The 71,607-nt window shown below is 44.2% G+C and overlaps 4 protein-coding genes across 7 annotated transcripts; 1 reads left to right on the top strand and 3 right to left on the bottom strand.

Annotated features, from left to right (window-relative positions):
* Window positions 1–23,263: 23,263 nt before the first annotated feature.
* LOC125507976 (uncharacterized) lies at window positions 23,264–26,428 on the bottom strand. Its single transcript, XM_048672524.2, has 10 exons — window positions 26,125–26,428; window positions 25,920–26,050; window positions 25,703–25,788; window positions 25,505–25,599; window positions 25,225–25,321; window positions 24,993–25,107; window positions 24,669–24,823; window positions 24,454–24,579; window positions 23,834–24,066; window positions 23,264–23,628 (listed from the first exon to the last, which is right to left on the bottom strand). The coding sequence occupies exons 1-10, from the start codon at window positions 26,304–26,306 to the stop codon at window positions 23,607–23,609; spliced, it is 1,242 nt and encodes a 413-aa protein (XP_048528481.1). The 5' UTR covers window positions 26,307–26,428; the 3' UTR covers window positions 23,264–23,606.
* A 1,060-nt stretch (window positions 26,429–27,488) lies between these two features.
* On the top strand, window positions 27,489–30,457 carry LOC125507984 (type III polyketide synthase 21). Its single transcript, XM_048672532.2, has 2 exons — window positions 27,489–28,410; window positions 29,238–30,457. Exons 1-2 carry the CDS (start codon window positions 28,212–28,214, stop codon window positions 30,209–30,211), a joined length of 1,173 nt encoding a protein of 390 aa, XP_048528489.1. The 5' UTR covers window positions 27,489–28,211; the 3' UTR covers window positions 30,212–30,457.
* A 227-nt stretch (window positions 30,458–30,684) lies between these two features.
* LOC125532833 (uncharacterized) lies at window positions 30,685–32,294 on the bottom strand. Its single transcript, XM_087519079.1, has one exon. The coding sequence runs from the start codon at window positions 32,236–32,238 to the stop codon at window positions 30,952–30,954; it is 1,287 nt and encodes a 428-aa protein (XP_087375205.1). The 5' UTR covers window positions 32,239–32,294; the 3' UTR covers window positions 30,685–30,951.
* A 694-nt stretch (window positions 32,295–32,988) lies between these two features.
* On the bottom strand, window positions 32,989–49,073 carry PRP40C (pre-mRNA-processing protein 40C). Of its 4 annotated transcripts, XM_048672548.2 has the most exons (18): window positions 48,594–49,073; window positions 48,339–48,505; window positions 47,989–48,245; window positions 42,021–42,167; window positions 41,712–41,906; window positions 41,042–41,591; window positions 40,813–40,952; window positions 40,665–40,702; window positions 39,676–39,754; window positions 39,090–39,557; window positions 38,702–38,785; window positions 37,166–37,306; window positions 36,930–37,036; window positions 36,726–36,837; window positions 34,613–34,756; window positions 34,385–34,531; window positions 33,959–34,081; window positions 32,989–33,580 (listed from the first exon to the last, which is right to left on the bottom strand). In XM_048672548.2, the coding sequence occupies exons 3-18, from the start codon at window positions 48,031–48,033 to the stop codon at window positions 33,281–33,283; spliced, it is 2,820 nt and encodes a 939-aa protein (XP_048528505.2). In that variant the 5' UTR covers window positions 48,034–48,245; window positions 48,339–48,505; window positions 48,594–49,073; the 3' UTR covers window positions 32,989–33,280. The 4 variants fall into 4 exon arrangements, with proteins under 4 accessions (XP_048528505.2, XP_048528517.2, XP_048528499.2 ...); XM_048672560.2 differs by lacking the exons at window positions 48,339–48,505; window positions 48,594–49,073 and having other exon boundaries at window positions 42,044–42,167; XM_048672542.2 differs by lacking the exons at window positions 47,989–48,245; window positions 48,339–48,505; window positions 48,594–49,073 and adding an exon at window positions 43,054–43,574.
* Between the last annotated feature and the right edge of the window lie 22,534 nt (window positions 49,074–71,607).

Below are 71,607 nucleotides of genomic sequence, written 5' to 3' on the forward strand. Positions count from 1 at the left end.
GGAGAGCGCTTGCGTGGTCCATAGATGGACCTGGTTGCGCCGTCCTTTTGATGCGAGCCCTCGCGTGGATCGCGTATTGGCTTATATGTGGCATTGTTTGCCGCTCTATGTTGGCCGTGAGGTCGTCTATCCGGCCAGGTGGCCGTTTTGATTTTTGGTTGTGGGGGATCTAAGGCCTCCTCATCGAATTCGGGTAGTAACTTCCGCTTCAGGTAACTCTTGGTGGGGCGATTGCCGCCGTACTTTGCTGCTGCATTGAGTATTTTGCTCCATCTGATTCCGAGTGTGTCTTGTGCAGCCTTGAGTCTTTGCTTCTGCTTTTTTAGACTCCTCGCGGTGGCAATAAGCCTTTGACGGGCATTCTGTTGCTCCGGGTGTCTGTCTGGTGTGAGGTCGTCCGGACTATTATCTTTGACAGAGTCAGGTTGTTCGGTTTGATTCTCCGTATTGCCGTGATCCGGCGATGGTTCGCCCTGCTCTAACGCTGGGTCTATATGATCGTTGTTTCTGCCGAGGCGGGATTTGGGGCGGCGCTTACGCTGCCGCTTTGACTGCTTCTCGAGGGGACAAGCCTTCGTTGCGTCCTTCCATTCCTCATCGTCGTCTTCCTTTGGTGTGTCCACCATGTATACGTCATGTGATGAGGTGGACGTCCAGTGCCCTGTAGGCAGTGGTTCCTCTTCGTCTCCCGCATCGTCGTCCATACCGTCGATGTCTTCGGAGTCGAAGTTGAGCATGTCGGCTAAGTTATCGACAGTGGCTACTAAGTGGGTGGTGGGTGGGTCGCGAATTTCTTCGTCGTCCGCATCCCAGTCCTGCCGGACATAGTTCGGTCAGGATCCTCCTGACAAGGAGAGAGACCTTAACGAGTTTAGTATGTCGTGAAAGGGCGAGTGCTGAAAAATATCCGCGGAGGTAAACTCCATGATCGGCACCCAATCAGATTCGATAGGAACGGGCGGAGGCGGTTTGGAGTTCGTGGCCGGCCAAGGATCTGGCAGTTTATCAACACGGCTCTCGTGCAAGGTGAGGTCGATATTCGGCTCGATCGCTGCTGAGGGTAGGGCCTCCGTGGCGGGGTCCATCCACCCGTCCGCGGAAGTCGCAACTGGCTCCGAATTGAGGGTCGGAGCGGCTGCCGGTGTGTTTTCCTGAACACTACCCGATGGTAGAGCTAAATCGTACTCATCGTGCCCGCGTGACGCACAAGGCAGAGGCTTGAATCCGTCGAAGATCAAGTCTCCGCGGACATCGGCCGTGTAGTTTAAGCTTCCAAACCTGACCCGATGGCCAGGGGCGTAACTTTCGATCTGCTCTAGATGGCCAAGCGAATTGGCCCGCAGTGCAAAGCCGTCGAACACGAAGATCTGTCCGGGGAGAAAAGTCTCACCCTAGACTGCATTGCTATCGATGATAGTAGGAGCCATCAAGCCTAACGGCGACAACACAGAGGAACTCTCAATGAAAGCACCAATGTCGGTGTCAAAACCGGCGGATCTCGGGTAGGGGGTCCCGAACTGTGCGTCTAGGTCGGATGGTAACAGGAGGCAGGGGACACAATGTTTTACCCAGGTTCGGTCCCTCTTGATGGAGGTAAAACCCTACGTCATGCTTGATTAATATTGATGATATGGGTAGTACAAGAGTAGATCTACCACGAGATCAGAGAGGCTAAACCCTAGAAGCTAGCCTATGGTATGATTGTATGTTGTAGTTGTTGTGTCCTACGGACTGAAACCCTCCGGTTTATATAGACACCGGAGAGGGTTAGGGTTACACAAGGTCGGTTACAAAGGAGGAGATTTCCATATCCGTACTGCCTAGCTTGCCTTCCACGCCAAGTAGAGTCCCATCCGAACACGAGACGAAGTCTTCAATCTTGTATCTTCATAGTCTAATAGTCCGGCCCAAAGATATAGTCCGGCTGTCCGGAGACCCCCTAATCCAGGACTCCCACAGGAGGGGCTTGCCTGGTTGCTCTGGCAAGAGAGAGGGGCCGTCAACACCGTAGTCGATCGGGGCACCAGCAGCGGCGTCAGTCTCGTAGTCTACCGGAGAGAAGAGGGGGAAGAAACAATGAATACAATGCAAACAGATGCACAACGATGCATGACATGACAAGAAGCGGTACTAGGGGTGCCCTAACGCGGTATGAGGTGATACCGGTGAAGGGGGAAACATCCGGGAATATATCCCCGGTGTTTTACGTTTTCGGATAGATGAATCGGAGAGGGGAAGTTGCGTGTTCGCTATGCTAGGGATGTGTGGCGGACGAACGGGCTGCGTATTCGGATTCGTCTCGTCGTTCTGAGCAACTTTCATGTAAAACTTTTTCATTTGATTTACGGATTATTTTATATGAATTTCTAAAGCTTTAATAATATTCTAGAATTTTTTGAATTGTTTTAAATTTGAAAGTTAATTTCTAAAGTGCAGTCAACCCAGTCAACTTTTGACTAGTCAAAAGGGATAGCATGGCCCACATGTCATGGTCATAGGTGTAGATTACTTAGGCTAAATTAATTTAAACTAGGGGGCCACATGTCATTTACTCTACAGACTAAACTAGTAGTACTAAATTAGTGCTACTAAACTAGTCCTAATTGGTCCTAACTAGACCTAGTCTAATTAAACAAGGCCGGCCACTTGCAGTGGCCTAACCACGGCTGTGCTCAAGGAGCACGAGCTCCATGGCCAGCTAGGAGCTGTAGGCGGCCGCAACGCAGCACAAGAGCAACAGCCCTTAGAAGCATAGAGCAGCGGCAGCACGGCGGTCGTGGCAGCAAGCAGAGCAATAGCAAGGACTAGAGCATCAGCAGCAGGGAAGCACACAGCAGTAGCTAAGAGCGCAAGCAGCAGCTAAAACAACAGCAGCTAGTGGCCAAGCAGCGGCAAGAGCAATCGCGACAGCACACAGAGAGCAGCGGCTGCGGGCGCGCACGTTGGGGCTCGGCCGGCGCGAGCTGGGGCACGGTGGGAGCAGCCGCCGCCGCGGTGGGCGAAGGCGGACTAGGTCGGGGCGGTAGCGGGGCGCGGTCGGCGAGACTACATGCGACGATGGTCGGCACGCATAAGCTTGGGCTCGAGCACAAAACGATGCAGAGGTGCGGGCGGGGCTCACAGTGAGGTCAACGTGAGCTCGGGGAAGCATATGCGGGCCGAAGTAGTGCAGATCGATGGTGGCGTGCGCCGAAGCCCGAGGTGGACGATGTAGTCGATCCGGTCGACGTAGAACTCCCTGGCTCCGACTGCTTGGTGCAGAAGATGAGGTCGTAGCAGACGCGGCCCGTGGACAACCCGGGGACGCAGGGGGACGCCGGTGGCCATGGTGGAACCGACGGTGCGACGGCGACGGAGGACCTCCGGAAGGTGGGGAGCGATCGATGGATGCGAGGAGAGGGGCGAGCGAGGGAGGAAAATATCTCGGGGGGGTCGCCCGAGAGGTCGCGGTGGCAACCTTATCCTCCCGCAGTGCTGTAGTGCGCGGTGTCGAGCGCTTGCGGCCATGGTGCCTCGGCCTCCTCTTGTAGTGAGAGGAGGACCAAAAGGCTGGGGTGCATGGGTTGGGCTGCACTGTAGTTTAATTAGGCCTAGTAGCACAGTAGGCTTTAGTTTTGTTTTCTTTTACTTTTTATTGCTCCTGTTTTGCAGTTCATTTCTGTACCAAATGAATTTTGTTGAACGTGATACCTGCCACAAAAATGTTTGGCAATGTTATGGACTACCCCAAATTGTTTGGGGGCTATTAGAATTTGTTTGCGTTTTGTTTTAATCGAAAATGACTTAAAGGGGGCTGTGTTGGTACTGTTTCTTATCCAGAGGCATTTTTTATATTTGAAAAATGTTAACTCCTACATTATAATTAGCTAGTGAATATTTTCAACTCAGCGAACATTTTTGTTTTTCCACTTGAAGAAATAATAATTTGACTTTATTTTAAAGTTGAATTTGAATTCGGTTTGGATCAAAGTGAGATTTTAGATAATTAATTGTGATGGCGTGGCACCATTAGTGTGTGGTTACTGTAGCTTAACTATCGGGGTGTTACAAATCTCCTCCACTAAAAGAAATCTCGTCCCGAGATTTAAGAGGCAGAGTAAAGGGGGAGGGTTCTGGTTACGAAATTCTAGCGAGTGTTCTCGGTCTTAGTTGCCCTTCTCGAAGAGGTCGATCTATTACGTTGATGCTTTTATTTCTCTGCTTCAGGTCATCATGATGAAGTCGGCATCCTTTCTTCAGGATTTGCATCGTACTTACGACAAAGTTAAGTGGAAAAACTCAGGAAGGACGGAGTTTAACACATGTTAGGTACCTAGGGCTATCTCAGTGTATGAGGTATAGAGGCATCTCTCGAGTTGACATTCAAGAAAGTCATCAAGAGTAAAGTAAGAAGGTGTAATAGGAAGTTTCAAGCAGATAGGCAATCGTTCATTGCCTGAAACGGAATGGGAGAGCGGTTCAGACCAATGGGAATAAGTGTTGTGTCTGATACCAGATTAGATCATCTCTTGGAAGGTGACCCGTGAATTACATACGGTTTCAAACGCGAGGAGTCAATTTGGCAACAGGGGTGTACATGAGAGTTAGGTTTCGATCCTCTGGAACTGTGGGTTATGGGCCCACCATGCGGTAAAAGTAGAAAGGGCGGTGATATTTTGCACAGCCATGATAACAAGGCATGTCAGAGGATAGTCTATCAATTATGTCGGCAACGTCGGTACCAAGGGCGAGGGACAAAGAGAACCATCTTCCTGCTCGTTGAACGAGGCGAACCAATAGGTAAAGTTCTCGTCCATCGGTGGTTACCGGAATGTTATCAACAATATTAACAGGGTCTTACTGACAGAGTGGTTCAACGAGGTGCTTACCTAAGCAGGAGAATATTACTACTTAGATCATATTGATCACCAGTAAGGTTAAACAAAACAATGGAAAGGAAAAGGTGATCATCAGATTAAACAGACAATGGAAAGGAAAATGTGTTTAAACACATGTTTCAGGGATATATCCTTCCCAATGACAAGCAGAGCATGATATCCATGACAGGATAGAAAGTAGAAAACCATTTAGGTAAGGGGAGAGGAATTTCATGACATAACCCAAACGACGGTGTTTGGATAATGGACAAAGAAGATATAGCATTGTTCTTCAAATGCTCTTACTGAAAATCGGAGTACCACCGACATGCTTCGAGGTCGCATTGACAAGGTCTTCAAGCAAAGGTCAGACCTGGATACACAAAGGATCCATCGGGAAAAACTTATTAAACAAGTCATTCAATTTCCTCATGGAAGAATGATTAACCTTGCTAAAAAGGAAACTATAACAGTAGGTCCTCCGGCCAGGTGTGCTAGGCATGACATCACCTTACCGGGTCACATGAAGACCAATCTTATAACTCTTGGAAATATGTCCCAACCATCATATCTGACCGAGATTCAGATCCGATTGGTGTCAAATTACCTCAGACTCAGGATGCCTGAGAAGAAAAGGTGCAACACAAATTGACGAGATGACATTGTAAGATTCTCGGGAAATGAACTAAGGAAGCAAGTTTCGAATCAAGAGTTCATCATTAAACCAAGGAGAGGACAAGGAGGTGACTGAGGGACTCAGGGACAATTCATCAAGATTTCTGACAAGATGGATTTCCACAATTATGTGAACAAGGAGATAACTTTTGTCAGATCAATGATACAATGATGTATGCTTGAGGAAGACATACACAATTAAACATTGATTGAAAGGTGCACCCGAAATATGGGCTTAGGTAGCATGATCAATGTTAGAGTGGTGATTTGATAACCAATGGTCTAAGAATGAAATATCGACCATTAACTTGAAAGCAATAGGGTTGCTAGAAGTTTTGAAGTAGCACATCATAGTTCAATTTGTTGGAAATATGCCCTAGAGGCAATAATAAAAGCATTATTATTATATTTCCTTATTCATGATAATTGTCTTTATTCATGCTATAATTGTGTTATCCGGAAATCATAATACATGTGTGAATAATAGACACCAACATGTCCCTAGTAAGCCTCTAGGTGACTAGCTCGTTGATCAACAGATAGTCATGGTTTCCTGACTATGGACATTGGATGTCATTGATAATGATATCACATCATTAGGAGAATGATGTGATGGACAAGACCCAATCCTAAACATAGCACAAGATCGTATAGTTCGTTTGCTAGAGTTTTCCAATGTCAAGTATCTTTCCCTTAGACCATGAGATCGTGTAACTCCCGGATACCATAGGAGTACTTTGGGTGTACCAAACGTCACAACGTAACTGGGTGACTATAAAGGTATACTACGGGTATCTCCGAAAGTGTCTGTTGGGTTGACACGGATCAAGACTGGGATTTGTCACTCCGTATGACGGAGAGGTATCACTGGGCCCACTCGGTAATGCATCATCATAATGAGCTCAAAGTGACCAAGTGTCTGGTCACCGGATCATGCATTACGGTACGAGTAAAGTGACTTGCCGGTAACGAGATTGAACGAGGTATTGGGATACCGACGATCGAATCTCGGGCAAGTAACATACCGATTGACAAAGGGAACTGTATACGGGGTTGCTTGAATCCTCGACATCGTGGTTCATCTGATGAGATCATCGAGGAGCATGTGGGAGCCAACATGGGTATCCAGATCCCGCTGTTGGTTATTGACCGGAGAGTCGTCTCGGTCATGTCTACATGTCTCCCGAACCCGTAGGGTCTACACACTTAAGGTTCGGTGACGCTAGGGTTGTAGGGATATGTATATGCAGTAACCCGAATGTTGTTCGGAGTCCCGGATGAGATCCCGGACATCACGAGGAGTTCCGAAATGGTCCGGAGGTAAAGAATTATATATAGGAAGTGCTATTTCGGCATCGGGACAAGTTTCGGGGTCACCGGTATTGTACCGGGACCACCGGAAGGGTCCCGGGGGTCCACCGGGTGGGGCCACCTGCCCCAGGGGGCCACATGGGCTGTAGGGGGTGCGCCTTGGCCTATATGGGCCAAGGGCACCAGCCCCAAGAGGCCCATGCGCCTAGGGTTTCAAGAAGGGAAGAGTCCCAAAGGGGGAAGGCACCTCCTAGGTGCCTTGGGGAGGAGGGATTCCTCCCCTTGGCCGCACCCCGCTAGGAGATTGGATCTCCTAGGGCCGGCGCCCCCCCCCCTTGGCCCTCCTATATATAGTGGGGAGATGGAGGACTTCTCACCCCACGCCTTTGGTGCCTCCCTCTCCCTCTCCAACACATCCTCCTCCTCCATAGTGCTTGGCGAAGCCCTTCCGGAGTACTGCAGCTCCACCACCACCACGCCGTCGTGCTGCTGCTGGAGCCATCTTCCTCAACCTCTCCTTCCTCCTTGCTGGATCAAGAAGAAGGAGACGTCACGCTGACCGTACGTGTGTTGAACGCGGAGGTGCCGTCCGTTCGGCGCTGGGATCTCCGGTGATTTGGATCACGTCGAGTACGCCTTCCTCATCCCCGTTCTTTGAACGCTTCCGCGCGTGATCTACAAAGGTATGTAGATGCAATCCGATCACTCGTTGCTAGATGAACTCATAGATGGATCTTGGTGAAACCGTAGGAAAATTGTTGTTTTCTGCAACGTTCCCCAACAGTGGCATCATGAGCTAGGTCTATGCGTAGTTCTTTTTGCACGAGTAGAACACAATTTATTGTGGGCGTAGATGTTGTCAACTTTCTTGCCGCTACTAGTCTTATCTTTCTTCAATGGTATTGTGGGATGAAGCGGCCCGGACCAACCTTACACGTACGCTTACGTGAGACCGGTTCCACCGACTAACATGCACAAGTTGCATGAGGTGGCTGGCGGGTGTCTGTCTCTCCCACTTTACTTGGAGCGGATTCGATGAAAAGGGTCCTTATGAAGGGTAAATAGAAGTTGACAAATCACGTTGTGGCTTTCACGTAGGTAAGAAAACGTTCTTGCTAGAACCCTACTTCAGCCACGTAAAACTTGCAACAACAATTAGAGGACGTCTAACTTGTTTTTGCAGCAAGTGCTTTGTGATATGATATGGCCAAAGTTGTGATGAATGATGAATGATCTATATGTGATGTATGAGATGTTCATGCTATTGTAATAGGAATCACGACTTGCATGTCGATGAGTATGACAACCGGCAGGAGCCATAGGAGTTGTCTTTATTTTTTGTATGACCTGCGTGTCATTGAGAAACGCCATGTAAATTACTTTACTTTATTGCTAAACGCGTTAGCCATAGTAGTAGAAGTAATAGTTGGCGAGCAACTTCATGGAGACACGATGATGGAGATCATGATGATGGAGATCATGGTGTCATGCCAGTGACAAGATGATCATGGAGCCCCAAGATGGAGATCAAAGGAGCTATGTGATATTGGCCATATCATGTCACTATTATTATTTGATTGCATATGATGTTTATCATGTTTTTGCATCTTGTTTGCTTAGAACAACGGTAGTAAATAAGATGATCCCTCATAATAATTTCAAGAAAGTGTTCCCCCTAACTGTGCACCATTGCGATAGTTCGTTGTTTCGAAGCACCACGTGATGATCGGGTGTGATAGATTCCAACGTTCACATACAACGGGTGTAAGACAGATTTACACATGCAAACACTTAGGTTGACTTGACGAGCCTAGCATGTACAGACATGGCCTCGGAACACAGAAGACCGAAAGGTCGAGCATGAGTCGTATAGAAGATACGATCAACATGAAGATGTTCACCGATGTTGACTAGTCCGTCTCACGTGATGATCGAACACGGCCTAGTTAACTCGGATCATGTTATACTTAGATTACAGGAGGGATGTCTATCTAAGTGGGAGTTCATTGAATAATTTGATTAGATGAACTTAATTATCATGAACTTAGTCTAAAATTTTACAATATGTCTTGTAGATCAAATGGCCAACGTAGTCCTCAACTTCAATGCGTTCCTAGATAAAACCAAGCTGAAAGACGATGGCAGCAACTACACGGACTAGGTCCGGAACCTGAGGATCATCCTCATAGCTACCAAGAAAGATTATGTCCTACAAGCACCGCTAGGTGACGCACCTGTTCTCCCTGCAGAACAAGACGTTATGAACGCTTGGCAGGCACGTACCGATGACTACTCCCTCGTTCAGTGCGGCATGCTTTACAGCTTAGAGCCGGGGCTCCAAAAGCGTTTTGAGAGACACGAAGCATATGAGATGTTCGAAGAGCTGAAAATGGTTTTCCAAGCTCATGCCCGGGTCGAGAGATATCAAGTCTCCGACAAGTTCTTCAGCTGTAAGATGGAGGAAAACAGTTCTGTCAGTGAGCACATACTCACTATGTCTGGGTTGCATAACCGCTTGACTCAGCTGGGAGTTAATCTCCCAGATGACGCGGTCATTGACAGAATCCTTCAGTCGCTTCCACTGAGCTACAAGAGCTTTGTGATGAACTTCAATATGCAGGGGATGGAAAAGACCATTCATGAAGTATTTGCAATGCTGAAATCAGCAGAGGTAGAAGTCAAAAAGGAACATCAAGTGTTGATGGTGAATAAAACCAGTAAGTTCAAGAAGGGCAAGGGAAAGAAAGCTTTCAAGAAGGACGGCAAGGGAGTTGCCGCGCCCGGCAAGCAAGCTGCCAGGAAGAAGCCAAAGAATGGACGCAAGCCCGAGACTGAGTGCTTTTATTGCAAGGAAAGTGGTCACTGGAAGTGGAACTGCCCCAAATACTTAGCGGGCAAGAAGGCCGGCAAAACGAAAGGTATATGTGATATACATGTAATTGATGTGTACCTTACCAGTACTCGTAGTAGCTCCTGGGTATTTGATACCGGTGCAGTTGCTCACATTTGTAACTCAAAGCAGGAGCTGCGGAATAAGCGGAGACTGGCGAAGGACGAGGTGACGATGCGCGTCGGGAATGGTTCCAAGGTCGATGTGATCGCCGTCGGCATGCTACCTCTACATTTACCTACGGGATTAGTTTTAAACCTCAATAATTGTTATTTAGTGCCAAGTTTGAGCATGAACATTGTATCAGGATCTCGTTTAATACGAGATGGCTACTCATTTAAATCCGAGAATAATGGTTGTTCTATTTATATGAGAGATATGTTTTATGGTCATGCTCCGATGGTGAATGGTTTATTCTTAATGAATCTCGAGCGTAATGCTACACATGTTCATAGTGTGAGTACCAAAAGATGTAAGATTGATAATGATAGTCCCACATACTTGTGGCACTGCCGCCTTGGTCACATAGGTGTCAAACGCATGAAGAAGCTCCATGCTGATGGACTTTTAGAGTCTCTTGATTATGAATCATTTGACACGTGCGAACCATGCCTCATGGGTAAAATGACCAAGACTCCGTTCTCAGGAACAATGGAGCGAGCAACCAACTTATTGGAAATCATACATACTGATGTGTGCGGTCCAATGAGTGTTGAGGCTCGCGGTGGCTATCGTTATGTTCAAACCCTCACTGATGACTTGAGTAGATATGGGTATATCTACTTAATGAAACACAAGTCTGAAACCTTTGAAAAGTTCAAGGAATTTCAGAGTGAGGTTGAAAATCAACGTGACAGGAAAATCAAGTTCCTGCGATCAGATCGTGGAGGAGAATACTTGAGTCACGAGTTTGGCACACACTTAAGAAAATGTGGAATAGTTTCACAACTCACGCCGCCTGGAACACCTCAGCGTAATGGTGTGTCCGAACGTCGTAATCGCACTCTATTGGATATGGTGCGATCTATGATGTCTCTTGCCGATTTACCGCTATCTTTTTGGGGCTATGCTTTAGAGACTTCCGCATTCACTTTAAATAGGGCTCCGTCGAAATCCGTTGAGACGACACCGTTTGAATTATGGTTTGGGAAGAAACCTAAGCTGTCGTTTCTAAAAGTTTGGGGATGCGATGCTTATGTCAAGAAACTTCAACCTGAAAAGCTCGAACCCAAGTCGGAAAAATGCGTCTTCATAGGATACCCTAAAGAAACTATTGGGTATACCTTCTACCTTAGATCCGAAGGCAAGATCTTTGTTGCCAAGAATGGATCCTTTCTAGAGAAGGAGTTTCTCTCGAAAGAAGTAAGTGGGAGGAAAGTAGAACTTGATGAAGTATTACCTCTTGAACCGGAAAAGGGCGCAACTCAAGAAAATGTTCCTGAGGTGCCTGCACCGATTAGAGAGGAAGTTAATGATGATGATCAAGATACTTCTAATCAAGCTCCTACTGAAATTCGTAGGTCCACAAGGACACGTTCCGCACCAGAGTGGTACGGCAACCCTGTCTTGGAAATCATGTTGTTAGACAATGGTGAACCTTTGAACTATGAAGAAGCGATGGCGGGCCCGGATTCCGACAAATGGCTAGAAGTCATGAAATCCGAGATAGGATCCATGTATGAAAACGAAGTATGGACTTTGACTGACTTGCCCGTTGAGCGGCGAGCCATAGAAAATAAATGGATCTTTAAGAAGAAGACAGACGCGGATGGTAATGTGACCATCTATAAAGCTCGGCTTGTCGCTAAGGGTTATCGACAAGTTCAAGGGGTTGACTACGATGAGACTTTCTCACCGATAGCGAAGCTAAAGTCCGTCCGAATCATGTTAGCAATTGCCGCATTCTATGATTATGAAATATGGCAAATGGACGTCAAAACGGCATTCCTTAATGGTTTCCTTAAGGAAGAATTGTATATGATGCACCCGGAAGGTTTTGTCGATCCTAATAATGCTGACAAGGTGTGCAAGCTCCAACGCTCGATTTATGGGCTGGTGCAAGCATCTCGGAGTTGGAACATTCGCTTTGATGAGATGATCAAAGCGTTTGGGTTTACGCAGACTTATGGAGAAGCCTGCGTTTACAAGAAAGTGAGTGGGAGCTCTGTAGCATTTCTCATATTATATGTAGATGACATACTTTTGATGGGAAATGATATAGAACTCTTGGACAGCATTAAGGCCTACTTGAATAAGAGTTTTTCAATGAAGGACCTTGGAGAAGCTGCTTATATATTAGGCATCAAGATCTATAGAGATAGATCGAGACGCCTCATAGGTCTTTCATAAAGCACATACCTTGATAAGATATTGAAGAAGTTCAATATGGATCAGTCTAAGAAGGGGTTCTTGCCTGTGTTGCAAGGTGTGAAATTGAGCTTAGCTCAATGTCCGACCACGGCAGAAGATATAGAAGAGATGAGTGTCATCCCCTATGCCTCAGCCATAGGTTCTATTATGTATGCCATGCTGTGTACCAGACCTGATGTAAACCTTGCCGTAAGTTTGGTAGGTAGGTACCAAAGTAATCCCGGCAAGGAACACTGGACAGCGGTCAAGAATATCCTGAAGTACCTGAAAAGGACTAAGGAAATGTTTCTCGTTTATGGAGGTGACGAAGAGCTCGTCGTAAAGGGTTACGTCGACGCTAGCTTCGACACAGATCTGGATGACTCTAAGTCACAAACCGGATATGTGTATATTTTGAATGGTGGGGCAGTAAGCGGCAAGCAGAGCGTCGTGGCGGGATCTACATGTGAAGCGGAGTACATGGCAGCCTCGGAGGCAGCACATGAAGCAATTTGGGTGAAGGAGTTCATCACCGACCTAGGAGTCATACCCAATGCGTCGGGGCCAATCAAACTCTTCTGTGACAACACTGGAGCTATTGCACTTGCCAAGGAGCCCAGGTTTCACAAGAAGACAAAGCACATCAAGCGTCGCTTCAACTCCATTCGTGAAAATGTTCAAGATGGAGACATAGAAATTTGTAAAGTCCATACAGATCTGAATATAGCAGATCCGTTGACTAAACCTCTCCCTAGAGCAAAACATGATCAACACCAGAATTCCATGGGTGTTCGATTCATCACAATGTAACTAGATTATTGACTCTAGTGCAAGTGGGAGACTGTTGGAAATATGCCCTAGAGGCAATAATAAAAGCATTATTATTATATTTCCTTGTTCATGATAATTGTCTTTATTCATGCTATAATTGTGTTATCCGGAAATCGTAATACATGTGTGAATAATAGACACCAACATGTCCCTAGTAAGCCTCTAGGTGACTAGCTCGTTGATCAACAGATAGTCATGGTTTCCTGACTATGGACATTGGATGTCATTGATAACGAGATCACATCATTAGGAGAATGATGTGATGGACAAGACCCAATCCTAAACATAGCACAAGATTGTATAGTTCGTTTGCTAGAGTTTTCCAATGTCAAGTATCTTTTCCTTAGACCATGAGATCGTGTAACTCCCGGATACCGTAGGAGTGCTTTGGGTGTACCAAACGTCACAACGTAACTGGGTGACTATAAAGGTATACTACGGGTATCTCCGAAAGTGTCTGTTGGGTTGACACGGATCAAGACTGGGATTTGTCACTCCGTATGACGGAGAGGTATCACTGGGCCCACTCGGTAATGCATCATCATAATGAGCTCAAAGTGACCAAGTGTCTGGTCACGGGATCATGCATTACAGTACGAGTAAAGTGACTTGCCAGTAACGAGATTGAACGAGGTATTGGGATACCGACGATCGAATCTCGGGCAAGTAACATACCGATTGACAAAGGGAACTGTATACGGGGTTGCTTGAATCCTCGACATCGTGGTTCATCCGATGAGATCATCGAGGAGCATGTGGGAGCCAACATGGGTATCCAGATCCCGCTGTTGGTTATTGACCGGAGAGTCGTCTCGGTCATGTCTACATGTCTCCCGAACCCGTAGGGTCTACACACTTAAGGTTCGGTGACGCTAGGGTTGTAGGGATATGTATATGCAGTAACCCGAATGTTGTTCGGAGTCCCGGATGAGATCCCGGGCGTCACGAGGAGTTCTGGAATGGTCCGGAGGTAAAGAATTATATATAGGAAGTGCTATTTCGGCATCGGGACAAGTTTCGGGGTCACCGGTATTGTACCGGGACCACCGGAAGGGTCCCGGGGGTCCACCGGGTGGGGCCACCTGCCCCGGGGGGGCACATGGGCTGTAGGGGGTGCGCCTTGGCCTATATGGGCCAAGGGCACCAGCCCCAAGAGGCCCATGTGCCTAGGGTTTCAAGAAGGGAAGAGTCCCAAAGGGGGAAGGCACCTCCTAGGTGCCTTGGGGAGGAGGGATTCCTCCCCTTGGCCGCACCCCCCTAGGAGATTGGATCTCCTAGGGCCGGCGCCCCCCCCCCTTGGCCCTCCTATATATAGTGGGGAGATGGAGGACTTCTCACCCCACGCCTTTGGTGCCTCCCTCTCCCTCTCCAACACATCCTCCTCCTCCATAGTGCTTGGCGAAGCCCTGCCGGAGTACTGCAGCTCCACCACCACCACGCCGTCGTGCTGCTGCTGGAGCCATCTTCCTCAACCTCTCCTTCCTCCTTGCTGGATCAAGAAGAAGGAGACGTCACGCTGACCGTACGTGTGTTGAACGCGGAGGTGCCGTCCGTTCGGCGCTGGGATCTCCGGTGATTTGGATCACGTCGAGTACGCCTTCCTCATCCCCGTTCTTTGAACGCTTCCGCGCGTGATCTACAAAGGTATGTAGATGCAATCCGATCACTCGTTGCTAGATGAACTCATAGATGGATCTTGGTGAAACCGTAGGAAAATTTTTGTTTTCTGCAACGTTCCCCAACACAATTGTCGGTTTTCCGGTTAGAAACAACACGGGGACCAAGGAGTGAACGGATATGGCAAGGAATATCACCTGTATCAAGAATTCTTAAGAGGTGGTGAAATTCTCACGACATTCTTGTCATAAAAGATGGTAATACTCCAAGGTAAAGAACAAATGCTGGATAGCAAGGATCTCAAGGTATAACACGAAACACGAACAAGTTTGTGTTTAACGGAAGGTAATAAAGTGGTCAATGATAACACAAATCATTGAGGGTCGGGATGGTACTTCTCATCATGAATTCAATTGATATCCTAGAAGGAGTCAAAATATTGATGATGATCATGACACATTTGTCAAGAGATTTCATGAAGATGTAATCGATCAGCGATGGCATCAAGTCAAAGGAATGATGAAGCGCAAGTTTATTGGAACCACGGGTACGACAAAAACTCAGAATCAAGCTTGTTGTTCAAGGCGAAATGATATGACGAGGAAAGTCGATGTAAGCTTAGCTTATTGCCGAAAGATGTGCTCTGGTAATAAGGTACGAGTGGCAGAGTTAAAATTTAGCACGGCAATGATATAGCCAATCAGGCTAGGAATGACTTGAAGGGTTATTAAACTCATAAGAAACGAAGATTACTTAGAGTTATTGAATCGGAGTGCGGAATCGATTCACTTATCGGTGTTCTTGAGTGACTATTAACACATAACCCTGGGGGCCATTGGATTCGGCGAGAATAATAGTTGATGAAGAACTCATAAGTTATGTAGTTCCGTGATATTCTCGAGATACCAGAGGGTATACTCGAAGGTAGGACAGAATAGAGGTTGGATAGGTATATTGATCTGCAGAAGACAAGTACTCCAATTTGTCCGAGAAATGGTATTAAGGAGAAAATATGGTCGGAACCACGGTTGCAAAGGACCAAGCATAGATACAAGATGAACTTATAATAGGGGGATTATTATTATTACAAGAAACTTCCATGATAAGTTCCACATCGGGTCCATGGGCGTGAACACAAAGTTCAAGGTCGACTCCCACTTCTGCAATGCATAACCTTTCATCCACTTCTCGTTTATGAAGAAGTTGTAGTGTTGAAATTTTATCTGGCGAACCACCAGAAGAATATGACTCGTGAAAACCTTCGGGTTCACACGGATAAGAAAAGGCATAGGTTCAACCCGTCAGGGTATCGTGGAAACATATACCACAAGCTTCAATAGTAAATTATACAAGCTCGAAAGTAGAGCATGGTTGACAAAAGCAGAGGATACAATTTACCAAAGGCATTATGTATCCGAGGAAAGGCTCACAAGCTTATTGAATATGAAGGACGTTGTCGGACAAATTTCCGACAAAGGGTCTGATGGTCCACAAAGGATCTGATGTGAGTATCGGTACTCAAACAGAGGAAGAAAGAATGCAAGGAGATCAGAATATAGAAACAACTGACTAACTCAAAGCTCAAATGCAAAGGAATTATGAATTCCAAGACAAGGGTTCAGAAGCAAACCTCTGATTAGGGAAGGATAAGTAGAATAGCCTTAGGGGTACAATCGATGGCAATTTGATTGGACAAGATCCATCTCATGTTTAAAATGACGTCTGAGCCGGAAGGATAATTTATAAGGGTCAACTAATGATTGCGTGCATTCACAGACAATAATTCATTAGGCTCAAAATGGCAAGGACAAGGGATGTCAACGAAGGCTACTAGGCATATGGAATTAAACATAATGCAAGCAGGCAAGAATTTCAAGAGCAAAAGTCTATTGAGGATTTTCGAAAGACCGAATAGCATTCAAAGAATTTGGTGAAACACATGATCAGCTGGGGATGAACGAATCCTTGATAAGTGTGAGGGATTATCCGTAGGGTTATTTCTGTGGCAAAGAGCTGCAAAGTGGTGAGCACAAAGGATTCTTGAATTATCGAAGAAATTTTTAGGGTATCAAGTAATAACAGGGGCAACTGGGAACAAAGGTAAGAACGACAAGTGTAAGCAATTATCCATAAGGATTTATAGATGGACGGGAATAGCAAAAGTGGTGGGCACCAGGTCTCGAGAGAATAACGGAGAGTATCATCGGAATCTTCTGGTGAAGCAGGCCATCATCTGGAATGAAGGGGCTCTCCGGGAGAAAGTATTTACGAGAACCTAGAGTTAGAGTTAGCAAAATCATTTAACCCGAATAGAAGAGAGATCAGAGTCCCAGAGTATAGACGAGGAATAAAAGATCCTAATACCACCCAATTACGACGTGGGCCCATGGGCCGCACAGCCATGTTAGTAAAATAGTTTTCATTGACTAGACTCAACTTCGGCCAAAGAGTGTGGAAGGGGGATTCCTACAGGCAGTTGGCTCTGATACCAACTTGTGACGCCCCCGATTCAATCGTACACTAATCATACACGCAAACGTGTACGATCAAGATCAGGGACTCACGGGAAGATATCACAACACAACTCTACAAATAAAATAAGTCATACAAGCATCATATTACAAGCCAGGGGCCTCGAGGGCTTGAATACAAGAGCTCAAGCATAGACGAGTCAGCGGAAGCAACAATATCTGAGTACAGACATAAGTTAAACAAGTTTGCCTTAAGAAGGCTAGCACAAACTGGGATACAGATCGATTCAGGCGCAGGCCTCCTGCCTAGGATCCTCCTAAACTACTCCTGGTCGTCGGCAGCGGGCTGCACGTAGTAGTAGGCACCTCCAGTGTAGTAGGAGTCGTTGTCGACGGTGGCGTCTGGCTCCTGGGCTCCATCGTCTAGTCGCAGCAATCGGGTATAGGAAGGGGGAAAAGAGGAAGCAAAGCAACCATGCGTACTCATCCAAAGTACTCGCAAGCAAAGAGCTACACTACATATGTATGCATTGGTATCAAATGGCAAAGGGGTAAGATATGTGGGCTGAACTGCAGAATGCCGGAATAAGAGAGGGATAGCTATTCCTATTGAAGACTACGCTTCTGGCCACCTCCATCTTGTAGCAGAAGAAGAGAGTAGATGGTAAGTTCACCAAGTATCATCGCATAGCATAATCCTAACCGATGATCCTCCCCTCGTCGCCCTGTGAGAGAGCGATCACCGGTTGTATCTGGCACTTGGAAGGGTGTGTTTTATTAAGTATCCGGTTCTAGTTGTCATAAGGTCAAGGTACAACTCCAAGTCGTCCTATTACCGAAGATCATGGCTATTCGAATAGATTAACTTCCCTCCAGGGGTGCACCACATTTCCCAACACGCTCAATCCCCTTTATCTGGAAACACTTTCCTGGGTCATGCCCGGCCTCGGAACACGTCGCAGCCCTACCTAGGCACAACAGAGAGGTCAGCACGCCGGTCTAAATCCTATGGCGCAGGGGTCCGGACCCATCGCCCATTGCACAACTGCACGTTGCGCACGCGGCCGGAAGCAGAATTAGCCCCCTTAATACAAGAGCATGCTTACGGTCCAATCCAGCGAGCGCCGCTCAGTCGCTGACGTCACGAAGGCTTCGGCTGGTACCACGACGTCGAATGCTCATAACTGTCCCCGCGTAGATGGTTAGTGTGTATAGGTCAGTGGCCAGACTCAGATCAAATACCAAGAACTCGTTAAACATGTTATTTTAAAGTAACCGCGGATGCCGACCAGGGCCAGGCCCACCTCTATCCTAGGTGTTCTCAACCTGCCCTGTTGCTCCGCCTCAAAGTAATAGTCGGGGGCTGTCGGGAACTCAGGCCCACCACTACCTGGATGGAGCCACCTGCCCCTTCAGTCCCCATCTCCGAATAATATCATCAGTAATGTAACAGTATAAAGTATATAGCATATGTCCGTGATCACCTCCCGAGTGATCACGGCCCAGTAGTATAGCATGGCAGACGGACAAGAGTGTAGGGCCATTGATGGAACACTAGCATCATATACTAAGCATTTAGGATTGCAGGTAAAGGTAACAAGAGTAGTAGCAAGGACAGGCTATGCATCAGGATAGGATAACGGAAAGCAGTAACATGCTACACTACTCTAATGCAAGCAGTAGAGAGAAGAATAGGCGGTATCTGGTGATCAAAGGGGGGGCTTGCCTGGTTGCTCTGGCAAGAGAGAGGGGCCGTCAACACCGTAGTCGATCGGGGCACCAGCAGCGGCGTCAGTCTCGTAGTCTACCGGAGAGAAGAGGGGGAAGAAACAATGAATACAATGCAAACAGATGCACAACGATGCATGACATGACAAGAAGCGGTACTAGGGGTGCCCTAACGCGGTATGGGGTGATACTGGTGAAGGGGGAAAACATCCGGGAAAATATCTCCGGTGTTTCGCGTTTTCGGATAGATGAATCGGAGGGGGAAAGTTGCGTGTTCACTATGCTAGGGATGTGTGGCGGACGAATGGGCTGCGTATTCGGATTCGTCTCGTCGTTCTGAGCAACTTTCATGTATAAAACTTTTTCATTTGATTTACGGATTATTTTATATGAATTTCTAAAGCTTTAATAATATTCTAGAATTTTTTGAATTGTTTTAAATTTGAAAGTTAATTTCTAAAGTGCAGTCAACCCAGTCAACTTTTGACTAGTCAAAAGGGATAGCATGGCCCACATGTCATGGTCATAGGTGTAGATTACTTAGGCTAAATTAATTTAAACTAGGGGCCACATGTCATTTACTCTACAGACTAAACTAGTAGTACTAAATGAGTGCTACTAAACTAGTCCTAATTGGTCCTAATTAGACCTAGTCTAATTAAACAAGGCCGGCCACTTGCAGTGGCCTAACCACGGCTGTGCTCAAGGAGCACGAGCTCCATGGCCAGCTAGGAGCTGTAGGCGGCCGCAACGCAGCACAAGAGCAACAGCCGTAGCTTAGAAACATAGAGCAGCGGCAGCACGGCGGTCGTGGCAGCAAGTAGAGCAATAGCAAGGACTAGAGCATCAGCAGCAGGGCAGCACACAGCAGTAGCTAGGAGAACAACAGCAGCTAGTGGCCAAGCAGCGGCAAGAGCAATCGCGACAGCACACAGAGAGCAGCGGCTGCGGGCGCGCACGTTGGGGCTCGGCCGGCGCGAGCTGGGGCACGGTGGGAGCAGCCGCCGCCGCGGTGGGCGAAGGCGGACGAGGTCGGGGCGGTAGCGGGGCGCGGTCGGCGAGACTACATGCGACGATGGTCGGCACGCATAAGCTTGGGCTCGAGCACAAAACGATGCAGAGGTGCGGGCGGGGCTCACAGTGAGGTCAACGTGAGCTCGGGGAAGCATATGCGGGCCGAAGTAGTGCAGATCGATGGTGGCGTGCGCCGGAGCCCGAGGTGGACGACGTAGTCAATCCGGTCGACGTAGAACTCCCTGGCTCCGACTGCTTGGTGCAGAAGATGAGGTCGTAGCAGACGCGGCCCGTGGACAACCCGGGGACGCAGGGGGGCGCCGGTGGCCATGGTGGAACCGACGGTGCGACGGCGACGAAGGCGCTCCGGAAGGTGGGGAGCGATCGATGGATGTGAGGAGAGGGGCGAGCGAGGGAGGAAAATATCTCGAGGGGGTCGCCCGAGGAGTCGCGGTGGCAGCCTTATCCTCCCGCGGTGTTGTAGTGCGCGGTGTCGAGCGCTTGCGGCCATGGTGCCTCGGCCTCCTCCTGTAGCGAGAGGAGGACCAAAAGGCTGGGGTGCGTGGGTTGGGCTGCACTGTAGTTTAATTAGGCCTAGTAGCACAGTAGGCTTTAGTTTTGTTTTCTTTTACTTTTTATTGCTCCTGTTTTGCAATTCATTTCTGTACCAAATGAATTTTGTTGAACGTGATACCTGCCATAAAAATGTTTGGCAATGTTATGGACTGCCCCAAAAAGTTTGGGGGCTATTAGAATTTGTTTGTGTTTTGTTTTAAACGAAAATGACTTAAAGGGGGTTGTGTTGGTACTGTTTCTTATCTAGAGGTGTTTCTTTTATATTTGAAAAATGTTAACTCCTACATTATAATTAGCTAGTGAATATTTTCAACTCAGCGAACATTTTTGTTTTTCCACTTGAAGAAATAATAATTTGACTTTATTTTAAAGTTGAATTTGAATTCGATTTGGATCAAATTGAGATTTTAGATAATTAATTGCGATGGCGTGGCACCATTAGTGTGTGGTTACTGTAGCTTAACTACCGGGGTGTTACAGTCTGGCTGTAGACTCTACCGGCGACGAGCGCGGGTGCTCGAGGAGCTCCTGGATAGTGGCTCGGGCATGAGGGAGGGCACTTAGGGATGCCCCAGATCGAGGCCCCCGACTGGATCGGGCGGTGACTGGCTGGGTGTGCAAGATGAGGAGGTAGGTGGTTGGATGGATCGGGAGGATCCCGATGTAGATGGTGAGTGGGTGGCGGCGGCGGGTGAGGGGATGGATGGGACAACTCCTCGGATTAGGGTTCGGTCTGCTTATAAATAGGTAGGGGAACTAGATGCTGGCGATTTGGTCCCTTCGATCAAAATCGGACAGTCCGAAACAAATAGCTTAGGGGAGTCTAACAAAGAACCGAAGATATTTTAGGGATGTTTGAGGATGATCTGGATCCAACGGTGATGACTGAGCGGGTCAGGTTCGGGGCAGTTTCGAACGCGCGCAAGGGGGTGTGAGACCTGAGCAGAGAGGTTAGGTGGTCAAACAAGAGGGAAACGAGAAACCCGGTTGATCTCGGAACGATCAATAAAGACAAACGGGAAGCGGCACTACCAACAAATGCAAGTTTTGAAAAATGGCGGCAACATAGTGTCGATGCAATGCGAATGATGCGATGATGAAAGGCAACAAGCAAATAAAACACACGGCGACAACGAAAAACATGAAAAGCGTCTGGAGCGTCGGTCTCGGGTCGTTACATAAACTGTGGAGGGGGCACCGCACACGGCTAAGAACAATTGATGTGCTTTGGGGTGCCCCATGTCCCCATATATAAAGGAGGAGAGGGAGGAGGCCGGCCATAGGGGGCACGCCATGGGGGGAAACCGACTAGGACTCCTAATCCAAGTCGCCCCTCCTTCCTTCTTTCGTAGGGGGGAGGGGGAAGGAGAGTGGGAGGGGGAAGGAAAGGGGGGCCGCGCCCCCTTCCCCTTGTCCAATTCGGACAACCCGTGGGGGGGCGCCACCCCTTATGGGCTCCCCTCTCTTTCCCCTATGGCCCATGTAGGCTCATTACTTCCCCGGGGGGTTCCGATACTCGGAGTGATAAACCCTAATCTCGATCTATGCCAACCCAACAAACACCTTCGGAGACATCTGTAGAGCATCTTTATAATCACTCAGTTACGTTGTGACGTTTGATAACACACAAGGTGTTCCTCCGGTATTCGGGAGTTGCATAATCTCATAGTCAAAGGAATATGTATAAGTCATGAAGAAAGCAATAGCAATAAAACTTAATGATCATTATGCTAAGCTAACAGATGGGTCTTGTCCATCACATTATTCTCCTAATGATGGGATCCCGTTCATCAAATGACAACACATGTCTATGGTCAGGAAACTTAACCATCTTTGATTAACGAGCTAGTCAAGTAGAGGCATACTAGGGACACTTTGTTTTGTCTATATATTCACACATGTATCAAATTTTCAGTTAATACAATTCTAGCATGAATAATAAACATTTATCATGATATAAGAAAATATAAATAACGACTTTATTATTGCCTCTAGGGCATATTTTCTTCAGTTTTCATATTACTCTTGTCATATTATCTATAATTTAATAATTTTTTGACTTAACATATTAATAGAGTATCAGAAAGGACAATATTTGTTTCCGTGACTAGGATTTTTGAGAACTTACGAAGTTCTTATAAACATAAAACAAAATTATGTTGGTCCCAGAAACATGGATGATAACATCTGCCAAAGGAGAGCCATGGGTGCTATGTGGGACCTACACGGAGACCCCTGGGTGTGGGCCTCACCCTGGTGCCCTACTTTGTCCCTTGACGCGTACATATACCCCCTAATCACCATCATATTTATCAATGCCGTTTTCATCCATCACAATGGTGGGTTTGTAACAATTATATTTAGCATCTTCTCTCCCATACTTCAATACACAGATCACATGATTATCCATCTGATCTGACATAATCTTTATGGTGTGATTTTGCTATGTGACAAATTATTATTACTTTATGATCAGATTATGGATAGTCTTTTACATGACTTATAGATATATATTGCTCTCCGTTTATTCATTTGCAAATATAGACAAAAAAATGTAGAGGGAGATGTTAGATGGGATAGATCTTCAAGAATGAGTCTCACTGATAGTAATGAAAAAAAACTGCAATTGCATCTTCGGCACCGAGCCCCGACGATGAATACAATGTGAGGGGAATGTTATTATCAACAGTATGTCATCTTACTTAATACTTCCTCCGTTCCTAAATATAAGTCTTTTTAGATATTTTAAATGGAATACAACATACGGATGTATATAGACATATTTCAGAGTGTCGATTCACTCATTTTGCTTCATATGTAGTCACTTGTTGGAATCTCTAGAAAAGACTTATATTTGGGAACGGAGGGAGTACAATATTCTAATTTTCTACCCCCCTTGTGAAGTATTAGCTACTCCCTCCTTTCCAGTTTGAAAGGTCCACGTGTATCCTTATATCACCAATTCGATGAATGTAATACAAGTTTTACATCACAAAAGTTATACCATCAGAAAATTACACAAATGTAGCTAGCGATTAGTTAGTGCATGGAGTTAGTTAGGCAAGTGTGGAGGGTGGCTTTGTGGGTGCGTGAGCCTATATAAGCACTGTAATCATTTTTACTTTGAACCAAGGGAATAAAAGTGAGAAAAGACGCTTGCTGTGTGAAACAGCACGTCACCAAACTCATGCCTCATGTGTTCTTATGCAAACTGTGTGAAGCAGCCATGTGGAAGAAGCGAGCTAGGATCAGCTCCAACACTGCCTTGGCTGTAGTTTCCGAGCATCTTTACTTGGTAACATGTTCATTCCTGTGTTGAAATGACAATGTGTGTGAAAACTCAAATTTCTGTGTTTACAACGCTGCTACTCCCTCCGTTCCAAAGTAAGTGTCATGGTTTTAGTTCTAATTTGACCTAAAACCACAACACTTATTTTGGACAGGGGGGTAGGAGATATTGAAGGCATTTCCAGTGAAAAGAAATGCCGCAGAGGGTATTATGATCTGAGTCTCACCTTCCTTTCTTGGACACGCAAAAGCTTTGTGTGTCATGTGGCACTTTTTCGTTGCTTTTAACCAGCTTCATCATCTTCTGGGCAGCAGCCTTGAGGGTCTCATCGCTCTTGCAAAAAGCAAACCTCACATAACGGTGATGGTAACTTTGGTCGTCGGCATCTGTGTGGAAGAAGCCACGACCAGGTACTGCCGCCACACCAGCATTGTTAATCAAGTTCGTCACGAAATCTATCTGCATTGACATCACAGGGAAATGGTCTCAGTTGTTGAGTGTTGGTGCTCTACTGGTTACTTCGAGAGCATTTCCTTGATAGAGAATTAGAGATAATAACAACATGTTGAAGAGTCGGTAACTAATAAAGCTTGATGAATGTGACACTATTAGTACCAAAATATCTGAAAATCTATAGACAGTTAACTGTTCTGGATTAGTTTGTCTTCAGAGGGACCAGTGTAACTAATAAAGCAAACCAAGTGCCAGTGCAATAATATCTTGCTTTACCTCCCAATTTAATAAACAATTGTTTGCTCCACATGGTTGAATTATCAGATAATAGTGGTGTTTTCTCATTCATGATCTCATATTTCAACAAAAGTTCAGTATGTAAAAGGAACTCACGTCGGAAATTTGCCAGGACTTGGGCAACTCAGCAAACACAAAGACTGAACCTTGTGGCTTGAAGCTAATGTGGAAACCATAATTTTTCAGTAACTGAAGAATGAAGTCTCTTCTCTCTGCATAGTCCTTTCCAAGGTAAGTACAGTTAAAACGACGATGGGTAATTGAATTTGATAGAATGACATTAATCATAAACAGTTAGCATGAAACCTTACTTTTTTAAGGGACTCATAGTAGTCTGGTGTGCTGGTTAGCGCAATCAATGCAGCTTCTTGGAATGGTGCAGGAGCTGAATCTGTCAGTTTGACATGGATATTTCTTATTGCTGTGGCTATGTTTGCTGCAGCACAAGCCCAACCAATTCTCCAACCTAGTCAGTTTATACAGCTAATGTTAACATCCCACGTCACTAGCAAAATTTACACTTGCATCATACAGATTCATGGTAAATCTGCACAGTTACTCAATATATCTGTACAATGAGCAACACTATGAGTAAATCTGTACAATGAGCCTAGCTATGTAACTGAGTAACCCACCAGTTACACTGTATGTTTTTGACAGTGAGGATGTGATGATTGTCCTCTGTTGCATTCCTGGAAGAGAAGCCAGAGAGATATGCTTGTTCTCATCATAAGTAATATACTCATAAACCTAGAATATCCATAATTTTAGACTCGTTTCAAAAACAGACAAACGGATTAATGAATTTACTGAAGATGTTTAACTACTATAAAAGCTATTTCTGTCCACGTGATCGTGCAGATTTACCTCGTCAGTTATTGCAAAGCAGTCCATTTGCTGACAAGCTTGAGAAATAATAAGCAATTCCTCCTTGCTAAAGACCTTTCCTGTTGGATTATGTGGGCTGCAGTAATGAGATTTAACCATGTCACAAATTGAAACAGCACAGTTGGACTCAACCAAATGACTAGTACAATGAGTGCAAATCACTCGTGCTACTTACAGAGGTAAGCATCGTAGGGATAAACATAACAGTGGCATCTACTAAGTTAGCAGTATATCCACGAAAATAGTGGGAACTATTCACCTATTTAAGACCACTGCCTTTGTCCGACTAGTAAACGACTTCAGAAATTTATCCGCATCCAGTGTCCAAGAAGGTGGATCCAATGGCACATACACCTTCATGCACATAAATTAAATTACACAAACACGTAATTAGTCAGCAGAAGACCATCATCATTCATGTCTGAAAAAAAAACTTTGGATCAGACGAAAGACATACAGGGACGCCCCGAGCCAGCTCAATGCATGTTTGATACGTTTCGTAAGCCGGGTCAAAGAGGAGAACCTCATCCCCTGGGTCTATAACTGCAGGAACAGAAACCGCATATGCATCAGTACATTCACCAGGTACAGCATTCCCCTTGAGCTGCCACGATTCAGTAGCCCATATCATATGTACAGAATGAGCATTAGTAGTAGTTTGCATGAGGTACTACTTGCAAATACTGCCGCGGCAAAGGCCTCGGATTGCCCGCAGCAGATGGCGAAGTCCGTGAGGGGGTCGACATCGAAGCCGTGGTCCCGTTTCATGGTCGCCGCGAGGACGTCGCAGACTCCCTGCACATGCCTTGAGCCAGCCATCCAAACGCGCGTCACAATAGGGTGACTGAATCAGTGGCGATGGAGTCACGGGAGGCGGACCTGTACTGGTTGAGGTCGGCGGCGATGGCGGCGGCGGCGGCGGCCTTGACGTGGGCGGGCGCGGGGAAGTCGGGGAACCCCTCGGCGAGGTTGACGGCCCCGACGCGCTGCGCGAGGTGGGAGAGCTGCTGGATGGGCGACGGGGCCGCCCGCTTCGACGCCTCTGACAGCTTCCCCTCCATTGGTTGCTCGCTCGCGCCGACCTCGACTGCTCCACCTAATTCGACTGTTGGAGTCGCTTGGCAGCTCGCAACGTTTGGATAAGGCCAAGGTGGAGTAGGATCTTGGCGTGATTTTGAAAAGTCAAGAGGAACGAAGCAAAGCTCTAGTCATCCTTCCATTTACGGAAACACTCCCCTATCTTTAAATTAACAGTCGTGGCAAAAAAAACAATAAAGAGATTTTCGTAAATCAGCCTCAATCTCACCTCATGCTCACAAAAATTATACGAGAACTGACAAAAGTTGCTTCCAGACAATTTCCTCTAAAAATTATGGTTTACGCGAAGATTTTTAGGGGAACTGTTTGAGTTGCTCTTAGAGGAGAAGCAGACCCGTATCTTAAAACTTTAGGATTTCTTTCGGAACTCTTGGTTGATTTTAGAATTTTAAGGAATCAACCCACTCATGAAAGGATCCTTCCTCTGTTCCTGCGCAAGCGGGAGCTATATGTATCGTGCTGACCTTATTAAGGAATCAATCCATTCAGGTTCTACTGTCTGACTTGGTATGAATGTCAATTTTTTCTAAATTTATTCCAAGCATTTTTGCGACGGGAGATGAAGTTTCCATTGACCACGAGATGCTTGTGGTAACTTCGTCAATTTAAATATTTGTCATTCCAGTCTCTCGTAGGTGTTCATAAGGATTTCTCCTTCCACCCTGTCAACTCCATATTTCTAGAATTACTTGTACTTGGGTTGATGAACCACCTAGCTTTTTATTGCCTTACTTATATCTTGTGAACGATGTAATCATGTTTTGCAACCAGTAAAGCATACCGTGGGAGCCTCTCTCTCTCAAAAAAGAAGAAGAAGAAGAAGCTAGACATCCCCGGGAGTAGCATGTTTAGTCCGACAGCCCCTGTTCTTCACCCACAACCGGGCCTCGTCCTGGTCATGTCGAGCAAACCGGCGATGTGAGGCTACGCATTGTCTGTAGAAGACTGCTGTGTGCAACAGATGCTCACGACGAGTATACAGAGTATCGCCAAAGATAAGAAACGGAAGCATGCAGCTGCAGTCAAACAGGTGGCGATGTTGGGAGTGACCGAACAATTCTACCTCGTCTTGGGCAGTTTTTGAAGCCAATGCTAGCCGTGCCGCTTGGTACAGGCCGTCTAGAGAGCGCACGCACGGTGTGGGCAAGGATCGTCGGAGCCAGGGAGCCGTGTCGCGCGCCCGCAGGCGCGGGCTTGAGTTGGGCGCCGAGTGTGTGCATATAACAATCCTGGCACGGTGGCACAAGTTGCGCGCAGACCGCGTATTAGGCGTCCCAGGCACAAGCAGCAACAGAAGAGAACCTCCAGGTTTCAGCTCCAGAACAACCTTGTAGTGATGTTGAAAACTGACAATTTCCAAGAAACAGTATACCCACCGAAGAGAAGTGAAGAGTCACTGCTCATACTAGTAACAAACTGTAACCACATTTCACGAGCAAGTGTGTCTGCCTGCCCACAGACTCCAGCATCAACCACGTTTCAGGTAAACAAACAAGCACGAGACATTTTTACAACAGGGCACGGGTCACATGAAAAAAGATCACACCGAATAGATGGGCAAAAACTATGGGCGAGCCAAAGAAGGGGGTGTGAAGAACGAACCTTCGCCGAGCCGCCCTTCCACAAAAACTGGAAGAAAACCAGATGACCAATCCACAACCTACCATCCTTTTCAGTTTACACTCATGCCGTCGTTCCCTCAGGCCTAACACCAAACAACCCGCTCCCTGCAAGCCTGAACCCAAACAGCCCCATGGCGAGCATCCCCTATTAAAGCGGAGCACCCATCATGCACACAGCGAAATCACAGGAGCGGAGAACTTGTAAACCTGAAGCGGAAGGAAGCAAGGAGCGACTGTGAGGCAGCGATGTCTGGCCTTGGTGGAGTCGGGAGCATTGGCGGAGGCGGCGACGGCAGAAGCCAAGGCTTGGGGGGCAAGGCCAAGCTGCTCGCGCTCGGCAAGGGACTCCCTGAACAAGTTCTACCCCAGGAGAAGCTCGTGGAGACCTACCTCCAGGACACCAGCTGCGACGATCCCGCCACCAGGGCCAAGCTCGAACGCCTCTGTGAGTTCCCTTCCTTCATGTCATTTGTAGTTTTACATATAACAGCTTCCCGGGCTGAGAGTTTTAAGTTGGCAACAATAGTTGTTCTCTGTCGACTTCGAAAACAAAAATAGTTGATTCTCCGTAAAGAGATCATTGACACTAGTGAGTTGTAGTAATACTGCCATTTGGTTGCAGCATCTTAGTTTACAGAATCTACCATGCTTTAGTATAACTGTCAGTTATCATAGGTGCAAAGTGCGACAAATCTCCACTCGGTAAATAAAATGTTAACATGGTCATTATTACTAAATCCCAGTTACAGTTTAGCTTAAGAAAATCAGCAGTACCTAACCTATTTTATAGAGTACATAAATTGTGTAAAATGGAATTAGTGTGATGAGAAACACAACAAAATTCCACCTAGAAACAAAATTCCACAAGAAAAGACTGTAGGAAAACTCGCCTACAGTCATTGACCGCTCCAAAAAAAATCCACCTAGAAACAACATGCATGCACAACTAGAATTATTACTCTCCAATTGTACTTATTTTTTGCTCTAGGAGAAACACTAGGACACCCCCTCAAAAAAGAACACTAGAACACCATTTGTTTTTGTCCTTCTGTTTGTGGTGAGGGCTAAGCAAATAAGAGTTAATAGTACATAATCACAAACTATAAACTATACTTATTTGTTATGTATTCCCTCCGTTTGGAAATAAGTGACGTGGTTTTAGTTCAAATTTGAACTAAACCCACAACACTTATTTCCGAATTGAGGGAGTAGTAATTTGCATCAGTCCCTCCAATGTATGTATAATGGTTCCCCTGTGATTTGATTTGACAGGCAAGACCACAACAGTGAGGACAAGGTACACTGTCATGTCGAAGGAGCTCCTGGATGAACACCCAGAATTGAAGACAGAAGGCACTCCAACATTGACGCCACGGCTTGACATCTGCAATGCCGCGGTGCTTGAACTTGGTGCTGCTGCAGCTCGTGCCGCCCTTGGTGAGTGGGGCCGTCCGGCAGCTGATATTACCCACCTGGTCTACATCTCCTCCAGCGAGCTTCGCCTCCCAGGGGGTGATCTTTTCCTGGCAACCCGTCTTGGCCTCTCTCCAAACACAGTGCGCACATCCCTTCTCTTCCTTGGCTGCTCAGGTGGTGCTGCCGCCCTCCGCACTGCCAAGGACATTGCAGAGAACAACCCAGGGAGCCGTGTCCTTGTAATAGCGGCGGAGACAACTGTGTTGGGCTTCCGGCCGCCAAGCCCTGATCGTCCTTATGACCTTGTTGGTGCTGCTCTGTTTGGTGATGGTGCATCAGCTGCAATTATTGGAGCAAGCCCTATCAAAGCAGAAGAGGATCCTTTCTTGGAGCTTGAGTTCTCAACCCAGGAGTTCCTACCAGGGACAGACAAGGTAATTGATGGCAAAATCTCAGAGGAAGGGATTAACTTCAAACTGGGGCGTGATTTGCCTGAAAAGATTGAAAGCCGCATAGAAGGCTTCTGCAGGATACTCATGGACAAGGTTGGGATAAAGGAGTTCAATGATGTATTTTGGGCTGTGCATCCCGGTGGACCAGCAATATTGAACAGGCTGGAGGTTTGTCTTCAACTTGAGCCAGATAAACTCAAGATCAGTAGAAAGGCCCTGATGAACTATGGGAATGTGAGCAGTAACACAGTCTTCTATGTGCTGGAGTATTTGAGGGATGAATTGAAGAAAGGGGCAATAAGGGAAGAGTGGGGATTGATCTTGGCTTTTGGCCCAGGCATCACATTTGAAGGACTGCTAGTTCGGGGCATTAACTGAAATTGAAGGAGATCCAAGTAGGTTACTACCAGATATATGGAAAGGTCACAAACAAGCTTTACATGGCACGGTAGCATTTCACAATTATAATTATACAGTGTAAGGATAGCAATTCGCGACTATAATTATATACTGTAAGAATATCATAAGCATAGCGTCTTGATGATTTCTGTTCACTACATACTCAGTACTTTGTAATTTTATGCTTTATGCTATCAATTATCAAACAATGTCAGTTACTCGAGTTTGTTCCCAAGACTGTATAAGCTGTGATTTTTTTTTAATCTGTGCTGGTTGTACAATGTACAAGTGCATGACCAAACTAGTACTGGTACAGAACCTTCCTCTCAGAAGGAAAACGAAGCAGAACAACTGAGGCTTGAAACATACCATTATCATAAAACTATTCTGAATTACACTAAACAAACGGTTACAGTGATAGATAGTAGATAGTATCATGATTCCCTTAGCACTTCAACAAATGTAATATCTTTTTAAGTATTACCAAAAGGCAACAAAATAGAAGAAGCTCTTACAGAAAAGGGATTATGAAATGGCGCTGACCATTCTGCCTTATAGAGACATTACACTCTGATCTAACTATTGGACCTTGAAAGATAGGCCCATGATAACATGAAGACAATACTAGAACCCATGTGAATGCCCTTCTTCTTCATCAACGTTATTCAAAGGCCAAAACACTTGAATAAATCAGAACTGACTTGCATGCCTCCAACAAATCATGGATCTGAACTTGGTGCTCCCTCTTCAAGAGATAATTCACCAGCAATCTTCTCCCAAGCAACTTTAGCATCCCCTTTCACAAGAAAGTTCATCTTGGCAACAACACCCTTCGCCTCTGCAGACCTCCCTCCCTTCACCAACCCCTCGACTAAACCCTTGACAGCCTCAAATGATGGGGCTGCCTTCATTGCAAAGCAGCTGTTACAAAGCCACAGTGCATCATCAAGCCTTTCCTTCTCGACCAAACTCTTAAACAGCAGGACATATGTCTGCGAGTGCACCGACACTCCCAAGTCACTCCTCCCCTCCCGCCTCTTCATCACCTTCATCCTCTTGAATACTCGCATGGCGGCCCCGACATTCCCCTCCTTGCAGTACCCCTGCACAAGCGCATTGTAAGTAACGTAATTGGGCAGCATGCCTTTTGACTCCATCACATCGAGCAGCTCCTCGCCCTTGAAGGTTTCCCCCTTCCTTGCAAACCACCGCATCCGGCAATTGTACGTGACGACATTTGGCTCCAGCTTGTTCTCATTGATTTCCTTGAGCAGCTTCTCAAACTCCTCGGCATCGTCCTGCTCGGAGAACCCAGCGAGGAGAGTATTGTAGGATATGATGTCCGCGGGCGGGCGATGCTTAAACTTCTTCTTGGCCATTTCATTGAGCAGCTTGCGGGCGGCGGGGAGCTCAGAGCTCTTGACCAGAGCGTGGAGGAGCACGTTGTGGGAGGCGCGGCCAGGGGCGACGCCGAGCGAGGACTCGGCGGATTTGAAGGTTGACTTGAGGTCGTCGATGCGGCCCGCGCGGAGAAGCGCGGAGAGGAGGGCGGAGAGGGAGACATCGGAGCGGGCGGCGGGGGCGGAGGAGGAGAAGGCACGGACGGCGTCGTCCGGGCCCGGGAAGAGGGAGAGGGCGCGCGCGAGGAGGCCGGGGGTGACCGGGGCGGAGGCGAGGAGCTGGTCGAGGAGGGAGGCGGCGAGGTCGGGGCGGTGCAGGCGGTCGAGGCGGGAGGCGGCGAGGGAGAAGAGGTCACGCGAGGTGTGGAGGCGGTGGTAGTCGGGGCTGGAGAGCGCGGAGGCGACGAGGGAGTGGACGCGGTCCGGGTTGGTCTCCGCGCGGACGGCGAGCTGGAGATCGATGATGGAGGCGCGGGCCGCCGCGCGGGCGGTGGCGGGGGCGGGGGCGGGCGAAGGATCGACGTCCGGGAGCGCGGAGAGGCGGCGGAGGAGGTGGGCGGAGACGGCGGAGGGGTGGGGGTGGCGGCGGCGCAGGAGGGACGCCATGGTGATTGGTGAGCGAGCACGGGGTTTGCGAGGGTTTGGGCCTTGAGTTTGAGGGCACTTCCCCTTTCTGCTGCGGAAGCTTGCACAATTGCTACAGTCTGCCTGTAGCACTAGTCCATTTCGCAAAAAAAAAAAAAAAAAAAAAACTATGAAGGCCTCATACTACCATTTTGGTTAACCTGAAATTGTTTTTAAAAAAACTAAAATTGAACTTAAATAAGAACCGTATTAGATTGATCGTCGTTGTTTTAAATCTGAGCAGTGGGGTTATGAATTTCAGATGTTTTGACAGCCGACGATCCATTTCATTCCGTGCATGAATCACAGTGATTGGTAGAGTGGTTTTTCTGTTCAAAATGATATTTGGAACAAAGGAATAGCTCATGATGGTTTATTTAAATTTTCTTTATTATTTGTTTAGTTGCTAATTATGCGCTTATTTAAACTTTCTATTAGATGAGCTATTGTTCGACCAAAATGTTTGAGGAATACAAACATGAGAATGAGATCATGGCCCATGGGTATTTCCTGAAGTTGGTGCATATTTCTTCTCTCTTCGTGTGGTTTTATGAATTCACGTGTGAAGTAAAATAAACAGTTTCCTCGTCGTTTTTGTTTTAAAACCCCTTACTGCTCTTGATCTATGCTTCGTTTGTTGCTTATGGTGCAGGTGCATGGTTACAGGTGAAGTCTGCTGGCTCAGGCTCCTTGGCAAGAGCAGGCCAACACTTTGCTTCAAGTGAAACGAAATGGCACATTAACATGGCATTATTTTGGGAAGACAACTCAATGTATTTCATCAACTTTAGAAACATTATTCTTTCAAAACCAAAAAAACTGAAGATATTCATATCACAACAGCCAACAATGTGACATGGCAGCATAAAATGGCACCAGGAAGGGGGTTACGGAACAGTTGAGCTCTTGCCATCAAAACTGGTGATGATAACTCAAGGCCATTTTGTTACACAGACAAGGGGTCCTGAACAACCCGACAAGAGGAATAACCAGGGAGGTACACAAGTGGATGTATTTCTAAAAGTTACCTCCGCCTCGGCGGATCAGAGGACCTGCGTTGTTGTTGTCGTTGTTGTTGTCTGGCATTGGTATCCGGTTTCTCCGTGTCCGGCTGTTTGAGCTTTCTCACCATATCATCCGCATATCGTCGCCACATTGACTCTCGATCTTTGCTTGCCACTTTGCTGTACCTTGGATCAGATCTTAGAAGGTCTTTTGCTTCGCTCCAAGAGATAACCACAGTCTTTCCTCCTTCCGTCGTCCGAGTTGCTGCGTCTGGGGCAATCGCCTCAGACAGAAGTGCCCTGAAGTCACGGCGACAACGCTGCGGGGAAGTTATAGGAACATCAGGTCAGGTCAAAAGCATACCATAATTTGAGCATGTAAGCTCAGATGATACATATCGCGGCCAAAATGCTGCCACGTCTGCTTAAACAAAGAGGATATATTGAAGTAGCAGTGACCCAAGCATTGAAGCTCAAACATAAATACATGAGATAATACCATCCATAAAGACTTCCATACAATAGTTCATGTGAATCTGCTGAATATTTTGGCAAATTCCTCTGTCAAAGAAAATGATTGGAACAGGCCAACAGACTCAGAGCCCAAGAAGCAGACACAATAAGCAAGCAGCTAGCATACCAGACAGTTAGAATTTTTATTACAGTAGCTACAAAGGACCACCATAGTAGGAATATACCTCATATAAGTCCTTGACATGTTCACGGAATAACTTCTCGGCCTCACCTTGGCCTAAGTCCGGATTTACAGCACGACCTTGCGGATCCTTCTCAAGTTTTGGTTTGGATTCAGTCCATGATGCCTATGGAACGAAAACAACATAGTTAATGTCAGTTTATATTTTGCAAAGAGGCAACATGCCAATAATCAAAAGTGAGTGTATCCTAATATATCAAAAGGAAGTCACTTAAGGAGCAAAAGAAACAGATCGGCTGAACGTAAAAAAAGTACTATGACAAGTTCTCCCTCTGTAACGAAATATAAGAGCATTTAGATCACCAAAGTAGTGGTGATCTAAATGCTCTTATATTTCTTTACAGGGGAAGTACTTAAGACCAAGAAGCATGTACAGTTAAATAAAGAATAAATAAGTCAACCAAATCACCTTTGGATCTTTTATAGTTTCAACAAGCAAAGCCTGATACGAAGACGTGGCATCTTTTCTTCGGATCTTCAATTTTACTCTCTCCATTTCCTGCTCTTCCCTTTCTTTCCTTTTGCGAGTTTCGCGTTCCCTCTCCCTTAATTTGGCCTAACAATGCATACCACAGTATGTGTGAAACCACACGCGATAAATAAAGCATCGTACAGTTCATCAGCTAAGTTGACATACTTGTTCATCCACTTTGGCCTTTGCAGCTTGCTCCACTTCCCGTTCAGCTGATTTAAGTTCTGCTATGTATTCATTAAAAGCATTCTCTCTCTCTTCGTGCTTTACAGCTTTGTACCTTGGATCACTCCGGAAATTTTCTTTCACCTGTATGCAGTAGTATGATCCATGAAAGAAATGACAGATCAAAATTACATAAAATTGACAGATCAAAATCACATACTCCTACAACACTATACAAGTTTGACCCAAGTAAACAATCGGCTGTTTTATGTGAAGTTCAGAAGGGAAGGGACTATTGTAGGGTCACAATTGGTTCACACCAGCTAAACACAGTGATGTCATGCCATGTCAATGTAAACGCCGGAAAGATGAAACCTGTCCATGTGAAGATATATGGCTAACGTATCAAACAGACGATCATACTTCGGTAAAGCACATCCAGATGATTACCGGTTAGTGGTAATGGTAACTAGAAAAAAGGCATCAAAATGACAACTTTAAATCACAAACTTTCACTAGACAATACGGCTCCCTATGTCAGAGCCTCAGAGGCAGCTGTTTGACTTGGTCTATTGGTAAGTTTCAACTTTCCAGAAGAAATGGGCAAATCGACAAGTTACACAAATGTGTTACTCCCTCCGGTCCTTTTTACTCCGCATATTAGAGTTGTATCAAGTCAAACTTTGTAAACTTTGACCAAATTTATATTAAAAAATATCAACATATACAATACCAAATATATATACTATGAATCTACATTTCATAATGAATCCAATAATATTAATTTGACAATATGAATGTTGATACTTTTTTCTAAAAATTTGGTCAAAGTAGAGATGCTTTGACTTTGGACAAAACTTATATGCAGACTAAAAAGGACCGGAGGGAGTACAAAATATCATGAGTACATAATAATTTAAGTTTCACAATAGGAGAACGAACCCATTACTGCTGTCAATATTAGAAGATAACAAAATGAAATAATCTCTCTTTAATCTAAAATTGATTCCTCATCCTGGATCCAACTAAAAAAATCCTGGATCCACGTCATTCCAAACATAGCCAACTACTGTCTCCACTGGAACTGTCGTGTCACTCCACTAACTTTCGCGTCTAATCATGTGCTAAACCCTCAAACCGCCGCTTCACACCATATTACCTATACCTCTCACTGTTCTTTTGTTTCACAAACGAGGAGCGATACTCAAATTTTCGTTGACGGTTCATCGATCTGCAGCTGCCATTTCTGTCAATATCGGAAGCCTTTGGGGTCGCGTGGGTAGGGTAGTACAGGGAAGAGCGTCCAAGCGGCGATAGACACAGAGAAAGCCGTGCACATCTGTGCCTGGTTGTAGATGCCTTCAGATGCAAAGCCTGACCCTGCTGCTGCTGGCGAGTAACCCAAGGAAGAAAGATGGGGTATATTGTGGAGATGGGCGGTTGTTCAAAAATGATGCATTGTTAAACATTACTCCCTCCTTCCCATAACATAGGACGTTTTTTTATACTAGTGTAGTTTCAAAAAACGTCTTACATTATGGGACGCAGGGACTACTATTTGGTTTCTGCCAGAATTCATCACATCTTGATGAAGCAATTTTCTAGCCCCCAACCAACATTCCCTTTATGAGGGACTGATTGAGCCTATGCAGTGTTCGCCGTACAGCCTTATTGATTGTGTTCAAGTCATATTTAATCCAAATATGTGAACATGTACTGTGCAACTTATGAGCAAATGCTTTGATTTAGGCATATTATTATTATAACATACCCATCTCTCAAATTGCTTACTGACCAGTCGCTGCCTCAAGGAAAACACGGGAATAAGACTATCTTCACACAGAGAAGAAAGATAATAATATAGACTATCTTCATCACCATAACGTATTTTTTTTCTTAGTGTGGTAAAAGAAGAAAAAATGATGAGAGCACAAAATAACTGACTTCTTTTATTGCAATACAAATACAAATGTCTATACTAATATGTAAGTGCACGTAACAGAATATCATCACAAGGCAGATTATCATATTATCTTTACATAAATCAGATGTGCCTTCTTTGTTATTTAATCTTGACACGAGATATGTAGTGAAATGAGTACAAGGAACTTACTTTGGTCCAACGGCTAGTTGGGATTATATCTTTACATTCTCGAAGCATTGATTTGAAGTCAGTTATGACAGCATTTCGCGCTGATTGAACTTTCTCTTCAAGAGCCCTCACCCTGCTCAAACATTTGAAAATGTGTCAAGTAAATGTTGATAACCCAATGGTTTGATTTGAAAGATGAAACTGAAATTCAATAGGCGGCCATACTTCTCCTTGAAAAGAGCCTCCCTTTCTTTTTTATCCAAGGCTACAAATCTTGGGTCAGCACCCCATTTTCTTTCGAAATCCTGGTAACCTGGTTTTGAATCGATGCCCTGCAATGTATGTATTAAGGCATGACATTCAAGAAAGCAGCAGTTGCAAAAATAAGCAGCCATCGGATGCCCTAATTTAAAGGAAAACCTCAAGTAACTTGTAAAATGAATTAATAGCAATTAGTGAACCTCAGATGCTTCTTCTAATAGCTGTTTATATGCCTCAACGGCAGCCTTCTGAGCAGCTCTCTTCTCTTTTCGTTCCTCGTCAGCACGTGTCCGAACAAAGTGGTCAAATATAGCCCGTCTAGTCGAGTGACTTGGAATAGCCTGTAGTGGGGCAATCTAAAGTTAGTATCATTTGAATATAGAATTACTGCTGTAAAGCTAATAGTAGCAGCAGGCAAACCAAAAGAAAATATATTGTACTCCCTCCGTTCCATAATTCTTGTCGAACTAAAATATGACAAGAATTATGGAACAGAGGGAGCGCCTTACTACAGTAATAAGCATTATAAAGTAAGTTTCATGTATTTCATGTATGCCAAGTAATCAGTACTTCTACTTAAGCAGGAAGAAATACAATTTAGGGCCTACTTTGGAAAAGGGCAAATTTAGTGTTCTGAACATACAGTGTAGCAATCAGCTAATCATAATTGTTGTACTCCAACATGAGGTTTTGCTTGGAGCCTTGGATACAAATACAACATAACCAGGATTAGAAAAACAGAGCATAAATGGGCAGTTTGGCATTTGCTATGCTGTGCAGCATTGAGCTCCTGAATTTAGTTACTTATGCAGAATCTTTCCTGATTCGAGTAAACTTATTGTTATGGCTCTAAAGAAGAGGTTACCACAACCAAAAGTAGTAACACAGAAGCTACTTAAAGATAAACCAGAACCACAAGCACACAGAACACAGATTCTCTGAATGAGTAATCGCTGTAATTTGAACACAGATCACAATGAACTAGGTTCGTCAGTTTTTTTCCAGTTCGAAGGACAGGAGTTAGCCTTGAACAGCAGATACTCATAAGGACACTTTAGAGTTTACCTTTAACTGCAATCACAGTAAATCTACAGACATAACCACCAATTACAGTATCAATTCAATTACAGAAAGAAGGCACTGACTTTGCATCATTGAAACTTGAACCAAGTTGGATAGCTACGGTTATTTATTTTGATAGGATTAGGAAACTATATCACTGCCTTGAAAGGGAACACCTGGTGCAGAAGGAACAAAGAAACAAAAAGATCCTTGAGATCATTGGTCAGCATTCACTTTGTTATCCTTGTGACAAATGATAAGTCAAGATATGTTCAGGCTCGCTCTGGCCTTCGGCCAAGAATAAACAGAAAAGCATATAAACGGTTAGGTGTAATGTTATTCTCAGTATTCAGTCATGCAGAAAATCCAACAGTCCATTTAGAAGTTTCTAGTATTTCAATGAAAACCATCTGAATCAAAACTTCTCTTTGTGCGCTATGCGGGAGCTCTCCTCTTTCATACTACTATAGCACTCGGCAATCATAACTCTACACATAAACTACTTGGAAGAAAGATAATGCACCCATACAAGTAGAAATCAACTATGAAAAATTCTACATGGAGAGGAAGTGTCCCTGTTGGCCACAAATGATACTATGGAAGCAGGAGTACGGTCACAAACTTGGCAAACCATAAAGATCTCATGAAAGGCTATAATGACCAATTTCACAAACCTTAAATCGTGAATCGAATACTATTTTTGGCAGTTCCTTCTCCCACTTTGAAAATGGTGCTACTCCTCGTTCCTTTAGCATTTTCTGTGAAAGTTTAAAATGAACCCATGTCATGTTATTACTTCACAGCACCAACAAAAATCAGCAAATTTCATAAATAAACAATTTGCATTCAGTTATCTTGGTTCCGAATAACATAAAGTAGACAAAATTTCGCCTTGCCAAAAAAACCATGAAATAGCATATGGTTACATAATACAAACGAATTGAAAAGGCATCAAAGTTCATTGTCTTAAACTAGCATTTCAGGGAAAACCAAATCTTGTGGAGGAGAAAAAAGCTCCCTCGACATCTATTCTGAAATTCAAAATAACATCATGAAAATTACCTTAAACTCACGAATACAATCCTCTTTACTTGGTCCATGTTCCTCATCATCTGAATCTGAAGAGGAATCTGACATATTTTCATTGCCATTGTTATCCTTTGATTTCTCACCATTTTTTGAACCTTGCTGTTCCTTAGGTGCACCATCAGCTGGTTTAGATCCATTCAACTCGGATGCACTAGATGATGGAGTAGCAAGAGGAGAGGACACACTGAAAGCACCAGCGTCCTGCAATTTCTTCTTTATCAAATCCAAAGCAGAAGGCGATGCAGGGGCAACTGTTTGCCGAAGTGGCAACGAATCACGGCCACCTGTCTGTAAGGCAGGAGTACTTATTTCACCACTCGCCTCTCCCTTATTTGCTACTGTGCCAGCATCCTGCAGTGAAGTTGAACTTCCTTTCAAGTTGCCAGAATCAGCATTCTTGTTGAGTTCAGCCACCTCCGGCGGAAGTTGCCAGCTGCTAACCTGTTCAGCATCAGAATTAAGCCATATACTATAACAAATTCATGCGATACTGAAAGGCTACCCCACCAACCCAATGTAGTATATGTGCTGAGCTTCAAAACCATCATCAAGCACATACCTTTTGTTTATTGTCATAGTAATATTTCTTTCCATCACTTGTAGTTACTATGCTCCAGTCTGTGCCAGCAATTTTGTCCCTGACAAAGTGACAAAATGTAAGGTCCATGAAACACTATTTGTGGGCATGCACAGAAAAACAAATTGGCATGTTTATTCAGGTGAAGAGCAAAAGACCAAAGTGGATAAAGACATTCATAACAATGGCAGCTTCCAGAAATTTACATGCATGTTTGGAACACACTAGAAAGCCACTCAATTATTACAGCAGTCTGCACAAATTCATATATTCCTTGCAGGGCCTACATAGGGTTGGTCCTGACATGCAAAAGTGCATTTATGATAATATCTTAGATGGGTAGTATGGTACGAGCCATGGACAGGGGTGCATGGAAGCTTTGCTATCCATGTGCCAGAACCATGAGTTGGTTGCGAGATCTTATGGGTTTCACCTCTAGCCTACCCCCACTTGTTTGGGACTAAAGGCTTTGTTGTTGTTGTTGTTGTTGTTGTTGTTGTTGTTGTTGTTGGGTAGTATGTTACCAATCTAGATGGACAGGAAAAGTTGTTCAACAACATCTCAAACATTGATATTTCGCTGTATAATACTGCAATCATATTGAGCTGGAATACAACAAATAGAACATGTGAAATCATGCCAGATAATACAAGAAAACTAAAATATCCTGCCTTGTGGCGCCAATATCAAAATGTAACCAAGAGCAGGCTGGTCTTTTACACTACTCATAATTGCATTTTGTGGTTTATACTTTATACTATTTACCGATCGTCCCACATTTAACAAGACCTTATAATTAGTTGCTGTGCACATTATCATCCACAGGAAATTGTAGGTACAAGATGTTTTGTAAAACGCCTAAGAGTATAGAAGTGGGTCTGATCAAATTCAAGAAGGTTCTTACAACCCTCATATGCCAACATAAATTAGCCAAAGTAGCACAGGGTAAAATGAGCAGTTGCACGACATACCAAGAAGCTGGAACTGGTTGAGCTGCAACCTTCTCGAGCTATAGCAGAACAGGAAAAATGAGTTAGTTACATTGTGGTGCTAAATTGCCATGTCACAGACTAGAATGAAGTTATATTACTTGATAAAGCTATTCTTCGGTGCAACTACCTCCCCCTTATAACCAGGTGGTCTTTGATAAGTTGATTCCCCTGTCAAGGCATTGTAATAATATAAAACACCGGCTTCTGTTTTGTGTGCAGACCATGCATCTGAATCCTGAACTCCGGCCATACTTCTGTCCTCCAGCCCTTCAGCATTACACATAAATCATAAGAACTGGAGAATTAACAGGAACACCAAGACTCAACACGAACATCAGCTCCAGTAAAAAGAATACCTGTTGGATGTTGTTCAACTGAAGTATGAATGGACTGCACAGATCCTGGATTTACGGATGGTTGTTCTTTGGGATCACCAGTTGTAATGCCTGGTGGTTGGATGTTGGGCAAGGATGTAGTCACAGAAGAAGTTCCAACCATTGGTGTACCAAGAGGTCCAAGAGAGCCCGGTGGATATGAATGGAAGGGAGCCTGCTGAAAGCCAGTAGGTTGTGGAGGATATCCCCATAAAGGTTGAGGTGGATTACCAGGCGCTGAAGGATAGGATGGGGCTGAAGGATAGGATGGATAAAACTGTTGCTGAGTTGCCCGTGGAACAGCACCTGGTGCAGCACCTGATGGTGATGTTTGAGGCAAAGATGGGGCTGGACCTGTAGGCCTCTGAAGGAGGCTTGGTGGAGTTGACAAGTTTGAAGGACGTTGTCCAGGTGCAGAACCCCCAACAGCCCCAAATCCCTCAGGACGAGGTGGCAGTGACTGCACTGTATGGGGACTTACCTCTGGGGCACTTGGGGCATCCGACTTGGAAGCACCAACATCCAGGTTACCCTGTAATAATTCAAAAAAAATATTAGTGCCTCATTGACAAGATTCAAGCATATGGCAGCAAGCCAATCGAAGCATGCAGTGCTAAAAAAAAGCTGGAGGGCTCGGGGGTCAGGACTGTGCCTGTTGTGGGTTTGCACCATAAAGAATATTGGGCATCCTGGGTGGCACTGGAAATGGCAACCGAATAGATGCAGGAGGATTTGGTGCCATAGGTCCAGGGAATGGTGCACCTGGGCGAGGCAATTGCCCAGGAGCAGGAGGTTGCAAGGATGCTGGTGGAGCAAACATAGGGACTTGGACAGCATGGTTTGTCCTCTGAAAGAAAAGGTGGCATTAAGTGTTAGTGCGTTACAGAAGAGGATCGGTTCATTAAAAACTAATAACAAGAACAATAGTAATGCTAGTAATAATAAAGCCATGAGAAATTACAGTGTCAAGTTGAAACTGCTGACCAGTAGGCAGGCTAGCATTGGCATGTGAGACTACATTATATGAGAAAGAAGGCCTGTTCCCAAAATACTGCCGTGGAGCTGGTGGCTGGAGAGCCGCTGGAGGCATTGGACGAGCCATCAGAGCCTGGAAAGGAAGAATGGTAAGAATACTAGTTATGATAATCTAACTTGAACATCGTTGAGTTGTTTTGCAGCGATCATAAATATAGGTGTCAATAGTCAAATTTCTTTTACTCCTTTATTAAATGTTGCAGAAGCAGGATGCAAAGCCATGTACGTTTAGTTCCATTAAGAATTTTCAGTTGACTAATCATGAAGGCTACAGAAATGAAACATGCAGCAGGTTTATTACTGATTGAATAGGCTTCTAGGCATTCATATGAAAATTTCAGAATTCTTTATGCAAAGGTTCACGTCAGACGTCCGTGGACCGTGATAGAGAAAGGTAACCTATCTGTGTTTTCTGTCAGATGAAAAATCAAGCCAAAGAATGTTTTACCAAATGAAGGTCAAAAACAGTGCAGCAGGCATAACAACAAAGTTTCAAGATAATTGCAACATAGTAACATACACCTAAAAGAACAATTTATTTGACAAAAGCATGAACTAGGCATTCATGTTGAAGCTAACAGAAACAAACAAATTATCGTTTTTTTACCGGAGTGATATATGAACCTCTTGGCAGGAGGACTAAAGTAGGATTATATATCAGTTTGAAATTACTAAGTTCAGAGTGTCCCTACATAAACAATACAAGGGACAGGCTTCTGCAATCAAAAATTGCATCATATATCTGCGGCTCAGCACCTATCATCAGAACTAAGTCACTAACCAAAATATATTCCCCGGCAATGCTAGCACCATGTATCCTTTGAACAAAGTTATAGCATTACCTATGCGGATCATACACCAAAATGCATGAGAGAAACAATTTTCTTAAATGAACGTCTGTTAATAGTTAGGTTATAAGCATATAAGCTGAAGAAAGGGATAGGATACTGATACTCTACCGGAGCGGAAGCTAGCTGCTGGTGGGCCAAACCGCTGCCCATATGCTGCGAGGGCGGCGCCCTGGGCAGAACGTTGTAAGAGAACGCGGGCGCCGGAGACGACGCCGGAGGCGCCATGTACGCCGGCGAGCCAGCGAACTGCGGCCGCGGCGGCGGCGGCCCTGGAGCGGCAGCCGAGGCAGGGGAAGCAGGCGGCGGTAGCACTGCGGCACTCGAGGTGGAGGTGGAGGTAGGAGTGGTAGCGGGCGGGGCATCCCCAGCTGCCACCTCTTCCACCGCTGGGGCCGCCGCAACGGCGCCAAGATCGGATGCTTCCTCTGGTTCCGCCACTGGGGCAGCTTCCTCAGCCCGAGATGGCTCATCCGGCTGCGGGTTGGCAGCGTCGGAGGCGACCACCTCCGGCGTCGCCATGGGAGTAGAGTGTGGCCTAGGGTTTTGTGAGGCGAACGGGGCCGGACGGGCGTCGCGAGAGAGAAGCAGCCAACGGATGAAGAGAAAATTAGACAGAGCGGAATCTTTGAATGGACCGTGGCTAATCAGGCTTGGGCTCGGCAGCACCTGAAAGGCCCACAATCTATGCGGTCCGTTTGGTTTTGTTTAAAAAAAACTAGGGTCCGTTTGGTTCGGGGGTTAGGTTTGAATGGGTGTGGATATCCCCGCCTCACAAGGGATAGCCTCCTTTTCCATACGGATCAACCGATTGATTAAATTAGTCGCGTCGTGAGCCATCGGATTCGTCCCTTCACAGATATTGGATCAGTCAATGCATGGCGCATCGCCCTCATCCCATCACCCCTAGCCGCATCGAAGCAAAAAAAAAAAAAAACAAGTCAGCGGCGCTCCATCGCAACCTGTCGCAACATCGACGAAAAGCCGGTGATGCTTCATTGCAGCGCCACACCGGCGTAACGGTGCTCCAATGCAACACCGACGGCTCGTCGTAGCTTCATCGCAGCGACGGAAGCCGGCGGTGCTTCATTGCACCTCCGACAACGAAGCGGTGGTGCTCCCATTGGTCACGGCATTAACAAGATCGAGCACTCCCTAACTCCGGCGGACATGCTCCCAACTCCACTACTCGGGGCTCACAGCACGCCTCCGCTCGCAGCAGGGTTGCGAAGGCAAAAAAGACGGAATCACGAGGCGAGGTGGAAGGAGATGGATTCATGATGGAAGAAAAAAATGTGAGGTGAGGACGAAGGTAGAATAAAAGGGAAAGGGAAAAGAATAAGGCGTATGTGCATTTGGGGCCCACGTGGGACAAACGTCGATAGGACGAGGTGATTTACGCGTTGTGTGGATCAGCTGGTTCATTTGAGCACTTTTCCTTTTCTGGTTGGTTGAGTAGGGTGATAGGTGGTTGGAGATAGCCAAGTATGTGTTTGGTTTTGATGGATGAGTGGTGGATAAAAAATGTGAAAATAGTAACTAGTGAACATTTGCCAATGAGAAACTGTTAGTGAACGCCCTACCTGCCACACGATCTTGATCCTACGGTGCAATTTGGATGACTTTTTTACACTCAAAATTAAAGAAATACCATTGCAGTTTTGCGAACCACCCAAGTTCTCTAAATACATTGAAACTGCCAGACTAACATTCGCAAATGCCATCTCTCGTGGCCAACGTTTATCAGATATGCCAACCCTAAAAGTTATGATGAGCTTTTCTTATTGAGGTTGTTATATTGCCATATAAGTGCATCGCCAAGGTGGACCCTCAAACCATCCGCATACGTCTGGGCCGCGTTGTCTGGACACGGTTTGCCATCCAATGCGGGTCTGTATAGGTCCACTGAGCGGTCTGGACGTACTTTTTTCGGCAAACCCGAGACAAACGTGGGGCCTTGCGAGAGTCCGGACATGAGCCACGCAGGACTCTGACACCCTCAGCCCACCCAAAAACCCTTCCGGACCCCGCGCCTCCATCCTCCTCATTTTCTCTTATTTCTTTTTTCTCCCCTACCTTCGTCGTCGCTCCACCACCCCGGCCTCTACGCCACACCCCTGCGGGAACTTTACGTCTTCGTCATCTCCAGCGTTCCAGTCAGGCTCTACCCCGCTTCTCCTAAGTCGTTGTTCAACTTCTCTCCTCCGACCGCCTCGCTAGGTACCATCCACTACTACTATACTCACCATGCCCCGACACTTGTTCGATGCATTGTTGAAGCTAGAAAATTTGTCCCTTCTTCTTTCAAGCAATGGAATCTGATTTGGAGTACATATACAAGAACTATGTTGAGTCGTCTGACGGCTCGTCCGACGAGGAGAACTACACAAATGAGACGGCGATGATGCAGGCGGTCTTGAAGACGTGGGGCGTGCGGAGGAGCATGTTAGAGAAGCTTCGTCTTTCATCTATCATTGATGATTTAGAAGCTTTGGCGGAGGTTAGACCTCTATCTGAGCATGAAATGGGGATCAAGAGTCATTTGAATGCATAGATAGCTAGGCTGTTGCGTGGAGAGGAACTCATATGGTACCAACTTGCTAACCCCCAATTTATCCTGAAAGGCGATTCGAATAGTAGATATTTCCATGACGCGGAGGAGCTTGTGCAGGTGTGAAGGGGGACCGGAGGGGGTGGCGGGCGGGGCGAGGGTTTTTGTGACATGGGGATGGTGAGGGTTTTCTTTTTTTTTTAATTGGATGGTGAGGGTTTTCTGTCCCACAAAGAGTTTCGGAGGCAACGGTTTGCTAGAGCCAACCGTGTGTGATTGACGTAACAGGCAAAATGAAAGTCATTACACACGGTTCCAATTTTGGGAACCGTGTGTCATTGAAGTACTACCTCCGTCCTGGTTTATTGCCCCCCTTTGTAATTTGTACCAAATTTTGATCAAATATTTAACTAACAAATGTTTATGCACATCACCAAAAATTATATCATTGAACACTATCACTATTGCAGGATGCTGCTAACGCGACACTACGATTAGAGACACTTCGACAAAACTATGTACAATGCAATAATCGCAAACGATGGTGTAAAAAAACCATCAAAAATGTGCAAAACATTTGCGATGGAGGATGCATCAAATACGGTTCAGATTGTAGTTGCATGTGCGATGCAGGGCTTACAGTTCAGCTCAATTAACTGTTTGCGATGAGGAGGAACAAAAGAAACGGATAGCCAGATAAAGATGTGTGCAATATACAACATACGGTTCACTCGGATAAACTGTTTGTGATTAGGCAACACAAAAAAAAAACTGTCAGCCAGATCAAGGTGTGTGCGATATACGTCATGCGGTTCAATCGGATGAACTGTTTGCGTCGAGACATGAGAACAAAAACGGTTCAAACTAACAAGATGTGTGTGATACGCGGCAAACAAGTCTGTAATCGGAAATGTGTGTGAAGACCGATAACAACGTAGATGATTACTGCTAACAAGCTATGTGTGTTGTGAGCAAACGATTGCTGGTATACAATTGTGAGTGATTGATGAAAACATCACCGACGGGTTCCATTGTTTAGTCCGTGTGCGATGTGATTTTCTCTGTCCGCACAACATCTATGCTCTATCTACAGAGCATCAACATATATACTTAAAAATACAGTATTGCATAACCAAATTAAGCATACAACTAAATCATTGTTAGCGCGCTTTGCCGCGCCCATGCATTTCTTCGGTATAATGGTAGGAAATTCGTAAATATATGATGAAATGAAATATGGATGTTAAATACTCTCTTCGTCCATAATATAAGACATTATTACATTCAATATGCTAATATAAGGCGCTATTACATACAATATGCAAGCATATTGAATGTAATAACGTCTTATTTTATGGAACTGAGGGAGTACAACAAAATAAGTTGCTTGGGTTTAAGGACAACAAACTGAATATTCAGGTTAGCAAAACAGAGCACCGGCACTTGTTTTAGCAGCGTAATGTGTGTACTGCAGTTGCAAGATCAGACACAAAAATCTTATTCTAACCAGCTGCAAGTTTTAGCAACAGCATCAGGTTGTAAGGTAAAAATACAGCTCTAAAGTTGATGTACAATCAGCCTTAAACTGAAATCATAAACACCCATCAACTTGTTTGATCTTCGTTTTCCCTATTTTTTAGCCTAGCTCGTTGTTCTTGCCCATCATACGAAACACTTGGTTCTTGATTTCACATCTTATTGGCAGTTTATCAACTCATCATTTGATAACCCTAGTCCTCGCTGATGCACTGATTTGTTTTGTTTCATAATCTGTAGTAATAAATATATTATAAAGGGATGATAAATTGGTGAAAGTATAGTTTTATCTATTGTATACCAGCAATTATATTGAGCAGCAGACCATTACAAACCATTATATCAAGTAAAAAAATTGTTTTAAAGGTTTAATAATACTATCAGCCAAAAAACATGTAATCATGAAATGCAGATTAGCAATAAGTGCTTGTCATCAAAACATCAGGAGAAGTATACAAAAAGAAAGGAAAAACAATTCCATGCTTTTGAAATTTGAATAAATAGGTTGATTTTTCCAGTTCTTGTAAGTTCACAGCAAAGAACAAATATGTATGTCATCAAAGGGACCATGACATTACTACACCATCTAGGAAAAGTCATTATTACCCGTCTTTACAAATGTTAGATTAACCCTCACTATTTTAAGAGAAAACCTTCACTGCGTGATCTCGATTATATCAGTATGAGTATTGTTTTTTATCCCGTACTTTGCATAATTTGTCCAACTAAATGTTGCATTTGTGTGACCTTGTAAGATTAGCAGGATAGTAATTGATAATACTATTTCACAAAATAAGAGACATAGTTAAGTTTACAGTCTAAATATTGAACAATAAAAAGGCGAGACAACAAAAGATACTGCTTTTACTTTATAACCTGAAGCACCACAAAGGGAAACATCACAAAAGTTTCTAGAAGTTATACTTCTACAACATCATAACCTGAAGGCAAGTATGTACCTGAGATAATCGATTGAACGCAAAGATCCATTTTACTTGGAGCATGCTGGAAATCAGATCAACAAATAGAGAATTATAGAAGAAAATTAAAAGCCGCTATCCACCAGAGATTCAAAACTGAAGAATTCCTCAAATGTCGTAGTAATAAACTGTCCAGCAGCCATCGGAGATTAAAGTAAAGAAATCCCAAATCAATATGCCAAAACCAGCCTCCAAGTTTTACCCAAATTAGTTGACCAAATCAGTATGAACACCGCCTGCACAAAATATTGATTGGGGGATATTAGAACATGTAATCATTTGGTGGAAGGACTCGTACATGAAAGAAACAAATGTGGATAGAGGGTAACCTTGCCATGAACCATGCTACTAGAGGTTCAGCTGCTGGAGTAGGAAGGTTGCAGATTCTTGTACAGAGGAAAATACAAAGTCACACTTGTATTAAGCGTCGCCGGTGCGTGACACATCATGAATGGATCCAGAAACTGAAGATTGGTTACCCAGCAGATCGAAACTCCTGCAGGAACGTGGTACAACCAAAACCACATCAAATCGGGATGACTTCAGGAGGGCCATGCTACTCGCTGAATATTAAGTGCTCACACCTGAAACCGGATCCAGAAACTGAAGAGTAAGCGCTCGCACCTTAAACCAGCAGATCAGGTTCACCATAGAACGAACAGATGGGAACATACAGAACGCAAGATCGGGAAGGAAGAGAAGAAATCAACATCAAACTGATAGATGGGGAACATGCAATTAAGGTGGCTGGAAGGGTCAGAGGCACGATATCATCCGGATTAGGAGCAGGCGGATCAAGACGATGAGCTTCGTGAGGCGGGGGTCGGCCGGAGGTAGACATCTGCGGGTGGCGGCATGGCACCGTCCAACCTTTCTACCTCATAGGTGGATCAACTGGCTCCTCGGAGGCCACTTCTGGTGGCGCTGTAGCCGGACAAGTGCCGTGTTGCCGTCGGCGGCGTCGCTAGAGGGTAGGGAAGAGGAACGACCTGAATCAATTGCGGCTGCAGAAGGTCAGGAGGAGGGGAGGGGAGAGGATGGATCGGCAGGACAGTGGACTGATCAGATAGTTGGGCCGCGCGCACAGGCCCAATCAACCAGGACACACGGATTTTTCCACTGGAGTAGCATCCCCTAGGACAGTCGGGCCAGGAAACGGCAGACGTGGCGCACAAATCAGATCTGACAGCCAGAAACGTCCAGATCACGAAAACGGACGACCAAAAATGCTGATCGCTGGGAGAGCTTGGTTTAGGCTCGGTTTTACTGTCCTTAATTATACAAGTGACTACACATATAACATTTCCACACACCAAAGTAAGCAATTACATGCATACTAAAGTAGGAGAAATGAGGATCTAATCATCTACTTATTGCTGTGACGACGCTTGCCATTGCTCTGCTTCCGGCTGGATCACTGGCTATTTTGGGGAAGGAGGCACTTCCTCATGTCAATGATCCGCCTGTACATGTCGTAGCTCGTGTACGCCTCCTTGGCCGCATACACGATGTGAGCTTTGTCGAGTTTCTCCATCCAGGCCGAGTGCCAGACACGCTTGTCCTTGTTGCATGAATCATTCATGTCTCTGTAGTAGGGGTCGATGATGGCCTCGGCGAGGTGAACCAGTGAGTCCTTCTCATGCTCCTTGCTGCCTTATATCTTATATTGGCCCTAGATGTCAACAAGATTTTGGCAGGCGATGCTCGAATTCTCGAGCGCCTTTACATCGTTGGTGATGTTCACCGTAGCAAATATATAGTGAGGGCTTTTGACAAACCTAGCGATGTGCTCGCAAGACCTTGTAGCCAGGCAGTAGTGGTAGATGAGGACATGGTGGCGCACGCACATCTTGGCGGGTGTACTCGAGGTCGAGCCCGACCACCTTGTACTTCTCCTCGGCAAGCAACAGCTCCATGATGTGGATGGAGTGCTCCACCCAGACCGGGTCGTTGGTGTACACCACCGAGAGGTCCATGAACCTTCTGTGGGTGTCCACCATGGCACGCATGGTGAACTGCTGCTCGTCGTCGGCAGCCGCTCGGAGCGCCATTGGAGCCGCACAGGATACCCTCTAAGAATTTCTCGTGGTGGGTGTGCTTCTTGCAATGGTGGGGCGCGATCGAAAGGTTGGCCGCTGTAATAAATGGGGGCCGGCTGGCCTATAATCGTCACGTCTTGTCACAGTGTTCATAGCGGAGGATTCCAGTGCATGCTTGATAACACCGCACCGCACGCGTGGGCTCGAAGAGGCGCCAAATGTATCGTCGGTGAGCCTGTTCCCGCGCTACCGCACAGTTTACAGCAAAAGGTTCCCGCCCGACTAGTTTGGCCACGCGTCGGCTAGAAGAGGGACGAATCATGGGCATTTATTGGCAAAAAGCTTTGTAAAAATGAAGTGTATGGAATGACTTCGGTCATAATTTTACCCATAGGTGATAAGGTCAAAGGTACACAGAAGGGTGATGATGGACACTTGGAGTGCGATAATTAATTCTGCGCTCTACAGGGCACACGGTGAAAGTGAAGGAAATATGCCCTAGAGGCAATAATAAAGTTGTTATTTATATTTCCTTATATCATGATAAATGTTTATTATTCATGCTAGAATTGTATTAACCAGAAACTTAGTACATGTGTGAATACATAGACAAACAGAGTGTCACTAGTATGCCTGTACTTGACTAGCTCGTTAGTCAAAGATGGTTAAGTTTTCTAGCCATAGACAAGAGTTGTCATTTGATGAACGGGATCACATCATTAGAGAATGATGTGATTGACTTGACCCATCCGTTAGCTTAGCACTATGATCGTTTAGTTTATTGCTATTGCTTTCTTCATAACTTATACATGTTCCTATGACTATGAGATTATGCAACTCCCGAATACCAGAGGAACACTTAGTGTGCTATCAAACATCACAACGTAACTGGGTGATTATAAATATGCTCTACAGGTGTCTCCGATGGTGTCTGTTGAGTTGGCATAGATCGAGATTAGGATTTGTCACTCCGATTGTCGGAGAGGTATCTCTGGGCCCTCTCGGTAATGCACATCACTATAAGCCTTGCAAGCAGTGTGACTAATGAGTTAGTTACTTGATGATGCATTACGGAACGAATAAAGAGACTTGCTGGTAACGAGATTGAACTAGGTTGCCGACGATCAAATCTCGGGCAAGTAACATATCGATGACAAAGGGAACAACGTATGTTGTTATGCGGTTTGACCGATAAAGATTTTCGTAGAATATGTAGGAACCAATATGAGCATCCAGGTTCCGCTATTGGTTATTGACCAAAAATGAGTCTCGGTCATGTCTACATAGTTCTCGAACCCGTAGGGTCCGCACGCTTAACGTTCGATGACGATTGATATTATGAGTTTATGTGTTTTGATGTACTGAAGGTAGTTCGGAGTCCCGGATGTGATCACGGACATGACGAGGAGACTCGAAATGGTCGATACATGAAGAGTGATATATTGGAAGGTTATGTTTGGACACCGGAATGGTTTCGAACGAGTTCGGGCATTTACCGGAGTGCCGGGGGGTTACCGAAACCCCCCCAGGGGCTTAATGGGCCTACATGGGCTTTAGTGGAAGAGAAAGGAGGCGGCCAAGAGGTGGGGCGCCCCCAAGCCCAATCCGAAGTGGGAAGGGGGTCGGCCCCCCTTTCCTTCTTCTACTCTTCCCCTTCCTTCCCCTCCTATTAGGACTAGGAAAGGGGGGAAACCTACTCCTAGTAGGAGTAGGATTCCCCCCTTTGGGGGCGCACCATGAGGCCGGCTGGTCCCCTCCTCCCCTCCTTTATATACGGGGGAGGGGCACCCCATAGACACACAAGTTGATTGTTTAGCCGTGTGCGGTGCCCCCTCCACAGATTTCCACCTCGGTCATATCGTTGTAGTGCTTAGGCGAAGCCCTGCGTCGGTAACTTCATCATCACCGTCATCACGCCGTCGTGCTGACGAAACTCTCCCTCGGCCTCAACTAGATCAAGAGTACGAGGGACGTCACCGAGCTGAACGTGTGCAGATCGCGAAGGTGCCGTGCGTTCGGTACTTGATCGGTTGGATCGCAAAGACGTTCGACTACATCAACCGCGTTAGTTAACGCTTCCGCTTTCGGTCTAAGAGGGTATGTAGACACACTCTCCCTCTCGTTGCTATGCATCTCCTAGATATATCTTGCGTGATTGTAGGCAATTTTTGAAATACTGCGTTCCCCAACAGTGGCATCAGAGCCGAGTCTATGCGTAGATGTTATATGCACGAGTAGAATACAAAGGAGTTGTGGGCGTGGGTATATACATATTGCTTGCCGTCACTAGTTGTTTCTTGATTCGGCGGTATTGTTGGACTAAGTGGCCCGGACCGACATTACATGACCGCGTTCATGAGACTGGTTCTACCGATGTGCTTTCCACACAGGTGGCTGGCAGGTGTGAGTTTCTCCCACTTTAGTTGAATCGGATTCAATGAACAGAGTTCTTTCTGAAGATCAAAAAGCAATCACTATACCACGTTGTGGTTTTTATGCCGTAGGTAAGAACGGTTATTGCTAAGCCCGTAGCAGCCACGTAAAACTTGCAAAAACAAAGTAGAGGACGTCTAACTTGTTTTTGCAGGGCATGTTGTGATGTGATATGGTCAAGACATGATTATATAATTTGTTGTATGAGATGATCATGTTTTGTAACACAGTTATCGGCAACTGGCAGGAGCCATATGGTTGTCTCTTTTATTATATGAAATGCAATCGCCATGTAATTTCTTTACTTTATCACTAAGCGGTAGCGATAGTTGTGGAAGCAATAGTTGGCGAGACGACAACGATGCTTCGATGGAGATCAAGGTGTCAAGCCGGTGACGATGGTGATCATGACGGTGCTTTGGAGATGGGGATCAAAAGGCACAAGATGATGATGGCCATATCATATCACTTATTTGATTGCATGTGATGTTTATCCTTTATGCATCTTATTTTTCTTAGTACGGCGGTAGCATTATAAGATGGTCTCTCACTAAATTTCAAGGTATAAGTGTTCTCCCTGAGTATGCACTGTTGCTACAGTTCGTCGTGCGGAGACACCATGTGATGATCGCGTGTGATAAGCTCTACGTTCACATACAACGGGTGCAAGCCAGTTTTGCACACGCAGAATACTCGGGTTAAACTTAACGAGCCTAGCATATGCAGATATGGCCTCGGAACACTGAGACCGAAAGGTCAAGCATGAATTATATAGTAGATATGATCAACATAGTGATGTTCACCATTGAAAACTACTCCATCTCACGTGATGATCGGACATGGTTTAGCTGATATGGATCACGTGATCACTTAGATGATTAGAGAGATGTCTATATAAGTGGGAGTTCTTAAGTAATATGATTAGCTGAACTTTAATTTATCATGAACTTAGTACCTGATAGTATTTTGCATGTTTATGTTGTTGTAGATAAATGGCCCGTGATGTTGTTCTGTTGAATTTTAATGCGTTCCTAGAGAAAGCTAAGTTGAAAGATGATGGTAGCAACTACACGGACTGGGTCCGTAACTTGAGGATTATCCTCATTGGTGCATAGAAGAATTACGTCCTGGAAACACCGCTAGGTGCCAAACCCGTTGCGGGAGCAACTCTAGATGTTATGAACACCTGGCAGAGCAAAGCTGATGACTACTCGATAGTTTAGTGTGCCATGCTTTATGGATTAGAACCTATACTTCAACGATATTTTGAACGTCATGGAGCATATGAGATGTTCCAGGAGTTGAAGTTAATATTTCAAGCAAATGCCCGGATTGAGAGATATGAAGTCTCCAATAAGTTGTATAGCTGCAAAATGGAGGAGAATAGTTCTGCCAGTGAACATATTTTGAATGTCTGGGTACTACAATCATTTGACTCAGCTGAGAGTTAATCTTCCGGTTGATAGTGTCATTGACAAAGTTCTTCATAACTTATACATGTTCCTATGACTATGAGATTATGCAACTCTTGAATACCGGAGGAACACTTAGTGTGCTATCAAATGTCACAACGTAACTGGGTGATTATAAAGATGCTCTACAGGTGTCTCCGATGGTGTTTGTTGAGTTGGCATAGATCGATATTAGGATTTGTCACTCCGATTGTCGGAGAGGTATCTCTGGGCCCTCTCGGTAATGCACATCACTATAAGCCTTGCAAGCAGTGTGACTAATGAGTTAGTTACGATATGATGCATTACGGAACGAGTAAAGAGACTTGCCGGTAACGAGATTGAACTAGGTTACCGACGATCGAATCTCGGGCAAGTAACATACGGACGACAAAGGGAACAACGTATGTTGTTATGCGGTTTGACCGATAAAGATCTTCATAGAATATGTAGGAATCAGTATGAGCATCCAGGTTCCGCTATTGGTTATTGACCGGAAATGAGTCTCGGTCATGTCTACATAGTTCTCGAACCCGTAGGGTCCGCATGCTTAACGTTCGATGACGATTGGTATTATGAGTTTATGTGTTTTGATGTACCGAAGGTAGTTCGGAGTCCGGATGTGATCACGGACATGACGAGGAGTCTCGAAATGGTTGAGACATGAAGATTGATATATTGGAAGGTTATGTTTGGACACCGGAATGGTTTCGGACGAGTTCGGGCATTTACCGGAGTACCGGGGGGTTACTGGAACCCCGTGGGGGCTTAATGGGCCTACACAGGCTTTAGTGGAAGAGAGAGGAGGCGTCCAAGAGGTGGGGCGCACCCCCCCAAGCCCAATCCGAATTGGGAAGGGGGTCGGCCCCCCTTTCCTTCTTCTCCTCTCCCCCTTCCTCCCTCCTCCTATTAGGACTAGGAAAGGGGGAAACCTAGTCCTAGTAGGAGTAGGATTCCCCCCTTTGTGGGCGCACCATGAGGCCGCCCGCCCCCTCCCCTCCTTTATATATGGGGGAGGGGACACCCCATAGACACACAAGTTGATTGTTTAGCCGTGTGTGGTGCCCCCCTCCATAGATTTCCACCTCGGTCATATCGTTGTAGTGCTTAGGCGAAGCCCTGCGACGGTAACTTCATCATCACCGTCATCACGCCGTCGTGCTGACAAAACTCTCCCTCAGCCTTAGCTAGATCAAGAGTATGAGGGACGTCACCGAGCTGAACGTGTGCAGATCACGGAGGTGCCGTGCGTTCGGTACTTGATCGGTTGGATCGCGAAGACGTTCGACTACATCAACCGCGTTAGTTAACGCTTCCACTTTCGGTCTACGAGGGTACGTAGACACACACTCACCTCTCGTTGCTATGCATCTCCTAGATAGATCTTGCATGACCGTAGGAAAATTTTGGAATACTATGTCCCCGAACAGGAAGAAACCAACTGTGTGCAATAATGTCAAAGATCACAGTCGAGTTAGCAATACAGATCATGTGCTGTGAGATCGACAAGGTAAATAGATTCGAGAATGGTTAATAAAATCTAAGACCTTGCATATTAAGGTCAAAATAGTGCTACCAATATACGAGTCTCACACCATGCCATTTCAACGATTGTACCACAAAAGCTCGAAATATTACAATGTTTAAATTCCAAAGTTACATGGCTCAAATTCGAAAATTACAATGTTCAAACTGATATTAGAAATGAAATTCAGCTCATCAGCTGCAAATGCTCACGCTGATCCACTGAACATGGATATCAGAGAGGTTCAAACTAATATTACCACTTCTAAGTCTTGTTTCGAAACCTCACAATTTTTGCAAAGGGATCAGCCACTGAGAAGTCATGTATGGGGTTGACACGATGACTTCCGATTACTCTGTCATCTGAAGTTCCAAATTGAAATTCAGCATTTTTGGAGCCTATTCCATTTTGCCGCAGGCGCCAGCGCTGATCAACAAACCATTCATTTTTGCGAAAAAAGTAGGGCAAACCTCATTTCCTTCAGCACCCTTGCTCTGAGAGCAAAGAACCTGGCGAATATAAGGTCCCTCGGTAGGAGTTCAAAGTAATTTCTGAGAGATGCAGAACTAGGCATTCGACGTGAATGTTATATTGTATCACATTATCCACCACTTGGCCTAATCTTATCTGCAAAAGAAGAAAACGTGTTAGTGCCTACATGCAGTTTTGAACATTACTACAGTCCTATTTGGTTTGCAGGATTTGTAAAATGCACTAACATGCCATCTTCGATCTGACATGATTAACATGGACATTTGATTACATTTTAGAAAAATGTAGCAGATACGTCTATTTTGCATCATGCTTTTATATCGATATTTATTGCATTATGGGCTGTTATTACACATTATGTCACAATACTTATGCCTATTCTCTCTTAATTGACAAGGTTTACAAGAAGAGGGAGAATGCCGGCAATTGGAATTCTGGGCTAGAAAAGGAGCAAATATTAGAGACCTATTCTGCACAACTCCAAAAGTCCTGAAACTTCATGGGAGCACGTTTCAGAATATATAAAAAATATTGGGAGAAGGAAGTACCAGAGGGGGCCGCCCACCATCCACGAGGGTGGGGGGCGCGCCCTACCCCCATGGGCGCGCCCCCTGCCTTGTGGGCCCCCTGGCAGGCCTCCGGTGCCCATCTTCTGCTATATGAGGTCTTTTGCCTTGGAAAAAATCATAAGAAAGCTTACGGGACGAAACTCCACTGCCACGAGGCGGAACCTTGGCAGAACCAATCTAGGGCTCCGGTGAAGCTGTTCTGCCGGGGAAACTTCCCTCCGGGAGGGGGAAATCATCACCATCGTCGTCATCATCGATCCTCTCATCGGGAGGGGGTCAATATCCATCAACATCTTCACTAGCACCATCTCCTCTCAAACCCTAGTTCATCTCTTGTATCCAATCTTTGTCTCAAAACCTCAGATTGGTACCTATGGGTTGCTAGTAGTGTTGATTACTCCTTGTAGTTAATGCTAGTTGGTTTATTTGGTGGAAGATCATATGTTCAGATCCTTTATGCACATTAATACCCTCTGATTATGAACATGAATATGATTTGTGAGTAGTTACGTTTGTTTCTGAGGACATTGGAGAAGTGTCGCTTTAAGTAGTCATGTGAATTTAGTATTCGTTCGATATTTTGATGAGATGTATGTTGTCTTTCCTCTAGTGGTGTCATGTGAACGTCGACTACATGACACTTCACCATTATTTGGGCCTAGAGGGAGGCATTGGGAAGTAATAAGTAGATGATGGGTTGCTAGAGTGACAGAAGCTTAAACCCTAGTTTATGAGTTGCTTCGTAAGGGGCTGATTTGGATCCATATGTTTCATGCTATGGTTAGGTTTACCTTAATACTTATTTTGTAGTTGCGGATGCTTGCAAGAGGGGTTAATCATAAGTGGGATGCTTTTCCAAGGAAGGGCAGCACCCAAGCACCGGTCCACCCACATATCGAATTATCAAAGTACCGAACGCGAATCATATGAACGTGATGAAAACTAGCTTCACGATAATTCCCATGTGTCCTCGGGAGCGTTTTCCTTTATATAAGAGTTTGTCCAGGCTTGTCCTTTGCTACAAAAAGGATTGGGCCATCTTGCTGCACCTTATTTACATTTATTACTTGTTACCCGTTACAAATTACCTTATCACAAAACTATCTGTTACCGACAATTTCAGTGCTTGCAAGGAATACCTTACTGAAAACCGCTTGTCATTTCCTTCTGCTCCTCGTTGGGTTCGACACTCTTACTTATTGAAAGGACTATGATAGATCCCCTATACTTGTGGGTCATCAAGACTCTTTTCTGGCACCATTGCCGGGGAGTGAAGCGCCTTTGGTAGGTGGAATTTGGTAAGGAAAATTTTATATAGTGTGCTGAAATTTACTGTCGCTTGTTACTATGGAACATAATCCTTTGAGGGGCTTGTTCGGGGTATCTTCACCCCGACCAGTAGAGCAAAGAGTTGCTCCTCAACCTACTGAATCTACTGAAAATGTTTACTTTGAAATTCCTTCGGGTATGATAGATAAACTGCTAGCTAATCCTTTTACAGGAGATGAAACATTGCATCCCAATTTGCACCTAATTTATGTGGATGAAGTTTGTGGATTATTTAAGCTTGCAGGTATGCCCGAGGATGTTATCAAGAAGAAGGTCTTCCCTTTATCTTTGAAGGAAAAGACATTGACATGGTTTAGGCTATGTGATGTGATATGTCTCCGTCGTATCTACTTTTCCAACCACTTTTGCCCTTGTTTTGGACTCTAACTTGCATGATTTGAATGGAACTAACCCGGACTGACGGTGTTTTCAGCAGAATTGCCATGGTGTTATTTATGTGCAGAAACAAAAGTTCTCGGAATGATCTGAAACTCCACGGAGCGTATTTTTGGAAATAATAAAAAATACTGGCAAAAGATCAATACCGGGGGGCCACACCCTATCCACGAGGGTGGGGGGCGCGCCTGCCCCCCTGGGCGCGCCCCCTACCTCGTGGGCCCCCTAGAGCTCCTCTGACCTCAACTCCAACTCTATATATTCACTTTTGGGGAGAAAAAAATCAGAGAGAAGGATTCATCGCGTTTTACGATACGGAGCCGCCGCCAAGCCCTAAAACCTCTCGGGAGGGCTGATCTGGAGTCCGTTCGGGGCTCCGGAGAGGGGAATCCGTCGCCATCATCATCATCAACCATCCTCCATCACCAATTTCATGATGCTCACCGCCGTGCGTGAGTAATTCCATCGTAGGCTTGCTGGACGGTGATGGGTTGGATGATATTTATCATGTAATCGAGTTAGTTTTGTTAGGGTTTGATCCCTAGTATCCACTATGTTCTGAGATTGATTTTGCTATGACTTTGCTATGCTTAATGCTTGTCACTAGGGCCCGAGTGCCATGATTTCAGATTTGAACCTATTATGTTTTCATCAATATATGAGTGTTCTTGATCCTATCTTGCAAGTCTATAGTCACCTACTATGTGTTATGATCCGGCAACCCCGAAGTGACAATAGTCGGGACCACTCCCGGTGATGACCGTAGTTTGAGGAGTTCATGTATTCACTATGTGTTAATGCTTTGGTCCGGTACTCTATTAAAAGGAGGCCTTAATATCCCTTAGTTTCCGCTAGGACCCCGCTGCCACGGGAGGGTAGGACAAAAGATGTCATGCAAGTTCTTTTCCATAAGCATGTATGACTATATTCGGAATACATGCCTACATTACATTGATGAATTGGAGCTAGTTCTATGTCACCCTAGGTTATGACTATTGCATGATGAACCGCATCCGGCATAATTCTCTATCACCGATCCATTGCCTACGAGCTTTCCATATATTGTTCTCCGCTTATTTACTTTTCTGTTGCTATTGTTACAATCACTACAAAATACCAAAAACATTACTTTTGCTATCATTACCTTTTGCTACCGTTACCACTACTATCATATTACTTTGTTACTAAATACTTTGCTGCAGATATTAAGTTTCCAGGTGTGGTTGAATTGACAACTCAGCTGCTAATACTTGAGAATATTATTTGGCTCCCCTTGTGTCAAATCAATAAATTTGGGTTGAATACTCTACCCTCGAAAACCGTTGCGATCCCCTATACTTGTGGGTTATCAAGACTATTTTCTGGCGCCGTTGTCAGGGAGCATAGCTCTATTCTTTGAGTCACTTGGGATTTATATCTGCTTATCATTATGAAGAACTTGAAAGATCCAAGAACCAAGATTTATCCCTCAACTACGAGGGGAGGTAAGGAACTGCCATCTAGCTGTGCACTTGATTCACCTTCTGTTTTGAGTAAGCTTGCGACACCTAAACCTACTTATGCTATTGATTCTGATATGTCGCATGTTATTGATGATGCCACTTCTGTTATGCATGATACTTATGATGAAACTACTTCTATGATTGATACTACTATGCCACTTGGTGAATTTCTTGATGAACAACTTGCTAGGGCTAGAGAGAATGAAATTATTGAAATTGATAATATTGATGAAAGTGATGATGAAGACTCTCCCCCTAATAAATATGAATTGCCTGTTGTTCCTGAGGGTTATGTTCTGGATGAAGAATCTGCTAGAGCTATTCTTGCTTGCAATGATAGATATGATCTAAAGAGGTTATTAGCTAAATGGAAGCAACAATCCCTTAATGCTAGAATGAAACCTGACCTTGCTTTTGCTACTGCACCTATCTGTATTACTGATAAGGATTATGAATTCTTTGTTGATCCTGATATAATTATTTGGTTGAATCTGATCCTTTTTATGGCTATGAATCTGAAACTGTTGTGGCACATCTTACTAAATTAAATGATATAGCTACCCTGTTCACTAATGATGGGAGAACTCACTACTTTTATATCCTTAAAATATTTCCGTTCTCATTAAAGGGTGATGCTAAGATATGGTTTAATTCTCTTGATCCTGGTTGTGTGCGTAGTCCCCAGGATATGATTTATTACTTCTCTGCTAAATATTTCCCTGCTCATAAGAAACAAGCTGCTTTAAGGGATATATATAATTTTGTGCAAATTGAAGAAGAGAGTCTCCCACAAGCTTGGGGGAGGCTTCTCCAATTACTTAATGCGTTGCCTGATCACCCTCTTAAGAAAAATGAAATACTTGATATCTTTTATAATGGACTAACCGATGCTTCCAGAGATTACCTGGATAGTTGTGCTGGTTCTGTTTTCAGGGAAAGAACATCGGATGAAGCTGAAATTCTATTGAATAATATGTTGACAAATGAAAATAATTGGACACTTCCCGAGCCAGTTCCTGAGCCTATTCCTAAACCAACTCCGAAGAAAAAGGTGTTCTATTTCTTAGTCCTGGAGATATGCAAGAGGCAAAGAAATCTATGAAAGAAAAGGGTATTAAAGCTGAAGATGTTAAGAATTTATCCCCTATAGAAGAAATACATGGTCTTAATTTACCGCCTGTTGAAGAAATACATCGTCTTGATAACCCGACACAGGTAGTAAAGGTAAATTCTCTCTATAGATATGATAAAGCTGAAATCCCATTTACTAAGTTTGCTAGCCCATGCTTAGATGAGTTTGATAAGTTTATGGTTAAGCAAGAAGACTTCAATGCTTATTTTGGTAGAGAATTAAAACGCAGTGCTGATATGCTTGAACACTTGGGTGATTATATGGCTAATGTTAAAGGTGAACTTAAACTTATTAGTAAACATGCTTCTATGGTTACCACTCAAGTAGAACAAATACTTAAAGCTCAAAATGATTTGCTCAATGAATTGAATAGTAAGAATAATGATTTTGCTGTTAGAGTGGCTACTAGAACTGGTAAAATGACTCAGGAACCTTTGTATCCTGAAGGCCACCCTAAGAGAATTGAGCAAGATTCTCAGAGAAATAATATAGATGCACCTAGTCCTTCTAAAAAGAAGAAAAAGAAAAATGATAGGACTTTGCATGCTTCTAGTGAACCTATTACTGAAACACCTGAGAATCCAAATGATATTTCTATTTCTGATGCTGAAACACAATCTGGTAATGAACCTGAAACTAGTGATAATGTTAATGATAATGTTAATGATAATGTTCATGTTGATGCCCAACCTAGCAATGATAATGATATAGAAATTGAACCTGCTGTTGATCTTGATAACCCACAATCAAATAATCAACGTTATGACAAGAGAGACTTTGTTGCTAGGAAACATGGTAAAGAAAGAGAACCATGGGTTCAGAAACCCATGCCTTTTCCTCCCAAACCATCCAAGAAAAAGGATGATGAGGATTTTGAGCGCTTTGCTGAAATGATTAGACATATCTTTTTGCGTATGCGATTAACTGATATGCTTAAAATGAATCCTTATGCTAAGTATATGAAAGATATTGTTACTAATAAAAGAAAGATACCGGAAGCTGAAATTTCCACCATGCTTGCTAATTATACTTTTAAGGGTGGAATACCAAAGAAACTTGGAGATCCAGGAGTACCCACTATACCATGCTCCATTAAAAGAAACTATGTTAAAACTGCTTTATGTGATCTTGGAGCCGGTGTTAGTGTTATGCCTCTCTCTTTATATCGTAGACTTGATTTGAATAAGTTGACACCTACTGAAATATCTTTGCAAATGGCTGATAAATCAACTGCTATACCTGTCGGTATTTGTGAGGATGTGCCTGTTGTGGTTGCAAACGTTACTATTTTAACGGACATTGTTATTCTTGATATTCCTGAGGACGATAGTATGTCTATTATTCTTGGAAGACCCTTTTTGAATACTGCAGGGGCTGTTATTGATTGCAACAAAGGCAGTGTCACTTTTCATGTTAATGGTAATGAGCATATGATACACTTTCCGAGGAAACAACCTCAAGTCCACAGTATCAATTCTATTGGAAAAATTCCATCAATTATTTTTGGAGGTTTTGAATTTCCTCTTCCTACTGTCAAGAAGAAATATGATATTCTTATCGTTGGGGATGTGCATATCCCCGTTGAGGTAACCTAGTGTTATTCAAAAATTCTCCGGTTCCATGTTATTCGGAATGAGTTTGTTCACAAGACTTGATCAACCTTGTTAATGGATTCCTTTTGATGATCATGAGATGGATGAAGTTAGAAAGCACAACCCCCTATACCCTCCTTTTACTTTCTGTTATTCATATTAAATAAAGTAAAAATAGTATTTTCTGTCTGTTATCCGAATTATCCGTTCAATATAAAAATACCCCGAAAATAAAAGTTCGCCAAATGCCCTGAAATTTAAATATGATTTTTTTCTGGAATATTTGAGAATATTTGGCACTGAGAACACAACAGGGGGCATCCACCTGGCCACGAGGGTGGAGGGCGTGCCCTACCCCCCTGGGCGCGCCCCCCTGCCTCATGGGCCCATGGTGGCCCTCCTCCACTTATTCCTGCACCCACACTCTCCTTATTCCTCCCACAAACACCATTATCTAGCTCAAACCCGAGTCCAAGCTCATTTTGCTGCCATTTTCGATCTCCTTGCCCAAAGCACCTCTCACAAAACTACTTGGGGGGATTGTTCCTTGGTATTTGACCCCTCCATTGGTCAAATTAGTTTTTGTTCTAGTGCTTTATTCATTGCATATTTTTGCTGCTTAGGTGACCCTGTTCTTGAGCTTGCATGTCAAATTTATATGGTCGAAAGTAGTTTTGGTGCATGATATTGCCTCTAGGCACTTGTAGGAGTAGTTGCTATCAATTTTGTTAAGTTTGGTTTACTTTTATTTGAAGTTACTAAAAATTTCAGAAATTTTTCAGAGGGAGAAATATGCATAGGAAAATGTACCAAGGTGGTTCTTCAAGGAAACAAGGACCCAGGCTTGCAATGCGTGATGCTGATGATGAGCCACCAAGGGACGCTCCAATGCGGCCTTGTGAATGGCCTTCAGAGGACTTCATGGATCGAGCGGGAATTAAGGAAGAATTTAACGCATATTTGTGTAACACTGATCTTGTGAGCTTCGAGGAAGAAAAATGCCCTCAGTACCACTATCTCACTAGTTCCTTTGTGAGGAGATTTGAATTTTCATCTTCACGTAATTCTCAAACGGTCCTATTTGATCTTTATGAAAATTCTTACACTGTGGACTTAGAGGACTTTACCACTGCTTGCAAACTTCCACAATGGGGTAGTACTAGTGAACCTCGCAAATCTGAATTTAGAGATTTTCTTAGTAGTATAACTGTGGGGGAATCTAGAGATATAACACAAGCTACCATAGGGAGCATTCACTTTCCTGCTATACATTATTTTGCTCTCTTCATAGGTAGATGCATTAACGGTAAAGATGAAGCATGTCACATGTGTGTCCCTGACCTCAGTATTCTTAGGAGTGCTGTGTTAGGAGATAAATCTTATAATTTGGGAGCCATTGTTGCACGTAGGTTGCATCTTAATAGATTTAATGGAGATTTCTTTGGTGGAATTTATGCAACCCGCATAGCTAATTTTCTTGGTATAACCATACATGAGGATGATATTGAGTTGCCCCCTGCTTATTTGGATTATGAGGCTATGGTTCATCATCAATTTGTTGAGAGGAACGATCAGTTCCTCCAGTATCGACTAATCTTTGACAGATGACGCACCTATCACGTCGCTCTCCCTGCTTCTACTTTCTTTGATTTTCAGGCAAAGGGGAGATATTCTATAACCATAGAGGAAGCAAAAGAGTATAAGAGGAGGGCTGAGATAGCTCGCCTCCAAGCTGCAGCCCACGATGCAATGACTGCTGCATCTCAGTACGACCCCAACTACAACTTTGGATATCCGCCAGGCCATCCGTGGCATTAGACCAACTTAGGCCAAAAGCCTAAGCTTGGGGGAGTACGTATTTCTCACCGACATTACATTCATGTTCACACACTCATTGCTAGATGTCGGTGTTCATACCCTTTCACTGTAATATCCATGCTAGTTTATTTTCCTTTATATGCTTTCTCTTGTGTGTTTGATAAACCTTAAGAAAAAACCAAAAAAAATTAGTTGTAGCTTTTAGCTAGTTTTAATTTCTATGCTTGTAGTAGTAATTAAAAAGAAAACCCAAAAAGATTTCATGTTCTTCTTTTGCTTGTTGGGAGCTTTCCCGTGTAAATACTTTTACTTCTTTTCTTTTCTTTGGGGGTCGATAGGAGAAGACCATAATTAAATTGTGGAAGTGACTCCTATATGCATTATTGTTGATTTAACCAAGAGTCCATATTGCTTTGTCTTCTCCTGTTTATTGAATGCTTGCAGATTCCAGCTTAGTCCAATGCACGTGCACTGTTATTATTATTCACATCATTCGGTCGTGCAAGTGAAAGGCAATTATGACGATATCTGATGGGCTGATTGAGATGGGAGAAGCTGGTATGAACTCGACCTCTCTTGTTTTTGTAAATACGATTAGTTCATCGTTCCTGATTCAGCCTATTATGAATAAACATGTTTGCAATGACAATTAGAGATTATAGTTGCTTATGCCATGCCTAATTAGCTAGGAGCTTATAATGGTTTACCTTGCGTGCCAACATGCTATTAAAATGGTTGTGAGGTGGTATGATAGGGCGGTATCCTCTTTTGAACGATTCGAGTGGCTTGACTTGGCACATATTCACGCATGTAGTTGAAACAAAATCAACATAGCCTCTACGATATTTATGTTCATGGTGCATTATATCCTACTCATGCTTGCATTCGGTGTTGATTAATTTTAATGCATGTTCATGACTGTTGTCACTCTCTAGCTGGTCGCTTCCCAGTCTTTTGCTAGCCTTCACTTGTACTAAGCGGGAATACTGCTTGTGCATCCAACTCCATAAACCCCAAAGTTATTCCATATGAGTCCACCATACCTACCTATATATGGTATCTACCTGCCGTTCCAAGTAAATTTGTATGTGCCAAACTCTAAACCTTCAAATAAATATCCTGTTTTGTTGCTCAAATAGCTCATGTATCAACTAGGGTTGTACGTATCTTCCATGTTAGGCGGGTTATTCTCAAGAGGAGTGGACTCCGCTCCTCACTCACGAGAAAATGGCTGGTCACTGGGATGCCCAGTCCCATGCTTTATGCAAACTAAATCAAAATAATTACAAACAAAACTCCCCTGGGACTCTTGTTAGTTGGAGGCACTCGTTGTTTCGAGCAAGCCACGGATTGATGCTTGTTGGTGGAGGGGGAGTATAAACTTTACCATTCTGTTTGGGAACCGCCTATAGTGTGTGCAGCATGGAAGATATCGCCATCGCTTGGTTGTTATGTTGACAATGAAAGTATACCGCTCAAAATATTATTCATCTCTATTTTAAAACCGAGCTCTGGCACCTCTACAAATCCCTGGTTCCCTCTGTGAAGGGCCTATCTATTTACTTTCATGTTGAGTCATCATCCTCTTATTAAAAAGCACCAGTTGGAGAGCACCACTGTCATTTGCATTCATTACTGTTAGTTTACATTGAGTATGACTTGACTGGATCTCTTTTACCATGAATTACAATGTCTAGTCAGTCCTTGATCTTTAAAGGTGCTCTGCATTTATGTTTTGCAGTCTTAGAAAGGGCTAGCGAGATACCATCTTGTTATATCATATTATGATTGTTTTGAGAAAGTGTTGTCATCCGAGATTTATTATTATTGCTCGCTAGTTGATTATGCCATTGATATGAGTAAACAGGAGACCTAAGAGTTATTGTGAATATGGTTAGTTCATAATCTTTGCTGAAAACTTGAATGCTGGCTTTACATATTTACAAACAAGAGCAAACAGAGTTTGTAAAAGTTTTTCTTTATCACTTTCAGTTTGTCAACTGAATTGCTTGAGGACAAGCAAAGGTTTAAGCTTGGAGGAGTTGATATGTCTTCGTCGTATCTACTTTTCCAAACACTTTTGCCCTTGTTTTGGACTCTAACTTGCATGATTTGAATGGAACTAACCCAGACTGACGTTGTTTTTAGCAGAATTGTCATGTTTTTATTTATGTGCAGAAACAAAAGTTCTCGGGATGACCTGAAACTCCACGGAGCATATTTTTGGAAATAATAAAAAAATACTGGCAAAAGATCAAGACTAGGGGCCCACACCCTAGCCACAAGGGTGCGGGCGCGCCTACCCCCTGGGCGCGCCCCCTACCTCATGGGCCCCCTGGAGCTCCTCCGACCTCAACTCCAACTCTATATATTCACTTTTGGGGAGAAAAAAATCAAAGAGAAGGATTCATCGCGTTTTACGATACGGAGCCACCACCAAGCCCTAAAACCTCTTGGGAGGACTGATTTGGAGTCTGTTCGGGGCTCCGGAGAGGGGAATCTGTCGCCATCATCAACCATCCTCCATCAGCAATTTCGTGATGCTCACCGCCATGCGTGAGTAAATCCATCATAGGCTTGCTGGACGGTGATGGGTTGGATGAGATAGTAGCTTCTTTCTGTGAATCCTTTGCTACTCATGTTGATCTCCCTAAGGAGAAGTGGTTTAAATATAATCCTCCCATTGAAGTAAAAGTAGTTGCACCTATTAAAGTTGAAGAGAAGACTATCACTTATAATGATTCTGTTGTTCCTACTGCTTATATTGAGAAACCACCTTTCCCTGTTAGAATAAAGGATCATGCTAAAGCTTCAACTGTGGTTCGTAAGAGTAATACTAGAACACCTACACCCCTGAGCAAATTAAAGTTGAACCTAGTATTGCTATGGTTAAAGATCTCTTGGCTGATAATATTGATGGGCATGTTATTTACTTCTGTGATGAAGCTGCTAGAATTGCTAGACCTGACATTAAAAATAAACATAGACCTGTTGTAGGCATGCCTGTTATTTCTGTTAAAATAGGAGATCATTGCTATCATGGCTTATGTGATATGGGTGCTAGTGCAAGTGCAATACCTCATTCCTTATACAAAGAAATTATGCATGATATTGCACCTGCTGAGATAGAGGAAATTGATGTTACAATTAAGCTTTCCCATAGATACACTATTTCACCAGTTGGGATTGTTAGAGATGTTGAAGTCTTGTGTGGGAAAGTTAAATATCCTGCAGATTTTCTTGTTCTTGGTTCCCCACAAGATAACTTTTGTCCCATTATATTTGGTAGACCCTTCTTGAATAATGTTAATGCTAGGATAGATTGCAAAAAGGATGTTGTTACTATTGGTTTGGGGGATATGTCTCATGATTTTAATTTTGCTAAATTTCATAGACAACCCCATGATAAAGAATTGCCTAATAAAGATGAAATTATTGGTCTTGATTCTATTGCCGTGCCTCCTAATGATCCTTTAAAACAATATTTGCTTGACCATGAAAATGATATGTTTATGAATGAAAGAAGGGAAATAGATGAAGTATTCTTTAAACAGGGACCTATTTTGAAACACAACTTGCCTGTTGAAATCCTAGGGGATCCTCCTCCACCCAAGGGTGATCCCATGTTTGAGCTTAAACCTTTACCTGATACTCTTAAATATGCTTATCTTGATGAGAAAGAGATATATCCTGTTATTATTAGTGCTAACTTTTCAGAGCATGAAGAAAAGAAATTATTGAAAACTCTGAAGAAGCACCATGCTGCTATTGGATATACTCTTGGTGATCTTAAGGGCATTAGTCCCACTCTATGCTAGCACAAAATAAAATTGGAGAAAGACGCTAAACTGGTTGTTGATCACCAACGACGGTTAAATCCTAAGATGAAAGAAGTGGTAAGAAAAGAAATACTAAAGCTTCTGGAGGCAGGTATAATTTATCCCGTTGCTAATAGTCAGTGGGTGAGTCCTGTTCATTGTGTCCCTAAGAAGGGAGGTATTACTATTGTTCCTAATGATAAAGATGAATTGATCCCGCAAAGAATTGTTACGGGTTATAGAATGGTAATTGATTTCCGCAAATTAAATAAAGCCACTAAAAAGGATCATTACCATTTACCTTTTATTGATCAAATGCTAGAAAGATTATCTAAACATACACATTTTTGCTTTCTAGATGGTTATTCTGGTTTCTCTCAAATACCTATGTCGAAATAGGATCAGGAAAATACCACTTTTACTTGCCCTTTTGGTACCTTTGCTTATAGACGTATGCCTTTTGGTTTATGCAATGCACCTGCTACCTTTCAAAGATGTATGATTGCTATATTCTCTGACTTTTGTGAAAAGATTGTTGAGGTTTTCATGGATGATTTCTCCATATATGGAACTTCTTTTGATGATTGCTTAAGCAACCTTGATCGAGTTTTGCAGAGATGTGAAGAAACTAATCTTGTCTTGAATTGGGAGAAGTGCCACTTTATGGTTAATGAAGGTATTGTCTTGGAGCATAAAATTTCTGAAAGAGGTATTGAAGTTGACAAAGCTAAAGTTGATGCTATTGAAAAGATGTCATGTCCTAAGGACATTAAAGGTATAAGAAGTTTCCTTGGTCATGCCGCTTTTTATAGGAGGTTCATTAAGGACTTATCTAAAATTTCCAGGCCTCTCACTAATCTCTTACAAAAAGATGTTCCTTTTGTCTTTGATGATGATTGTGTAGAAGCATTTGAAATACTTAAGAAAGCCTTGATTTCTGCACCTATTGTTCAGCCACCTGATTGGAATTTGCCCTTTGAAATTATGTGTGATGCTAGTGATTATGCTGTAGGTGCTGTTCTAGGACAAAGAGTTGATAAGAAATTAAATGTTATCCAGTATGCTAGTAAAACTCTAGGCAGTGCCCAGAGAAATTATGCTACTACTGAAAAAGAATTTTTAGCTGTTGTATTTGCTTGTGATAAGTTCAGACCTTATATTGTTGATTCTAAAGTAACTGTTCATGCTGATCATGCTGCTATTAAATATCTTATGGAAAATAAAGATGCTAAACTTAGACTTATTAGATGGGTTCTCTTGATACAAGAATTTGATTTGCATATTATCGATAGAAAAGGAGCTGAGAACCCCGTTGCAGACAACTTGTCTAGGTTAAAGAATGTTCTTGATGACCCACTACCTATTGATGATAGCTTTCCTGATGAACAATTAGCTGTCATAAATGCTTCTCGTACTGCTCCATGGTATGCTGATTATGTTAATTACATTGCTGCTACATTTATACCACCTAGTTTCACATACCAGCAAAAGAAAAAGTTTTTCTATGATTTAAGACATTACTTCTGGGATGACCCACACCTTTATAAAGAAGGAGTAGATGGTGTTATTAGACATTGTGTACCTGAGCATGAAAAGGAACAGATCCTACGTAAGTGTCATTCCGAGGCTTATGGAGGACACCATGCTGGAGACAGAACTGCATATAAGGTATTGCAATCTGGTTTTTATTGGCCTACACTCTTCAAAGATGCCCATAAGTTTGTCTTGTCTTGTGATGAATGTCAAAGAATTGGTAATATTAGTAGACGTCAAGAAATGCCTATGAATTATTCACTTGTTATTGAACCATTTGATGTTTGGGGCTTTGATTATATGGGACTGTTTCCTTCCTCTAATGGGTATACACATATTTTAGTTGCTGTTGATTACGTTACTAAGTGGGTAGAAGCTATTCCAACTAGTAGTGCTGATCATAACACCTCTATTAAGATGCTTAAAGAAGTTATTTTTCTGAGGTTTGGAGTACCTAGATACTTAATGACTGATGGTGGTTCACATTTTATTCATGGTGCTTTTCGTAAGATGCTTGCTAAGTATGATGTTAATCATAGAATTGCATCTCCATATCATACACAGTCTAGTGGTCAAGTAGAACTGAGTAATAGAGAGCTTAAATTAATTTTGCAAAAGACTGTTAATAGATCTAGAAAGAATTGGTCCAAGAAACTTGATGATGCATTATGGGCTTATAGAACTGCATATAAAAATCCTATGGGTATGTCTCCGTATTAAATGGTTTATGGAAAAGCATGTCACTTACCTCTCAAACTAGAACATAAGGCATATTGGGCCATTAAAGAGCTCAATTATGATTTCAAACTTGCCGGTGAGAAGAGGCCTTTTGACATTAGCTCACTTGATGAATGGAGAACTCAGGCTTATGAGAATGCAAAATTGTTTAAAGAAAACAAAATGATACAAAAGCGTGAGTTTAATGTAGGTGATTATGTTTTGCTATACAACTCTCGTTTAAGATTTTTTGCAGGAAAACTCCTCTCTAAATGGGAAGGTCCTCACATTATCGAGGAGGTCTATCGTACCGGTGCCATAAAAATCAACAACTTCAAAGGCACAAATCCGAGGGTGGTGAACGGTCAAAGAATCAAACATTATATCAGGTAATCCTATAAATGTTGAAACTAATGTTATCGAAACCGTAACCCCGGAGGAATACATAAAGGAGACTTTCCAAAACATTCCAGACTCCGAAAAGGAAGAGGTATGAGGTACGGTAAGTAAACCAACTCCAAAACAGTTCTAATAGCAATTTTGCTCCGTTTTGGAATATTTAAGAAAATAGGAAAATAAGAAGCAGCCCGGGAAGGACACGAGGCGTCCACGAGGGTGGAGGGCGCACCCTACCCCCTGGGCGCACCCCCTGCCTCGTGGGCACCTCGTGTTCCCTCCGGACTCCGTTTTCTTGCAGGATACTTCTTTTGGTCGGTAAAAGTTCATTATATAATCTCCCGAAGGTTTTGACCACCGTACCACGCAAATATCCTCTGTTTTTGTTTTGAGCTGTTTCTGCTGCAGATCTAGAGCAAGATGTCTTCTCAAGAGTCAGTCAGGGAGAGTCGGGTGTCTCATCCGATACCGGGGTCAAGAGCAAACAGCGATGCTGACCACTTTGGGCCATCAACCGAGGAAGAGATGGAGGTCGACTTGAAAATGATAGATGCCATGGAGGAGGATCAAGAAGTTACTTCTCGTTTCCGAGCCGGATTCATGACGGGGGAACTACAGAGCTCAGCTATTCCAAACTCGGTCATCCCTTCCAATGTTAGATTTCTTTCTTATGAAAATATGAAAAGAGTGTTACTTGTTCTCCCACAGCTATGCAACATCCTTGGGTGAAAGGAGCTTTAGCCGTCACAGGCAAGCTCCATAAGGAAATAATGGACCTCAAGCAGCAAGTCAATAAGATCGAGGAAGATAATCGTATCCTGAGGGGCATCATCACCAAGAATATCACATCACCCCC

Source organism: Triticum urartu, chromosome 1A (assembly GCF_056163025.1).
Source record: "Triticum urartu cultivar PI428250 chromosome 1A, HENAU_Tu73, whole genome shotgun sequence".
Classification (NCBI taxonomy): Eukaryota; Viridiplantae; Streptophyta; class Magnoliopsida; order Poales; family Poaceae; genus Triticum; species Triticum urartu.

Excerpts from the sequence above, each read along its gene's own strand:
- LOC125507976 (XM_048672524.2), bottom strand. The coding sequence starts at position 26,306 with ATGGAGGGGAAGCTGTCAGAGGCGTCGAAGCGGGCGGCCCCGTCGCCC. Across the intron at positions 25,600-25,702 it reads AGCTGGCTCGGGGCGTCCCT|GTGTATGTGCCATTGGATCC; the intron begins GTATGTCTTTCG and ends ATGTGCATGAAG. Across the intron at positions 25,322-25,504 it reads AAGGCAGTGGTCTTAAATAG|CCCACATAATCCAACAGGAA; the intron begins GTGAATAGTTCC and ends TCATTACTGCAG.
- LOC125532833 (XM_087519079.1), bottom strand. The coding sequence starts at position 32,238 with ATGGCGTCCCTCCTGCGCCGCCGCCACCCCCACCCCTCCGCCGTCTCC.
- LOC125507984 (XM_048672532.2), top strand. The coding sequence starts at position 28,212 with ATGTCTGGCCTTGGTGGAGTCGGGAGCATTGGCGGAGGCGGCGACGGC. Across the intron at positions 28,411-29,237 it reads GGCCAAGCTCGAACGCCTCT|GCAAGACCACAACAGTGAGG; the intron begins GTGAGTTCCCTT and ends TTGATTTGACAG.
- PRP40C (XM_048672542.2), bottom strand. The coding sequence starts at position 43,464 with ATGGCGACGCCGGAGGTGGTCGCCTCCGACGCTGCCAACCCGCAGCCG. Across the intron at positions 34,757-36,725 it reads CAACTAGCCGTTGGACCAAA|GTGAAAGAAAATTTCCGGAG; the intron begins GTAAGTTCCTTG and ends TACTGCATACAG. Across the intron at positions 34,532-34,612 it reads AGGCCAAAGTGGATGAACAA|GCCAAATTAAGGGAGAGGGA; the intron begins GTATGTCAACTT and ends ATGCATTGTTAG.